Source organism: Pipistrellus hanaki, assembly GCF_964339955.1.
Source record: "Pipistrellus hanaki genome assembly, chromosome: 7".
Taxonomy (NCBI): domain Eukaryota; kingdom Metazoa; phylum Chordata; class Mammalia; order Chiroptera; family Vespertilionidae; genus Pipistrellus; species Pipistrellus hanaki.
In genome coordinates this window covers 52838393-52910481 of record NC_140509.1, presented here as the reverse complement: position 1 = coordinate 52910481, position 72089 = coordinate 52838393, and the positions used below count along the sequence as shown (strand labels likewise).

The window sequence follows — 72089 nt, the reverse complement described above, 5'->3', positions numbered from 1 at the left end:
TTCACACATATCTGTTGATATAGAAGTCCTGTCCCCAGCAGGCCTCCAGGGCTACAAGATATGGGGAAAGGAAGGCGAGTTCCACTATTTTTCATTTATTTAATTTTTTTTTTTAAATTGTTGACACCATTACAGATGTTCCCCCCTCCTCCCATCTCTCCCTTTGCCCACCTCCACCCAGCTCTCGCCCATCCCCTCTTCCCCTGGCCTTCACCGTACTGTTATCTGTGTCCATGGATTATGCATATATGCTTTTTGGCTAATCTCTTCACCTTCTTTTATCAACTTCCCTCCCTTTTCCTGAGATCTGTAATCTGTGCTGTTCTGTTTCTTAGAATGGAAAGTCTGAGCGATGATAGAATCTTTCTCAATGCCCCTTGAAAATGTGATAGAAGTCATGGTCCTCTCCCTCTCAGAAAAATGCACATGCGTGCACAGTTTATGCAGCCAGTTCTCACTGTGTGTGGTGATTATGTGCCATGAAGCCCCCGGGAGCACCCAATTCTCAAATACTGGGCCATGGTCCCCGGGGAAAACTCAGAGCCAGGCCCCTGTGAGCCCCTGGTCACAGTGTTTTCATCAACGGGTCAACACATAACTTGGTGTTATGTGTGTTTCTGTTTCAAGACATTTCATTTAACGCATATTGTTGGTTCGTTAACACTGAACTCACGGCCAACAGCACTGTCATTTATGCCCAAACAAATCTTACCTAACGCATGTATGTTTTACGTGACCGTCACAGTCCTCTTGCACTTGGGAGCACCAGACAGCACTTCAGCAGTGTGCTGGGGGCCATGTGAGACGGTGGAATCACCAACAAGCAGTACAAAGAGGCGGATCTCATGGAATTAAACAGACTGCGACAGTCACTTGTTTTCAGTGTGAGAGCTGCAGACGTTGTCTCGTTCAACCTCAGCTGCGAGTGTGCTCATCGGATGACTCTAATTTTCTCTGCTCTGCACATGTGCGTGTCCACAAACGACTGCACAAGTGCCATGATTATTAACTGTGATATTACAGATACATTGTAGGGAGTAGATGGATCTGCAAATAGAGAATCTGCAAAGAATGAGGACTGACTGCGTGAGAAGCCCGGGGAAGCCATTCCTCCAGGGCTTAGGTAGAGTGAACTGTCTTATCTCTGCAATCCTCTGGAACCTGTCTGAAGTGGAGCAAATAAAACATCTCCCTGTAACAGCATGGGTGTTACCTTTTCATTCTCTTCTTCCTTCACGTTTTATACCTCACACCTTTTCATTCTCTTCTTCCTTAATGTTTTATACCTCACGCCTTTTCATTCTCTTCTTCCTTAACGTTTTATACCTCCACAATATAAAACCTAGGCATCTTGGGGGGGAAATGAGCCTCTTATTATAAAAACTATGAATATTTGGTGTCTTCTTACATGTTTTATTACTGGTCTTAGCAGTCAAATGTTCATCTTTCTCAAAGAAGCCTGATTATAACTATTTGAAAGAATCTGCATATGCAGGAAGATTGGAAGGAAACATGAAAAAGAAAACAGTTGTTGGGGGTAGCAGAATGTGAAAACATTTTTCCTTCATAATGTGTTCTTCGGTGTTGGTGTTATGTGATCTCAGACATAAATAAACTTTAGGGGAAACTTCAATTAAAACAACATGTCTAGGAGAAGGAATGACCAAGGGAAATATATTCAGGCACGGGCACACATTGGCAAAAAAGATTGAGTGCTCCAACGGCCCCACCATTTCTGTCCTGAGGGCTTGTCTGAGGGCCATGGTGTTTCTCCCTGCGTCAGATTTTAACATTCTAAGCTCTCTCTGTGCTCTCGTTCATGCTGGTGCATCATGCTAAGACAGAAAAGAGAAAAGCATTCTAGTCCAGATGTAAAGGGCAGAGGAAACCAGCACGCCATCAGGTGTCTCTGGGAAACGGGAAACGGCAGCATGTGGTGCTGTGAAAACTACTGGAGAGACGTGCCAGAGAGAAATCGCCAGCAGGAGTGCAGTCGAGGGGCCTAAAATAATGCACATGGGATATAGGTGGGGCCTGCAGCCTTTGAGGACAGAACTGTTGCAATTCATGAGCCCAAATGTCTTAGTAAGATCCTCCTTGAAGACCATAGAAATCAGCCAAGCCAGGTTTTGTTCGGAATACTGAATCCTTTTATATGCTAGGCTGGGCTATCTATGGCAGATACCAAAAAACCAGACCCAATCCTTGGCCTCCAGTCCTGGTCTGCGTGGGAAGGCAGGATTCAGTCATCAAAGAAGCCTCTGCTCTCAGTCACACACAGTGGTGAGCCCCTCGGGTGTCAGGCCGAGGTCTAGACTCTTGGGACACACAAGTGAAGAAGAGGAAGTCCCTGTCTTCACGTGCTCGGATTCCTGTGAGGGAGACGACATTAAACAAGGAAACAAATAAGGACCACGCCAGCAGAGATGACGTGCTATGGAGAAAACAGATGGCAGCAATGTGACAGGAGTGCTTGGCCTCTCTAGGGAGAGATAGCATTGGAGCTCAGGGTGAGAAAGTGAGCCAACTGCTTTAGTACCTGGGGGAGGCTTCTATGGTGTGTGTGGCAGATCAGAGACTGGGCCAGAGGGAGAGAAAGACACCTGTAGCGAAGGAGTCCTGTAGGGGCCAGGGGACGTGAAGTAACTTGATTCTGTAGGTCAGGGATGCAGACACTGCCACCTTGGCTCCCAGAGCAGACATTGCTAATCTAACCCCACACTGTCTCCCACCAGGCCCAGGGGCAACCTCTCAAGCAGACACTACCAATCAACTGGAGTTGATGTGTAAGTTAAAGACTATTTGCCTCCCCTACTGTAAACAATGGGGAGCCTTTTAGCAAGAGACTATCAAAATGAAAGGAGTGTTTTAAAGAGATTAATCTAACCACGGTGTTCATACATGAAATAACTTGACAACTTTACTCATTTCATCAACCTCAAAAGCTAGGTATTGTACATACAAGCATCGCCCATGGACACAGACACTAGGGGGGTGAGGTCATGTGCTTGGGGGTGGAGGTGACCAGGGAGAGGTCAACAGGGGAAAAAAGGAGACATATGTAATACTTTAAACAATAAAGAATTTTTTTTAAGCTAGCTATTATTAACTTCTTTGAGCAGATAGAGAAAGAAGGTAAGTCATTCAGTTTCAAAGTCCTTTCTCATTTCACTGATATTTTTAGTATAAGGCAATGGGAATTTGGATGGAAATATTGGACAGATGTGAAAAATAGAAAGGAAAAATTAGTGGGAGCTGATGACTAATTGGAGATTAAAAGGAGGCAAAGGATAATAATCATGACAAATGAAAACAGGTCTTGGTTGCAGAGAAAGAAAACGTCTAGAAGGCTACACCCCAGCCTGTTAACACTGTTCCTTCTGAGGATTGAGATGGAGTGGCAGTGGGGGGAGCACATTTTTATTTATTACTTTATAAGCTTCTGCATTTTGTTTTGCAATAAGCATGTAATTTTGTAATTAAAAGTAATTTTGTTTCCCCCCCTCTTGGGTGACTGAGAGATGCCACTGACAGAACTCAGCAGATGCTAAGTTTGGGGTTAGGAGCAAAGAGAACACATGCTGACAGGCGTGTTGAGTGAGTGCTGGTGGGAGAGCCACATGGCAACAGCCCACAGCGTTTAGTCCACATATAGACTCAGGCCCATTGGTACTTCTAAGCTCTGACTCTTCATTTTGGGATGCAGTCAGTCCAGACCCGTGGTCAGCAAACTGCGGCTCGAGAGCCACATGCAGCTCTTTGGCCCCCTGAGTGTGGCTCTTCCACAAAATACCATGGCCTGGGCCAGTCTCTTTTGAAGAAGTGGTGTTAGAAGAAGCTTAAGTTTAAAAAATTTGGCTCTCAAAATAAATTTAAATTGTTGACTGTTGATATTTGGCTCTGCTGACTAATCAGTTTGCCAACCACTGGTCCAGACCATCATGTCTGCCACTAGACTGTCCCTACTAGGCAGTCCGCTCAAACCAAGAGCACAGGGACCCATGCATCCACTCGGCCCAGTGCACGGGAGCAGGGCTGGACCCAGAGGTGGTGCTGACTCCACTCTGGGCACGTTGCTCTTCTTCATTTGCTCGCAGTCCCCAGGAGACGGGTCCTGGCAAGGAGGTTGGGGAAGGGGAAGGGGAAGTGAGGAATGCCTCTGGCATGCCTGGCCCCTGGCGAAACGCTAGCGCCCTATGCGAAGAGGTGAGCCCTTGCCAGGAGACACCTCCCCGGGGGTGCTTGACCTCTCTGTGCCCTGTGTGGGCACCACCCCATACTGTTTACCTCAGAGCAGTGGGGATGTGAGCCATGGCTAATAAAAAGAGCTACTTGTCAACTAGCAGTTAACATAATCACGACCATAACAAGGACCAAAATAATAATGTGTCCAGGGAAAACAACAGTTCACTAAAAATTTGGGAGTAGATTCCTGAGGCGGGAAGGAGATGCCCCCCATAATCATCTTACTCAAGATGCTGTTTAATAGAAGGTAATAACCAGAAATGAAACCAGCAGCATGAGGTACACCATGTCATAAGAAATAATTGTCGGCCCAGCCGGGCTCCGGGGAGCAAACTTCCCTCTGGCTGCTTCTCTGCTGTCAGGTGTGGACTTCATTTCTCCCCGCGGCTCAGGAGCGGCCTTTCCCCCTTCTCCCCTCCCCACTCCCCACCCCCCGTGCAGCCCCTCGGAATTGGGGCAGGGAGCCCATGAAGCGGGCACATGTTGTCCCAGCTTCCGAGCGGCCCGGAGGCTTTGAACTCCGGGAGTGGGCTGCTTCCTCCGCGGGAGAGAGGAGGGTTGGGCAGGCCCAGGGCGAACGCATTTCCCTCCTGTTTGTTTGCCAGATGTGTGGCCTCTAAGCAATCTGGCCCTGATGTGTACACGGCTACCACCGCCCGGGTGGCCTCGGAGCGGGACCCCCAGCACTGCAGGGCTGCGGAGTCAGCCTCCCTCGGGCCTCAAGCAGCCGGGAGATGTGTGATTTCTATAGGAAGTGGCCTGAGAACAGAAGCTATCTAAGCGTACCAGCTGCCCAGCGTGCTGGTGGCCCCTCTGGTACCGGGGGGGACCAAAGGAGTCCACGCCCTCACTGCGTGTCCTCCTGACACCTTACGGCTGGCCCTTGACCCAAAGCCTCTGTCCCCATGGTCCATGTCTTGTGTCTACTTTCGTCAATGAAGGCCTGATGCTAAAGCCTCACTCACTTCACACGCGTGCGCCTGTAGCAGGGAAATTCCTCCGAGCGGCGGAAGCAAATCTTGTGGTTGCGGTGCGGGAGGCAGCACTTTTACTGGGACCTGCCCGCACACCCCTGGCTGAACCTGGGAGAGCTGGGAAAGGCCCCAGCTCTCTTTAGGAACCGGCCTCCCGGGCGGGCGGCCCTGCCCTGCATTACTCAGAGTCTCGGAGCTGATTCACCCGGTGATACAGACGGGGAATCCGCAGCGCTCCCTCACACACCTGTCGCACTTAATCACCTGGGTTCAGCTGACATCACGGGGTGGCTGTACAGTGTGCTATTTTGAATTTTATTTATGAAAGCTGGAGGGGAGGCTAGGACCCCCGCCCCTGCCCCCCAGGGCCTGGTCGCTGGGACAGGGCCCTGGGTGCTGTGGCCACGGGTGGCCTGGCTTCCCCTGCACCTTTGTGTTGAAGGAAACCCCTGGGGTTGCTCAGCGCATTCCTTTCATCCCTGTGGTGCGGCTGGTGGCTGGCTCCTTCCTTCCTTGGCGAGCTCTGTGAGCCCCTGGTAGACGGGATCCCCTCGGAGGAGGCCTCTGAGCGGTAATCCCTCCCCGCCTGCTTCCTCTTCCTCTCCTCCTTCTGCCCGGGCATCCGCCCGCCTCCCTGCCAGCCCGGAGGCCCACTGGCACGACTGAGAGCCTCTGAATCTCTGAGCCCACAAAGGGCCTGTCCCCCTCCTCTCACCTCCCTCTGCCACACACTTTTTTCTTTGTTGACTCTTCTCTACGCAAAGACAGTTTCTTCTGCTCGGCTGGCACCGGGAGGGGCGAGTGCTGGGCATTCTCCCTTCGTTTCCTGCCCCGTGCTAAATTCCTATGGTTGGTGCCAAACGCGAGGCTGGCCTGCCATGCTCCCACCTGAGCCGCTTGCAGCCTCTTCCCCGGGGGCTTGCCCTGCGCTGTCCGCTAAGGGCAGCCCGCGGCCACGCTTGCAAAGTGGCTGCTTCAGAGGGAAATGTGCTGTCTGTGTATCATATATACCAGGTTTCTAGGACTTGGAGCAACAGCAACCAAAGAATCCCCACTAGTTTATTAATCATTTTATATTGATTATATGGTATAATGGTATTTATTTTTGTATATTCGGTTAAATAAAATATTAGAATTCCTTCACCTGTTTCCTTTCACTTTTTAAAAATGTGGCCATTAGAGACCTTAAGAAGACCTGTGAGGCTGGCACGTGTTCCCATTGGACAGCACTGGTCTCAGGGGAGGCGCTGGCCATCACTTCCCAGGGCTCCTGCGCCCACAATGCCTCTGGGCCTTCGCTGTTTGAAATGGCTCCGCTTGGCCTCCAGGCTGAGCCTTCACTCGGTGACTTCCACTCACACAGTGAAGGCGGGACTGAGGGGGGAACGTAAAATACACAATAATGAAGAAGTTTTTCCCAGGTACCCATGTGATAGGCTATGTTATTGCTGTCAATGTGGTAGTCCCAGACACCTGCTCGTTAAAGTGGCTATTGTGAGATCCAGTATTTATAATAGCCATAATAATCATCTACGCAGCCAAAGCGAGCAAATATTCCACCTGACTGAAATGTGCACTTAATATATATATATATATATATATATATATATATATATATATATATATATATATATATATAATTTTCTACAGAGAGGGAGAGGAACAGAGAGTCAGAAACATCGATAAGAGATAAACACCAATCAGCTACCTCCTGCACATTCCCCACTGGGGATGTGCCCGCAACCAAGGTACATGCCCGCAACCAAGGTACATGCCCCTGATGGAAATCGAACCTGGGACCCTTGAGTCCGAAGGCTGATGCTCTATCCACTGAGCCAAACCGGACAGGGCTGAAATGTGTACTCTGGTACCATGAAGTCCTCAGAGTGTTCATGAGGAAGGAAGGCCCTGCAGGCGATGGCTTCCTTAACTCCGGATGGCTGTGCAGAGGAAAGCACGTATGGGTTCAAAAATGGCTGCCAATGTGTGTGCTCAACCTTCTTTGGAGTAATCAGACAGCTCCAGTCCATTATCCCTTCCAATGCAGAAGTGGCTGCACCCACCTGTGTGGCTCACAATGCGGTGCTCGCTCCTGGGGAGGGGGGTCAGGCAGAAGTGCCAGGTCAGGGCTCTCCTTCTGGAGCAGCCGCCCCCTGGCCACTCCGTCTGCAGGCCTTCCTTCCTCCTCCCGCCAGCACCGCCGCCATGGCTTGTTCATCCTTAGAAATGTTCAGCGAGTCTGTTGTCTGCAGGATAAATCCCAAACGCAGTCAGACTCAAAGCCCTCGGCACTCTGGCCCCTGAATCTTTTTTTTTTTTTTTTTTTTTAATATATTTTATTGATTTTTTACAGAGAGGAAGAGAGAGGGATAGAGAGTTAGGAACTTCGATGAGAGAGAATCATCGATCAGCTGCCTCCTGCACATCCCCTACTGGGGATGTGCCCGCAACCAAGGTACATGCCCTTGACTGGAATCGAACCCGGGACCTTTCAGTCCATAGGCCGACACTCTATCCACTGAGTCAAACCGGTTTCGGCTGGCCCCTGAATCTTTCTGTCACTGTCTTTCCCACCATTTCTAAAGTCTGCTGTCTAGTGGGAAAACAATGACACAAACAAGTGTTCCCTGGGAAACTGCTCGGAAGGAGGAGTCCAGGGGGCCTGGAGAAGCACCCCAGCTTTCCTCTACTCTTTGCTCTCTGCCTGGCGTGGATGCTCCTCGATGAGAGTCATGGCTCTTCCTTCCCAGGGGCTGCACGGGGCGGTGCTCAGGGAAGTCTCAGCAGAGAGGGTTGGTGACACAGTATCAGAAGTGGAGGGTCGGTGTTTTCCATGTCTGTGTCCAGCAGTTCAGGCCTCTGGAGGGCCTGGGAGAGCCAGGGTGTGGGCTGTGCTCCTCCCCCAGCTTTGGGCAAGGCCGCCCACGGCAGCACACTGTGGCTATCATCCTGTAGAGTTGATTTCACTCTGTGCACTTAGATGGAGGAGCAACATGTTTTTAAAAAATAGTTTACATCTTCCCGCACTGAAAGAGAAATGATGACTTCCCTTTGTGCGGGTCAGACCCGCAGGAAGGTGTCCTGGCGGTGAGCGTGTCACCAGGGGAGTGTGGTGGGTGATGCCCATCGAAGTCATGGTGTCTCGCCCTTGGGGTGTCAGCCAAGGAGCGTGCAGAGCAGGAACCAATGTGACAGCGTCGCCCATCGAGACAGCATTACATCACCCAGGTTCACGGGGAGTTTCTGTGGAACCAGAACGAGTGAGTTTCTTGCTCGCTGCTGTGAGGTGTCTCATGAGTGGAAGTGAACATGATCTGATGAAATCCTAACTTGCGTTTTCTTCATGGGGACTCACCGGGCCATGCTGCAGTTTCTAAAGTAAGGCCCTCAGGCTACTTTCTGGCTAGAATTATCCTAGGATTCCTGTGTCTCACCCCAAACCTTCCAACCAGGGCTGGGGTGAGCCCCAGGAGTCTGCACCCTGCCCATGCTCCCCAAGGGACACTTGTGCAAACGCACCCCCATTTTAGAACTCCCCCTGGAGTTCTTCTGTCAGCTACAGGCTCTATCTAGACCCACTTTCCCTCAAGTGAGACAGAGCCAAGTCTGGGTCACTGGTTCAGACTGCTTCTCACTCATGGTGAGTTTTTATGGCCAAGGGTGGGGTGGCATGGACAGAATTCTAGACTCTTTTTTTTTTTTTTACCAGCTAACCTCAGTCAGGCCTACACCAGTCCATCAGAGATGTTCTCCAAATAGTGAACCTCAAAGAATAACAGCCAAGAAGTCAGTCTCTTTCCTCTTTGGAAGTTCTGAAAAAGTGTTTACTTCCTGCTGCTCAGATGTCCTCAAACCATATTTGTCAAGCAACAACAGCAAAAAGAGTACTGCTAGTGAATCCCTTCTCACAGACCATGTGAAATGATTGTTCCTAAGGTGACCGACCAGTTGTCACAGCTGCTTAAACTAGAGGCAGCTCAAAACTTTTGAATATCACCTCACTAAAAAGTATGGATTTAAATTATTTTTTAATGATAAAAAAGGACTCTCTGCCTTATCCTTTCTACAACTCCCAAATCCTGAATATTGGTAATAAAGATGTTTCCATTATAATTTTTTTCCAAGGCAGCCTCTTAAAGGTGATACTCCTGAGGCTAATCGTGGCCAGCATTGTAATTTGGCTCTCTTACTGCCCATGTTCTATTCCTTCCCCCTGTTTCAGTCTCTATCCATCCCCAGGCTACAGGGAGGTGGGTCTCCCTCCCAAGTCTCTGTTCTAGAAGCAATCATTTGATGAAAACCAACTCACTCTGATAAATACCAACTACTGACAAGATTTTATGAATTTCTCATCAGAAGAGCATTTTTAATTTAATTTTTAAATTATATTCTTATTGATTTCAGAGAGGAAAGTGGGGGGAGGGGGAGAGGGATAAACATCAATGATAGAGAATCATTGATCTACTGCCTCCTGCATGCCCCCTACTGGGGATAAAGCCTGCAACCCAGGCATGTGCCCTGACCAGGAATTGAGCTACCATGACTTCCTGGTTCATAGGTCAACATTCAAACACTGAGCTACACTGGCTGGGCAGAAGAGCATTTTAAAAGAGAACGAGAGAGAGAGAGAGAGAGAGAGAGAGAGAGAGAGAGAGAGAGAGAGAGAGAGAGAGAGAGAGAGAGGGATGGTACCAAGAATGAATCAGAAGTGATGGCATTATTCATCATCTGTGGGGTAAACAACTTTTGACATCCTTCTAATCACACCTTATGGTTGGATGCCTAGCTGCTCTGCTCTGCTCTGCTGGAGGCTAGGCCTGAATACTGTCAGCCTGCTGGAAAATTACAATGAGTTGGTGTGGGCACACTAAGGTGGGCTATTTAAGATGGACAAGAAGATTCATAATACTTGAAGCTGAATGATGGGTACATGGAGGTTTGTTATACTATTTTGTGGATGTTTGAAAATTTCCATAATAAGAAAATTTTAAATGCTCTTTACCCTAAAACTAGGGGTGGTGATTATGTTAGGTTTTTGACTGTGTGTAGACTGAAAGAGTGAATAAAAAGATTCTGTTGATTTTGATATATATCATTTCATTTGATCAGCTCATAGCCAACAGGTCCATTTTGAACATGGGAAGTCAAGTTAAATCATTGCACAAAAAATATGCGACAAATCCAGTTTCTTCCTCTGTAGTAAAATAATATTTTTATGACCCAGGAAGTAAAGTATCATTATGCAAAAAGGGAGGGATCGTTGTACACAGTCCACGTCCTCCAAAAAGAGAGTCGTGGTGTATGCAAAATAACCACAGTCCTGAGCTGGCTCCTGCTCTTGCCAGAATCAGTCATGAAACCTGTACTAGCAGAAATTCAAGGTCTCTTAAAATAGTCATACTTGCGCTGGAGATTCATGCAGTTAAAGCTATTAGTGTGTCATAATCTGAGAACTTGTCACTGGATGATATACAATTATGATTAGCAGAAACTAGTGTAATAGTGACAGTGTGACTTATCTCTGAGATAACTTGTATGTAAATACATAAAGTAAAACTTGAAGAAAAAAAAAACAACGAAAAAAAAAACTTGGCCATCTAGAAATCTTAGGGAATGAGTCATTTTTGCTGTCTTGGTGTTATTGATATCCTTTAGGCAGTACAACTTTAACCATTATTTACAGGAATTTCTTGGAAAAGTTGTGAACCTCTTCATCTATCTTGTTATGGTTGATCATGGTCTTCCCTTGTCTTGGTGACTTAGTGACATGATGATGAGCAAGTTACTGCATCTCTCGATGTGAGGGAAGCTGCGGACAGGTTGTCACCACCTCACTCACTGCTCTTACATGTGCACCTTTGTAAAGCTCTTCTTCCTTTTGTCCAGGTACTAGTTACCTCTGCTACCCACACTCAGATGAAGGTTTCCAGCAATTTTTCCTCTGGCTCTGCCTTCTTCTAAAAGAGACTGAGAAGGAGATCCCTGGCCCTTTTTGAATTGTGTAGAATGTAAGAGTAAGTACAATAGAATTGAAAGGACTCTGAATGAGGGGCTCAACAAATGAGCCAAGTACTGGGTTTTAGGACTGAACTTTTATGAAACCCTTTCTGGTGGATCAGAGGCCAGTATTCTGAATGGATAAGTCTTCATCAAAATAACATATAAGGTTTTAGTAGGTATAACATTTCTGTTCTATGTTTTGAGCTCTATGTCAGCTTATTAAAGGGAGTTAATATTCATGGATCCAAATTATATCAGATACATTATTTTTTAATTTAAGGTTGTTGTTGTTGTTGTGTTGTGTGTGTGTGTGTGTGTGTGTGTGTGTGTGTGTGTGTGTCTTAATTGGCCAAGATATGATTAGGCAGCATATAGGTGGTGAGAGGCCTAGGAGCACAGTATTAAGAGCCAGACCACCTCCACGGTAAAATGGGGATAAGCATACCATTGCTGAGTGTTATATGAATTTGTATTGATAAAGCATTTGGCAGAGAGAAGAATGAGCCAGAACTGAAGACTGGTTTAGGATCAGAACAAGAATAACTCCCTTCCCCCCATCTTCTTTCTGATTCAGGGGAAGGGGAGATAGATATAGAGATAGAGATAAAGATAGAATAGTGAAAATTGAGAAGGAAAGAAGCCAAGGAGATCCTTGGTGATTATTTTTGTCTATTTATAAAATGATCATTACCTAAAACAGAACTATAATGTAAATACTGATGGCAACTCAATGATCTGCTCTTATCTGGCAAATAAAAATGTAGAAAAGACAATGGTAGAGTGAGAGGATAGTGAAAATAGTTATGGGGATGGACCAACAAGGAAAGAACTCCAAATGTGGCAGGTGCAGCAGTGAGGACTCACTGACCCCTCTGGGATAGCTGGTCTATAGGGACATCTAGAGAAAAGGACTTGGAAGTGAAAGTCATCAGGGTTGGGCCAGTGACAAGGACTGGTGAACATTGACCGACTTCTTTAATTTTATGATCTCATGAAACACAAACTCATCTGCAAGGAAGTGCAGTTTTGAATTGTTAATTAAACATCGATTCAATCAATGAAAGGACAAAGCCTGAAGATGTGGCATAATTAATTTAGTGGCTCCGTTTTCCTCCCCCATCTGTTAGTTGAGTCATTTCCAAAGATAGACAAGCAGGACCCTTGAGCTGTGGCTGGAAATGAAGAACGAAGAGTAGTTTAGGTGCTGACACGTTTTTTTATCCATCAAAACCTGGGATACTGAAATACAATACATCAGGACTTTCAAAGCTTCCAATGAAAGCCAAACAATAGTCCAGAAAAGTCTCTCCTCAGTGGGACTGGAGAGGCCCTCTCCTTGCCGCTTCGTTTCCGGGATGTCAAAACATGAAAAAACAAGATGGTTGGTGGTTTTCACTGTAAACAGTCAGCTCTAAACAAATACCTTAATTCGTCAGGCAGTCGGACGAGAAGGATGATCCATTTTGAGTCATGCTGCCTAGGTGGCGGAAATCCCACTGAAAACAGCAGGAGGAATTAGATGAGACTAAATTAACTCAGGTGTCTGTGGAAATGGGTGGGAAGAGGCAGTGATTCATGGTAGGACAAAGATAAGCTGGTTCTTGCTCTCGTAAACCCCAAGTCCAGAGTCCATTTTCTGAAGTCATTATAAAAAGTAAATTCATTTTAGTAACTGGAAAGTCAAAGGTGTCAGAGTGACAGAGTTGGGACTTACGCAGGGTTAGAGGTCAGTGTCCAGGAGTGATGACCTCATTTGCCAACCTGCCTCAGTGAGCTCTGATGCCCAGAGACTCAACTTGACCCCACAGAGACAGAGGACTCACAGACACAGAAAAAAGAGAAGTGGTATTGAACTTCGGAGGTCATTTGGCTTATATATATATATATATATATATATATATATATATATATATATATATATATTTAAGTTAGTACGATTACTGAGGTTTTATTTTATTTTATTTTATTTTTTACCTACAGAAAAGAGGCAGGAGTTATCTATCTTCCTTATTGCTTAAGTCCTAGAATATGGTTTCCAGATCTAAGACTGTAGGGGATATTTTAGAACCCATCACTGATAAAAAATTGATAGAAGATGCATTTTGGGGTGGAATTTGTGATGCTGAAACATCTCGGTTGGAGTTGGTCTATGGTGGGAGATGGGGTCAGGCATCATGAAGATTACTGATCCTATCTGTTTGCTGGGAGGTCTGTGTGATCACCCACATTCTCTCCAGCAGGAGGAGGGAACCCCCTGTTCCCATCCCCAAACCTGTCTCAGCAGCCTGGACTTAGGGAACCCTGAACCCAACTTGTTGATTTTGCCCTTGGAGTGTTCAATCATTTTTGGAGGAATAGCTGTTGTTAGCATTGCCCCTACTGAAAATCCAAGGGGACGGTGACTGTATGTAGTGTCATAAAAGGAACACTGGACTCAGAAGACTGAGGGTGTAGTCCCAGCTTCGCACCTGATGCCTGATGTGTCCTTGGGCGGGTCGCTCTTCCCCATGGCCTGACTGCAAGGTGAGTTTACCGAGGATAATTTCTAGAGTCCTTCCTACGTCTATGATTCTACTGGTCTGCGAAGTGCTATCATCCATGGTAACAGAGATCTGATAAACTGCCATACCCTCTGGGAATGTACCAAGAAGAACTTGGAACCAAGAAAAACATGACCCACCTTATGACAGGAACCACACGTCCACATGACAGAGGGCACCCATGAGCATGACAGAGTCAGCAAGGGATCTCAGGGAAGGAAGAATCTTCTATTCACAGCACTTCTGATTTGCTTTCCTGTGTTCCCCAAATTCCCTCCCTCAACGCTGTCCCACATCCTTTTAAATAATCATGTTGAAACAGTGACCTAAAACCCCAAGCCCAATGAGGTTATATGCTCCATGTGTCAGAAGCATCAGATTGGAACTGTCTTGAAAGGTACAAAACAGTAGAATTTCCAGTGGAAGTTCTATTTCAAAACCTCTTGCAGAGCATTCATTCCATGTGTCAGACCTCTATGAAAAAAATTCTGCTTTTCTCTCATTTAATGTTTACCAGCACTAACTGTGGAGAGCTAACCAGAGGATTAGGCCACTTTTTAAATATTACTTTTTATATAAACATTTGTGATATATGTACCTGGTGCAAAATTTTGAAGTCTAGAGAATGTTAAAGGTAAAGTAAGTCTTCCTTCTCCCCCATTATTTAGCTGTCCATCTCTTCCCTACAGACATTCACCTTTTCTAGGTTCTTGTGTGTCTGTTCAAAGAATTCATTATATATGTAAGACTTTGTATACATCTACTTTTTTCTTTTCATGAACAGTAGCACAGTGCACACTATTACCCACACTTGCTTTTTTCTCTTACAGCTATATTTTGGAATTCTTCCATTTTAAGACATGTATAGCCACCCCATTCTTTTTAAATAGCTGCATAGTATTTCCATTGTATAAATCATCATAATGTGTTTATCCAGTCTTTTATTTATAGACATTTAGATGGTTCCCAACATAATATTATAACAAACAATGCTGCAGTGAATATCCTTGTACAGATAACATTGTCTTTCTGGCATCATCCTGTATTATCATGTGATCTTAGTTTTCATGTATAAATGTCTATCTTTCCAATTAGGTTGTAAATGTCTAGAGAACAGCAGATATGATGCTGTCCTGTGACTCTAGCAACAGAAAATGCAGCATCATTTGGGTTTCATAAATATTGGATGAATGAATTAAAGATCCTCAATTGTGCCCATGATCCTTAAAAAAAAAAAAAAAAAAAAAGTAAATGCTACTTCAAAGGTTAAATGACTTGCCTAAAATCACAGAGAATCAGTCAGTCATCAGAAACAGAGATAAAATAAAATAGGTGACAATGAAGGCAGATATTTAGAATATGTTCCAAAAGTAGAATAGTTTCCCAAGTTTACAGGCACACTTTGGGGAGATAACTCCACTGGCTAGCTCTGGAAAGCAAGTAAACAACTCCTCTGAAAATATTGGTCATCTTGGGAGGCAGGCAGATGTCTCCAACTATTGGAATTCCACTTGGTCAATGTTGACTCCAGTTCACCAAACGGTGTCCCAGTGACCTGGAAAAGTTAAGCATCACCCAAAGTGCTTGGCTGGTCAATAAGGAGACATTTTCTCAATGAGGAAATCTCATTCAGCCCAGAGGAAGATAATAAAAAAGAAAGAAGAGAAGAAGAAATTAAAGAGGAGAGAAAAAATATTCTTTGACTATCTGACAGCTTTGGAGTAAATCAGAAAAAGAGAGGGAATGAGTGGATGGCTATAATTGTGCCACATCAGCTGTCACCAGTGATACATGAAGAGAATGCCCCTTTGTTAGCAAACAGGGAGGGCGTTGTTATCATGATGCTTAATGAACACTCATTATAACCTGGTAGTACAAAATGTGGTCTGATTGGTTGATCTCAAAACAATTATGTCGACATCTCATAGCTTAAAGATTATACAGCTTTGTAGTTTCACAACTTATCACCCCATAAAAACAAAAGAGTTTTTCATACAAGTAAGTCTTGTATTAATCTTTATGAACGTTTTCCAGGATTTCCAAGACCCCTACCTACCTAGAGTGACTCTAGTATTGACACCAATGTTTTTGAGGTAGTTAGTTTCACTTGCCCTCAAATTGGAAAAGTGTTGGATGGCTTGTTTTCTTTGCTCTTTCTCTTCAATGACCTGAAAGAGCAGACCCATTGGGTCTAGGAAGAATATCCACATTCACTCTGACCCCTAACCCCTCAACCAATAAACACCTTAGTTGGAAGGCAACAAGCAAACTACACACAACACCACGGAATAGGAAGTGTGGATGCCATGCAACACTGAAATGCAAGGATAATTTGAGGAGCACAATTAACCAAGGTGGCAGTTGATGAAAGGATGGCGGTTGACACTCCTAAGCTTGAGTAAAGTGTCTTGGAATCTGAGTGGTTTTAAATGGTCCACATTTCAAGTTCCTGCCTCGCCCCAAAGTGCTGGCAGCTCCCTCATAACAAGGCTCACCTGAGCACCTGCAGCCCTGGTCCTCAGGGGAAGAGAGCCACATGCTGAGTCATCAATACCTCCCAAAGCTCTGAGCCAAGAGCTACAGGGCAAGGCCACCCTGTTTTCCTTTGCTGCCCTGACCAAAACATGTGCTGGGCAAAGTGGCTAGAAGGGAGCGCCACCAGCCTAGGCTTCAGCAAGACCTTTGAATGTTAATACAGCCTTATTAAAAGGAGCAACAAGCTTCTGCATTCATGGATTTGTAGAAATGAACTTAGAGGTCATCTGGTTTAAGTGCTGCATTTTACAGGTGTGGAAACAGACCCAGGGAGGTTACACCTCTTGCTAAAGTCACTCAGCTGGCTGGACCAGGAATAAGCTCAGGACTTTTGATGACCTGTTCCCCCAACCACCCCCCAGTAGAGTGCTCTCTCCATTTCATGACATCACCCCCATCATTCCTATTGTTCTGGGAGTGCAGTCTTTTGAAATAAAATAATAATCTGACATGATGTGATGAACCCTTATGAGATGCTTGGAGGGTTAAAGGTAAAACCTAGGATATCTTAGCATAGAGTGTTTTATATAATATTAAAAAAAAACACCTCAGAGTTCTTTTTGTTCACATTTCTGAAGAACTTCTGAAGATCTAGATAGAAATGATACTGTAGTTCCATTTCAAGGAACCAGCTGCCTACACTAAATTATCAAAATTTATAACAAAAATTAAGTATTTTTCCTTGCAGACATAGCTAGACTTTTCTTGATATTCTGTTCTAGTCAATAAAACAAATGTACTGGTAATAGGTCAACATGAAATTCTCTCTTGGACATCTAGATCCAAATACAGTCAGAATGTACACTGCTCTTGATTAAATAATCCTTTTGAGCCACAGGTGTGAATTACATGCAGAAGAAACCAAAAATACCTGTAAAGTTAAATGCTACAAAAGGAAAGCTTGATCCCTCTTAGCAGATAATAATAGAACTAATTCACTTAAAGGAGGCCAATACCATAAATCAAATTGTACATAGCTCTCTCTCCCTCCATAGGCAAGTAACTCTTTGAGATCAGTATCTTGGTCTTATCCTCACTGACAGCCTGGCCCAATGTTTGAAGTATAAATTGGCAGCCAATACATGTTTGTTGAATGAACAAATAAGTGAATACATAAGTAAAAATGCTGGTTTTATCTTTCATTATTAGGATGAAAACCCCACAATTAGAGACAAACCCTCCCCACAAATCTCAGGACTCATGTGTTGGCTCAAACTATCTGATGAAAGGAATTAAAAGTAAGAGGAACAGTAGAGGGGATTTCCTAAGCATTTCCTGCCCCCAGGGAAATGGGTCAAAATAACTTAAGGCTAGGTGAATTAAATTTAGTGAGCCTTCAACAAACTCTGTAATTTTACAGCTAATACATGACAAAGTGGAGGTTATAGAGTGTAGTTAAAATTTTAGCTCTTGTAGTTTGTGGACTAAGGCTCCTACCCTAACTTTAGAGAGAAGTTATCAGACATGTGTTGGGAAGGTCCCAGATCAGGGTGCGGGTTCCCTTGGGGTGTGGGGCAACCTGGGTGAGGGGCCTATGGTGGTTTGCAGGCTGGCCACGCCCCCTGGTGACCCCAGTGGAGGTCCTGGTATTTGGGATTTATTTATCTTCTATAATTGAAACTTTGTAGCCTTGAGTGGAGGTCTGAGTCAGCCAGGAAGTTTAGCTTCCTCCATCGCCAGGGGAAACTCAAACCTCCTGATCTCTCCAGCTCTATGGCTGCCATCATTTTTGTTGGGATTTATTTATCTGCTATAATTAAAACTTTGTAGCTTTGAGTGGAGGCCTGGGCAGGCCAGGGTGTGTGTGAAGCTTGGCTTCCTCCATTGCTGGGGAAACCCAAGCCTCCTGCTCCTTCCCTGGCTGCAGCCATCTTGGTTGGGTTAATTTGCATACTTGCTCCTGATTGGCTAGTGGGCATGGCTTGTGGGTATAGTGGAGGTATGGTCAATTTGCACATTACTATTTTATTAGATAGGATATAAAAGGCTAATATGCAAAGTGGCCCCTCAGGAGTTGCACTGGGAGACTTGGAATTCGATTGCTCGCTATGACGTGTACTGACCACCAGGGGGTGGCACGGAATGAAGGAAGGCCGCAGCTGGCAGATGAAGGCTGGGGAAGGGAGGCCCAGGTCAGCAGCTGGAAGGCCCCGATTGGACCTGATTGCTGGCCAGGTGTAGGGACCCTACCCGTGCACGAATTTCATGCACTGGGCCTCTAGTACAGCATAAGTCACATGGGAGGCATTATTTTCATAATTTTTATTGTAGTACAGAGGCAGCCAAATCAGTATTTAAGGTGGATTTTTACTTTCTGTTTCTTCTATTGGACCAATGCCATTAAAAATGAATACTGCCGTGCAAAAATAGACATGACTCATGAACCATATGTTCTTTGGAACCTTTATCTGTCGCTCTCTTCAATAATCTCATGAAGGAAGTGAACCGAAGGAGGAAAAAGTCAAGGTAAGAGTGAGAGAAGACAGAAAGTGACTCTAAGAAGTACCCACCTAATTTCTAGAAAGCTTATCAGCAAAGAGACTGACCAAATCGTTCAGTGTGTTTTAAAGCATCTGCACTATTGGCCTGTGCTTTGTAATCTATTCCTGTATTTCCCTTCTACTGAATTTCTGTTCTCTTAGAAGTCTCTGAGTAAGAAGTGTGTGCTGGAAGCTTTGTTCTGGGTGGGAGAAAATGATCTCTTGAAAAACAAGGCCACCTCCTTCTGGGCCTTGACGCTCCACAGTGTCATTTATGAAGTGACCCAGTCAGGCTGTAAATGACCAGGGACATTCCAGAGTTCATGACTGTTGTGTAAGACAGCACTTGGAGGGTGGCTGCAGGCATGAGGCACCACCCTCCACAGTAACTTGCAGAAGAGCCACGCCCCCTGGAATGTGGCTTCCAGCAAGTAGGGCCTCCCTCCCCCCCTCCTCTCTGTCCCCACACCAGGCGCTGGAGGCGGGAACTGGACGGACTGGAGGGACAACTCTATTTTCAGGGAATGACGAGTTGCCTGTGCTCAGTGGCTGAGAGTACTTACCTGCCTGCTGGAGTGACCAGTGGGAGGAAGTGTCGCGGAGCAACCGAATCCAAACAGCCAGCCACCAGACATGATTGCCACCCAGGCTCCATTAGAAAATTGGAGGCGAAGGGCCTTCTCCTCCCATAGTCCTGCCGTCAGCAGGTTGCTGGAGAGGACATTCCATCCCACTGAGGGAGAGGAGACAAGATGGCAGCTCTAAATTACATGTGCCATAGGCCAGCAGGCTTGTAAACATCCCAGCAGTTGATTGTTATTTTCATTCCTGACGGGTTCGGTGGTGCAAATAACAATGCCATAAACTGCTGGAGCCCAGCTGGAGTGCTGAGGACAGGCATTTGTCAACCGGATCAGAGCAAGTGATGAATATTCATGGCAGAGTGAATCTGCTCCCCAAATAGGTAGGCTGATGCGTGAACTGGAAACGGGTCTCAGTGTGGAAATCAAGGGTATAGGTTTAACCCAGGAAAAGTACTGAGTTAGTGGCGCGATCAGGAAATGGCACTACACGGAGGCTGAGGGCGAGTCCATCAGTGGGCACTGAGCTCAGCTCTGCAAGGTGAAAACATTCGAGAGATCTGGGGCACACGGTGTGCACAGAGTTCATGCTGCTGAACACAGTAGCAAACACTTAACGCTTAAAAATGGTCAAGATATGGTAGAGTTTGTTCTTGTTCAAATCAGAGTTAAAAAATAAAAGAACAGAAATGCCACTTCAGAGACTGCCAAAAGCAGCTCAAATCAAACGTGTGGCTACACCCCCACCTCTCTCCGCGCCCTTCTGACCCGTGGGAACAGGTGCGAAGGAGTCAGGTATACGCTGGTCTCAGGCTACACAGAGGTAACTATGGCCACTCCTCGGGCTTCCCAGAAACACAGAGCTCTTGAACTAACTGTTCTTTCCTGTGTCTGATGATCTCGTCCCCCACCGCCCCGAAGCGATCAGGAGCACCAAAGGACAGGCTTTGCTGCTCTGACAATGGGAGAGTCTGGCCAGGGTGGGTGCCCTGTCTAGGCCAGGGAGGAAACCATACCGATCTCTCCTCTCCCCTCTCCCACCACCCCCCTGCCGGGCCCCCAACACCTTCTACCCCCACAGGCACCATTGAAAGGGACTTTCCCTCTCTAACCACCAGGGTCTCCAGTGGTGAGCAAAGACGGTGACAAAAGACATGATGTGGTTTCTGCTCAGCTAGAAGCACAGGAAAAACTTTCAAACAGCCCTTAGAAGGGAGAAGAACCCAACGCGGAAGGAAGTCTGTGCACCCTTAGTCTTTTTTTCTTTTTTTGTCTTGCAGAAACATATGCCTCTTTTTTGGAGAAGCCCAAAAGTGCCATGGGGGGTGGTCCAAGCCTTTGCTCACTTCCCTGAGGTAGAACAAGTTTTGGAGCTGGATTTGAGGCACTGCTCTCCCTTCAGAGTAATACAGCTTAGTTTTAAAACGTTGCTTTCTTTTTTGTCTCTTTTCAGCCAAAGGCATATAATTCTTGGGCATATAATTCTTCAGGCTATCTATAGATGAACAATAATATATGACGCAATTACGCTGAAGCTGGAGGGGAGATTGAAACAGCTGTAACCTATCTGAGATGGGCTGAATGGTTTGCTTCAGATAATGTACGTTTCAGTCTGGAATCCACGTGTAGGTCAAAACTGGAGAAGACAAAAAACTACTAATGTGAAGTGGCCCGACTATAAATCTTGCAGGGTTTCTGTGGGTTGCAAAAGCTGTAGAGCAGGTGGGCATGCTGAAGGCCTGCAGATAACTCCACAGGAATCGTGCCTTTCGGGATGACATTGCCTGGGAACAAAAGGGTAGAGCAGGCTGCTCTTTCTCAACTTTCATCTCTGCCTCTCGGTACACTGGTTAGCTATATATGGGCAATATTTAAAACAGAGAACATACCTTCTTTAACTCCAAAGTAGCAAAGCTTTTTTGTTTGTTTTTTTAAGTGTACTTGAAGCAGAAACTATGTCCATTTACACGTGTCCTCTCCTTTGTAGGAAACACAGACCCTCCATGCTTTAAAGTGGAATGAAGCTAAAGCCACTTTATCTAAAAGAGCATCTGAATTGTTGCCGTTGCCCAACGCCTTCTATCTGAGGATCGCCGTGCCCTTCAGCGGCAGCTGCCAGGTCTCCGAGGCATGCTCTGACAGGGCAGGGTTATCTCTGTGCCTCAGTTTCCTTTCTGGGACGCTGCTGACCTGCGGCTGACACAGAGCTACTGAAGTCTGACACCCACGCTTTTGTTAACACACAGGAATGGTTGATCTGGCACTTTGAGGGCGACTGGCCACCCCCAGGGCGATGAACATTTTTCAGCAAAGGGTCATCTGGAAGCAGCTCAGCTCCAGAGACCTGACAGGGGTGTGGAGTTCTGAGTGGGACAGACTCCCAGTAAAGGGGCTCTAGTGGCCACAGTTCTCCAAGACTCTGTCTGCTCCTTGCTTTCTCAAAATGTCTGCAGAGCTAGTTAAGAGTCGCGCTCCTGACAGCAAAGACAGTAATTTAATGCTATGAGGCACTGCTGTTTTGGCAAGCCTGCCTGAAATACAAACATCAGCGCCTGGCATGGGCCCTGCCCAGCTCAGCAATAGCAGCAGCATTGTCTAACCTGCTCATGTAGGAAGCAAGGCAGGGAGCTGGGCTTCGGCTCCCAGGTCCAGCCGCAGCTCAGCGGGTGGCTCGGGCATCTGGGCCTCTCTCCTGACCTCCCATGACTTCCTATTCCCATTGCCAGGATGGAGATACTCAAAGCCTGGCTACCTACCTCCTTCAGGAAAGAACAACTCAAGGAGGAGAGCACATTGCCCTAACCCTTCCACCAGCACCAGGCCAGGGGACCCTTTGCAGCAACAGCCAGAGCAGATGCCAGGATCTGTTTTGAGGAAAATCTCAGCCCATTAGCCAGATGTACAAAACCAAGCGGTTGTACCCTGGTTATTAAAAATGAAACAGATTCATTAAAATGGAACCTCTTTCTTTGATTGTACAGCCAGCTGTATGCCCGGGGGCGAGCTGCTTCATGGGTCACTTGGGTCAAAGGCTCCCCTGTGGGCCACCTGCCTCCCCGAGTCTGCCGGAGACAGGGGCGGGCTCGGGGAGGGGGAGCGCTGACCTACCAAGCTGTCCCAGGACGGTGACCTGGCGATCTGGAACCACCCACTCCGCGCCGCCTTCCTGTGGAAGCGGACAGTCAGACGTTAGCTGAGGGCCTGCAGTTCCGACACAGGAGTGGGTTCCCTGCTTGGGATGGGAAGGGGAGCTACCCTGCGGCTTTGGAAACAGCTGGGCCATTTGTATGAGCCTTCCTTCCATTCCTTCGGGACACTTGACCTGCCTTCTGGTGGGAGCCCGAGCACTTCCGCTCCTCAGTGCTCTTGCTGGAGGCTGGAGGGCGAGGCCACACGATGGACCTGATTCACTTCCCGGTGCTCCCAGTGCTTCCTCAAGTCTGCGTGGGGCGGAGGCAGGGCTGCTATGGTTGGCTAGCCCTGAGCCCAGATGTTTTCCTCGTCGGGCCTGAGCACAGAAGACCCTGTATCCCTGTGGGGAGCATACCACCCGGAGGACAAGGAGCACTGAGCATGAAATCACATTCTCAATTTCAGAAAACGGCAGAGACACAGGCCGAGGATTCAGGCTTCGCTAACTCGCTGGCTTCTCCTTCCCTCCGAAGGGCTGCTTGCCTTCCCCTGGTTCCTCTGGGTTCTTCCTGCATGTCCACCTGCCTCGTTCGTGTCAGCGGGTTGGAGAAATGACCAAGCCGTGGCTTTGGTGCTCAGGGAGAGGCGGCACAACGGCCCACATTCCGTTTGCGCCGGAGGGTAATCACAATGAAACTGACACTCAAGTAGAAAACGGCGGCCGCCCACGGAGGGCCCTGCACCAGCTGCTGCGCGCAGGCTGAGCGTGGAGTCGCCGCTCGGGTCAGCTCTGGCCTCCACGAGCCTGTGATTCAGTAATAACTGGAAGCACGATGGCTTTTTCACTCACTCGTTTTTAACGGTTTATTCATAAAGCAATTTTTCACTTTTCACTTATTTTCAGCCCCTTTCACATCTATCTACTCACAGTTTCTGTCTTGGTTTAACCTTTCCCTCTCTCCTCCTCCCTCTCTCTCTGCTTCATTTTTTCTTTACCCCCCTTTTAAAACCTTGAACCGTTAAAACACTCTCAAAGCCTTGATTGCTTTGCTAACCAAAACGTTTCATTTCAGTGTCTCCCTGGGTTCCCATTCTCTTCTTCAGCTACCAGTCATTTTGCCTCCCTTTTCTTTTTGTGGCAACAAACTTAAATCTTTCCTATAAGTGTGCCTTTGCTTAACAACTATGAAGAACCCCTCTCCCCCTGGCCCACTATACAGCCTAGAATTCATGCAGAACCCTACCAGAGGTCTGACTTCCTCACAACACATTATGTCCATGAGAAAAATCTTAATTCCTCTCAGATGAGCATATTAGTTCCTGGGGGAATGTTCCTGGTCCTCAAAAATTAGCAGGACCTTCGTAAGCTCAATCTCATTTGCCCAAAGACGCCCCAATATTTCTCTCCATACAAGCCTACCCCTCCTTTTCATTTTCTCTGACATCTCTCTCTGCTTCATCAGTCTGAATTACAAATATCTGCCATAGCAACAGAGTTCCAAGAACAAAACCCAAAGGAAGTAAGAGAAAACAATGGGATCGTAGCATCTGAGAGATGGAGTACTTCTGAAAGAGCAGGAAGACAACTTAGGAAACAGGAATGACTCCTTCATTTTGTGGATCAAGAAACAGGGGCCCAGGGAAGTTCCAGGACTTTCTTGAGAGCACACAGGTATCAAGGCTCTGAACCAGGACTAGAACAAAGTGTCTGCACTCCTGGTTCACTGCTCTTCCCACCACAGAGAGAGCTCATGATCTCAGCTCCCACCTCAGGTTGGGGGTATTTTTAGACTCTGGCCCAGGGAACCATGGAGGGCGTGAAATCCCCCCATTAGTTACTTGTACTAAAACTGGGGAGGCAAAGAAGGGCTCCATGGGAGGGGGCCAGTGTTTCCCTTGCCTGTGTGGATGGGAAACAGCTCTCAAGGGGAGCCATGCTGATGGGAGGAGGTGAGGTAAGGAGCATCCCTTCTCTTCCCAGGAGTAACCGCACTGAGAGGCTGCTCGCTCAGAGGTTGCTTTGCAGAATGCCAGATGCCAGGTGAGAGTGGCACCAGGCTCCTTTCGGGATCCTTGGGAAGAACTCAAATGTGGAATAATTTTTATTTTATCTTATTGATTTATAGAGAGATGAAGGTGGGGGAGAGAGGAGAGAGACAGAGAGAGAGAGAAAGACAGAGAGAGAGAGAGAGAGAGAGAGAGAGAGAGAGAGAGAGAGAGAGAGAGAGAGAGAAACATTGATGTAAGAGAGAAACATTCATCGACTACTGTCCATAAGAGCCCAATATTTCTCTCCATACAAGAGAGATGAAGGTGGGGGAGAGAGGAGAGAGACAGAGAGAGAGAGAAAGACAGAGAGAGAGAGAGAGAGAGAGAGAGAGAGAGAGAGAGAGAGAGAGAAACATTGATGTAAGAGAGAAACATTCACCTACTACTGTCCATAAGAGCCCAACCTGAGACTGAGCCTGCAAGCTGGGTATGTGCCCTGATCAGGAATTGAACCCACAACCTTTTAGAAATCATTGAATTATAGAACTAGCAAGGGTTTGCCAGAGCATCTCATACATCTGTGCTCCCAAACAACCTGGCTCCTCCCTAAGGCCTTCCAGAAAGGAGACCCTAATCCCTCATTCCAGAAAGGAAAAAGCCTTAAAAATAGGTGTTAGTATTTGCGACTTAAACCAAAGTCCTAGGGTTTCGTTTCCTTTCCTTTGCTCTGCCCCGTCACCAGCAATGCAGGACAGCTGCTTACCATCATCCGCAGGTGAAACCTCCAGATACCCAAAGATGGGAAGTTCAGTCACAATCCCATGAGAACAACCCCGTCCTGTTAACATGGGGAGAATTTCTTCCCAAAATCACCCGTTGGCACCTACTGATCACTTCCTCTTCCTTTCTGGCTGGGGTAGGAGAAAACCACAAGGTGACTGCATGCGCATTTACGTTAAATTAAAGCTTCTGAAATTCACAGAGGAAGAAACGTGTACTTGGCCAACTTGGGTTCATTACTTTTAAACCTGGAAGAAAACGTTAACTAGGAGAAGGTTTGTTAGTTTATAGTATTCTGTGAAACTGGGCAGAGAGAGTATTTGCATAATCAGGTTAAAAATATCTTTTTGAAATCTTGCTAAGATTTTTTTTTTGGCTTAAATTACATGAGTAAGGCTATATTAAGATTAAAATCACTTCTAATTTAAGGAGCAGCACTCAGCAGCACTTTGAGCAAATGGACTTGAGTTTGGGAGGACTTGAAGCTTGAAAAAAGATGTGGTGGAAGGCTTACCCCCAGGTCTTGAAACATTTCTTGTAGCTGCTATGTCCCCATAAGCAGACCCTGAAGAGGTAGCCAGAGTTCAGAATAATCAGACTTGTCATGACCAGAAGTTGATAATGGACATGTCATGGGCAAACAACTCTAGGGTCTCCTAAAGAAAAAGGAAGGGTCTTCTCAATTGGCTCAGTGGTCACATTCTATGTAACTTCTCTGTGATCCATTAACTTTTTGTAGCTGCCATCCTCTGTGGTTCAACCTTCCTTTCTAGTCCAGATCACCCTAAAGGCCTAGTTTTACCTTATTTTCAGTTCTCTGCTCTGGCCTTTCCCCATTATCTCCTTAAAAAAAAAAAAAAAAAAAAAAAAGGTCTGCGCGCGCACACACACACACACACACACACACACCCCACGTGGAAAATTAGATAAATGGATGGGTCCTAACTTGGTTTCCTAACTCCCAAAGGAGGGGGGTGATAACCTAGAAATGTGCCCATAAACTCCTGTGTCACCATATATCCATTTATTCTATATATTCCCTTGTGGTGGAGAATTGAATGCATCATTTCTGAACAGTTTTTATTTTAAGGAAAGACTCAGTAAATGATGATCTCCTCAGTCTTGTCCTTGCCTGGGCTGGGTCCACACACACACACACACACACACACACACACACACACACAAACAGCTGCATGAGGCCTCGATCCAACTGTGTGGAGGCCGCTAGGGTAGACTCGTGCTCCCAGTGAATGTTAGCTTTTTCATGTAACGTTTCATTCAACAGCCAAGTGCACAAGTGTTCCCAAGATATATAACTCTCCAGAAAAAAAAGACACGCTCTGCCAAGTAAAGAACCATGATTTATGGCAGTAACTGCTACACTCTGGGTCTTATTGGGCTTTGTTTTGAAAAATTATTACCACAATGGTTCTGCAGAATTTAGTAGTGCAACCAGCACCATTTGGCACGTTTATGACAACAGGGTTCTGGTTTTCTTAACCCCACAGTTACATGTTGGCAGCATTTCAAGTTCTTGGCACAGATGTTTAAGTGGATATAAAGAAGAAACATTAAAGAGAATCAGGCAGTTTCGAGTGTCCACATGTAAAAAGGAGCGTTACTTTCTGAACATGCAGTTGGTGGGCACAGGACCATGAACTTGTCAATGGATGACATAGCAAGCACAAAAACCATTTGCAGAGAGCTTTTAGATCTTTTTCCATGGAAGGCACTAACGCTTTTCTAGAAGCATCCGTATTCACATCTATCAAATGAGACTCCGGTTTATGTGTGCCTGGAGACAGGTTAGTTTCTGGAGAGTCAATGGGACAAGCAAATAGGTCCCTTCACCATCATATGACCCCTGGGGCCACATGGTCACACTGCCATGACCACTGGGTTTCACACTAATGCCTGCTTCTGGTAAAACAGAAGCTTTCTTGAATTGAATTACACAAGTGGCAAACCTGCTTCCCAAGTTGTGAAGAAAAAGAAAAGAAAAAACCCATAGGATGTAGGGCAGGAAGACCACGCAGAACACAAAAAGGTCTTATTCTCTGTGGCGCCCTCAGTGCCAGCTACTGAAGCGAAAGTGACGTCACCAATGGGCAAGGTGTTCCTTGACTCAGCTTCCTGGAGCCTCCCGAGGCCCCACCCATGAGCGGGCTGGGTCCACGTCCACACACACACACACACACAGCTGGGAAGGCAGTCCCGGAATTAATCCAAGTCTTCCTTATCTACCCCTCCACCCCATGCCCATCAACAAAATAAAACAAACAAACAAAAAAATCCAATAAAAACAAACAAATCTTCCCCCATTTACTGGCTACTGTTTGAAAACGTTAAGAGGACACTGTTATAGCTCACAATTAAAGAAAAAGCTTACACCATTGTGTTATGAGAGATATAACATCAACTCATCATATCACTGCCACGTGCTGTCCCTGATGGAGATATGAGGTGAGGGAATCCTTGCGAGGGGTGTGTGTGTGTGTGTGTGTGTGTGTGTGTGTGTGTGTGTGTGTGTGATGGGAGAGACCAATTGTGTCACGTTCAGAATCTGTTCTCGGGCCACGTCTGTAGCAGGGGGAAGATGTCGCTCACTGGGCCCTCACTCAAGACACTAGACAAGCATTGGTAGAGCATGAACATTTAATTTACATTTTGACAATTTGCACATAAATAACAATGTAAACCAGTAAGTAAACATAAGATAGTTTGTTGTCCTAGCAAAGTAAAAAGCCAGTAACTTTGGTCAGTTTTGACTTTGAGGGGGAGGGGAGGGGGAAATAGAACCACTGCTGATTGTGGGCTCAACATTCACATGTAAGATGCCTTGGAGGGAAAGTCAGACGCTACAGAGAAGCAGGAAGTCTCAAGCCACTGTGCAGGTCTCGGTAAAAACCCCCACATACAAGCAAGCACAGAAGCAGGAAAAAGAGGACAAAGGAGTGGTTGGGAACAGAAAACATTTGGTGTCAATGTCAGCGTGATGCTTTGGTTTACTTGTAGTTAAGGACAGCGTTTGTCGAATACTGATACACAATACACTGACAGTTTTGGTCCTTATAGGAACAGATCAGTAAGGCTCTTGGGTTTCCCTGGGTTATCCTAAATTTGTTGTTCTCTTCTGCAGGTTGGCATTAGGTGCCATGAACAGAGTGCTGCATATATATATAAGCCACATCGACTAGTAATACACATCAGCTATTTAGGAAGGAGGGAGAGGAAGAGAGGAAAAAATTACAATAGTTAAGGAATAATAATGGAATTTTTATTCCCAAGAGTTGGGTGTGACCACATAATCATAATGTGGCAAAACAAAAATAAAGCCATCTTAAGATTGTCCTTAACAGTAAAAAAAGCAATCTCTCTCCTTTCCCCTGGTTGTTATGTGGCCCCCACCTTTGTACCAAGGTTTTAGGGTCTTTTACAAATAGTGAGGGGGGACCCACGCTCACCAGTATGACTGTGAGGTCATTGAGTGCTAAAGAAAGTCTCAGAAAGGGTTTTTTTGTTTGTTTGTTTTTTCTTTTCTTGCCCTTAGGAGAAGTAGGTTCTTTTACATGGTTTGGCTCACAATTTAAGTGGTTATAAATATATTATATATACACGGTATAGTGGTATAAATAGATTTATAAATATACATCATTCTTTGCTACACCTTGAATGCCAACATGTAATCTTTGGGCTAAGCGAGAGTAAGAGATAGAATGGCCTTGTTCTAGCACACTTAGTTTCATCTGGAGTAGCAACCCATTAGATAAGCCCTCATTTCCTGCACGACTGGACACACTCAATGAGGTAATTGTTGTTGAACAACTTTGCAATGCCCTTTCATCTTCAATTAAATTAACCATAAAATGTAAAAACACAAATACTGAGGGAAAAGAGAAGTTTTACAGAAAGAATACAATTGATGCGTTGGGGATAGGAATGCTCATTACCCGCTTTGACCCTAAGACAACGAGAATACCCGTTTTTGTTTTTGTTTTTAAGTGTGGCCTGAGCCCATCGACCTCAAATCCTTCCTGGTGGAGCACCATGTTTGTGCAATTTTAACATGACAAAAAAAAAAAAAAAAAAAAAAAAAAAACACAACACAAAAACCCAACAACAAAAACATCACCCAGACTCAAGCCCCTACACCTCACTCACACACAAAACCATCTGTGCTTTGGAAATGTTTCGCAGTGGTTTTAAACATGGCATTTTTGTCTTCTTCACATTTTCAGATAATAAGGTGGGAATGCAAAAGTCACGGGGCCCCTCGGAATGGTCGCATGACTCTGGGGGTGCAGCAACCCTGCTTTTTGGAGAGGGAGACAGGTTATCTATCACCTTTCTAGTAACTCCGTGGCTAGGGGGGAAAGAACTCAACTACTATCTACAGAAACAAACAAGACTTTCTTGTTTATTCTACCGGGAAGCTATTATTGGGTAATTCTGCACACATACCCCCAAGTTATACAATGCTGTTCAAATGACATGATCCTATGGATTAACACATCAACTGTCCACTTTTGGCAATACCAAAACCTCATATTCAAACCATTATTACAGAAGGAGGTTGACTGAAGTCATGTATTTGATCACTAAACCTTAGGTACTTTCAACAGATGTGCAGAGATTGTCTACAAAGCATGGCCACAAGACAAACATATATATATATATATATATATATATATATATATATATATATATACACATAACATTTATACTCAAATTACAAGGAATTTTTCCAGTCATTGTAAACGTTTTTTAATTATTGCTTTTTAAATGGTAGATTGTAATAATAAATTATGAAGGATTAATGTCATTGAAAAAATAATTATGGCTAGGCAATAGTCTTAGCAATGGGAAGGCTATGCAAACATATTCACACAATATTCAAAATACACAGGTTCAAATATATATATATGTGTGTAAATAAGTATATATAATATGTATAATATATTGTCTTTGCTCATTTATGCCCTGAGATTTCAGTAACTTTGGAGCTCCTTCTTCAATTCCAGACAGGTGAGAGCTTTGCGGCCCTGGGTCTATGTACAAGGAATCTGCTACAGGCACCCTGACTCGCCAAGTCGTAAGTGAAGAAACAAAATAAGACACTTTTTTGTTTCCTGAAAATCTTAAGGATCCACTGGTTCGACTGTTTCTTGCTTGACCTTGACAGGTCCCAGAGGTAGTGGGTTGCTGGGAGGCAACTTCATGAGGGACAGGTCTGATGACTCATAGAGGTTACACCCTGAGAGGAGTCCATTCCCCAGGTTTCTTTGCAAGGACACTTTCAGGCCGGTTTCCTCCCTCTCTTTCCTGACCACGGCCAGGATTTCCTTCTCCACCACAGAGGAGGTCACGTCGATGTTGTCCTCCATGTCCTCGAGCCGGTCGGCATTGTCGCTGATGTCAAACTTCTCGATTTCCTCGTTGATCCGAGTCAGGTCCTCCAGAGGCAGCCCCGTGGTCGGGGCCAGAGGGCAGTTCCCCTTCAGGTGGACCTTGAGGCTGCAGAGGTGGATGTAGCTCTTGTGACAATGGGCGCACTTGTGGGGCCGCTCCCGGGTGTGTAGGCGCTTGTGGAGTTTCAGGTGCACGAACTGGGTGAACTTGGCGGGGCACACCTTGCACTGGTAAGGCTTCTCTCCGGAGTGGAGTCGCAGGTGGGTCTTGAGATTGCTGGTGCTGCTGAACCGCTTGTGGCAAACCTGCAGTGCGGGGAGAGGGGAAGGCCAGAGGATTAAGAGTTGCCAGTGGGAGGGGCAAGCTCACAGACCGATGATGCCCAGCAGCCCGGGAGGCGAGAAGCCTCCCTGTGGCACCGCTGGTGTGGCATTAAGCAAACAGGGCGATGTGGCCACACTGCACACGAGGTGGTGTTTATTTCCCCTACCATCTTCCACCCACGGGGAGCTGGCTGTGTCATCATCTACCTTGCAGCACCGGGTTCTTGTGTTGGCTAACCTATGGGCTGCGTGGCCTGGGGAGGGCAACTCCTTAGATAATTCCCTACAGAGGTCCGAAGGTCTACCCCTTCCCCAAAGACTGCCCACCTGGCATTCGTGTGGCTTTTCTCCCGTGTGGACCAGGTAGTGTTTCTGCAGGTGGGCCAGCTGTGTGAAGCCTTTGTTGCAAGTCTGACATTTGAAAGGCCGTTCTCCACTGTGCACTCGGAGGTGGACCTGGGAAGAAGCCACATGGGTTAGCTGTGCTCTCAGTGATCCGGAGGACCCGGCACATGGGATGCAGAGATCTTAAGCATCGAGATCAAGTCTTACATAGAAAAAAAGACAGCCCCGAGGTTTTCAGAAGGCTTTGCTTTGTTGGAGCTGAAGGAACACAAGTCACAGGCCAGCGGGGACCTTCACAGCTGCTCTTGTAGTCCTAACCCCGTGTTTTCGTTAATCAGAAGGAACTCAGGAGAGGGAAAGTCACTTGTCCACAGCCACACGGAGCCAGAAGCGCCAAAAGGAACATCAACTATCAAACCCACATCAACTATTTCCAACCCGGGCCCCACACTATGGAACATGAACTTGATAAGCTGTGGAAAGCGAGCTACTACATACAAGCATGCCCAACTACAGGCACAGACGCTAGCAGACAGGCGGACTGCTCTACGGGGAGGCCTACCTTCAGGTTTGAGAGCTGGCCGAAAGTCTTGGAGCAAACGTTGCATTCGTACTTGATCTTGCCATTCTGCTTCTTGAGGGGGTAGGGGAGTGTCTTGTAGCCAGTCATGTTCCTTTTGTTTTTTATGAGATTCATGGCCTCCTCGCTGCTGGGGGCTGCCGCCATCGCCGCTGAGGTAGCTTTGGGCTGCACCACGTGCTCCGCCGTGGCGGCCGTGCCCGCTGTGGGCGACCCGCTGGTGGGGCTGCACACCTTGTCCTTCATGCTGGCGGCCCCGGTGAGGGAGAAGGCACTGCGGGGCGTGGGGACCAGCACCTCTCTGGGGTGCTCCGGCTGCAGCAGCCGCCGAGCTCCTTCCGAGGGCAGCGAGCTGGGCAGCGTGGCCGGGTTGAGCATGGGGTGGTGAGGCAGGCTGCCCCCGCCCAGGAGGTTACCGTAGACAGGGTACAGCCTGGGGAAGAGGCCGAAGTTGCTGATGCTATTGATGCCGCCCAGGCCGTTACAATTCATGCCGTAGGGGGGCAGGAGGAACTTGGGGTAGTGGGCGTTGTAGGAGGGGATGAAGGGCGGCGGCAGGTGGTGGGGGGGCGCGTATCCGGGGTAGGCGCCCAGACCTTCGGGGCCGTAGGGCGGGTTCAAGTAGGAGTAGGAGTCCCGGTGGTCTTGGGGCCCCGGGGCCAGCGGGGACACGGTGTTCCCCGGGCTGCTGTGAGGGCTGGAGCTCTTGAGGCTTTGGTCGGGGCTGCTCCTGGCGGAGGGGCTGGGCGTCGTGGAGGACGGGATGGGGGAGTGAGGGATGTAGGTCGGCCTCTCCATCCCGTAGGCCAGGGAAGCTTTCAGAAAGTCTTCCGGGAGAGGGGCCTGGATCGGGTACACCACCCGGGGGTAGAAGGGCATCTCGGGGCTCCCGTTCTTCCTGAAGTCGTCCGCGTCCCTTTCCGGAGCGAGGGGTGAAATGTTCGAACAGCACAAGTCCTTCCCCTTGGAGGGGGGGTGGGAGTCCAACTTCAGGATTTCTTTCACGCTGTGCTCTCTCTTCGGGGGGTTCTTTGGGCAAAGGTCGCTCCTCTCGGTGCTCTGCTGCCTCGGGTGGCTCTGGGCTTGTGCTGAAACGGAGAGGAAAGGACGATTACTCAGAGGGGGACAGAGAGCTGAAGTGAAATTGCCCAGGTGGTGCTCTCCCCGAGAGGAGCTGAGCACCAGCTGGCCACGAACGAGACACCTGGTTTCTCAACGCCTCCCGTCCTGCGGGGGCCCCCTCAAAGTGCCGCTCCATTTCCTCCTCAGCACAGGGGGCCCTGGCCGCATCGCCTGATGGAGCGAAGAGCATCCTTCAGGTTACTTTGTTTCCACTGACAGAAAACACCCCCTCCCTGTGATGGAAAAGTGCTGCTCAGGCCAGCACAGGAGCGCGTCCATGAAAACGGGGTGGAAAAAATACCGGGGTGGGGGATGTCAGAGACTAATAAGCGCCGTTCTGAGAAAGTCAGCACAGCGGGCGAGATGTGGAAGATTAAGACTCATTTCAAGTAACAGGCAGTCATCAATTTTCACCTTCGGTCTCGTTTAATATGAATTTGATAAAAAAAAAAAAAAAAAAAAAAACAAAAAAACCACCCTGCACAGAACGGTCCACGCCAAAGGAGACAGATCAGAAACGCAGATGCCCCTCCTTCCCCTCGACCTGCTGACGACACAAGAACGCCGCCGCCACGGCTCTGTCTGGTCTGCCCCGGCTCCCGGCCACGCCGTCCCCTGGAATCACTCACGAGGCAGGACACGGTTCTCTCTGCCAAACCACAACGGGCACTGCCCGGGCCAGGCCAATTACTTGGCGCACCAAAGGACACGGGCAGCCGGGATGAAAGCATGCGTTCCCAGAGACGGCAGGCACACTGTGACTCGGCCAGGATACGATTTAGGAGCAGCGGCCACGAGGAGGACACTGCCAGACTCCCCAGGCCCTCGCCAGCCCTGCCTCCAAGCACCCAGCACAGACGGTGCCTTCAGGAAAGCACCCGCCGGGGCAGGGAAACCAAAAATTCCCTGCCCAGCCTGCCTTGGAAAGCAAAAGTAAAACCTAAGCGGCTGAGCTGGAGCTCAGGTTCTTGGAGGGCGTGAACACCTGCCACAGACCGAAGGCATCAGCCGCAACAGGCAGGAGAGTGAGCTGGTGAGGATCAGGCCAAGGCCTCCGCAAAGTATCATTCATCATCTTTTTTTTTTTTTTTTTTTTTTTTTTTTTTTTTTTTTTTAAGTTCCTGTTTGATTTAACTGAGAAGGAACTCCAGGCTTGACATCCGATAGGTCTAGAAAGGAGCTCGGTGGAACTCCAGATCCTGAGCTCTTCAAATCCATTCTCTAGGCTGACAGGCTGGAGGGATTCGGTTCCCGCCTGAGAGCCCCTTGGAGAATGTTATCTGCTGCTGGCTGTTATCAGTGACTCCCGGGTGAGCCAGCGGCCCCAGAATAAACACAGCCCAGACACTATCAGGGAAGATGCTGATGGGGGCAGTGATGGAAAGCTTGTTGAGGGAGAGGGATTTCTGCAGCCACTAAACCAAAATAAATACCCCCTTATCAGGCCAATATCGATCTTTCAGTGAGGCCCAGCAGGCAGGAAGTTCAAATTGTCACTTTTGTTTTTTAAAGCCTAAATGGTAAAGGAAGATAGACAACGGGAGTTGGAAAACTGATAGGCAAGACGTATATCTCTCTCAGCCACAGGAACGAATTTCAGGCAGGCTGAAAGAGAGTGACTCAGAGCATCCCCGTAGGCCCATGTTAGCAAAAAGTGTCATCCTGAAATACAGACACTTCACCATCATCCTTTTCTGCCATTTTTATGTGGCAAATTATGTCTAAAAGTCTCTTACTTTTTCCAGTGGCTTCAATACTCTTTCAATTATAAAATTCAATAAATTAAAGTGAAAGCAAAACATTTAGTTCAACCACAGCCTTGTTCTTCCTATTTAGTCAGAGGTGTTCTTACTAAGGGTTTCAACAATTCGTTTACTGAACTGAAAAAAAACACACTAATGATTCGGCCAACAAACATCATTTTCTAGGTAAAATATTTAGCAGTGTCGGGCACATAGTAAATCTGCAATAAATGTTTGCTATCTCTCATGCCTTTCTGAAAACAAATTTGCGTCTTGTTCCAAAACAATATCCAGAGGGAAGGTAGCCCCTCCTGAGGAATTGTGAGGTGGACAGCACGCCATCCACAGAAGGTACATTTTAAAAAATCATCCTTAGCAGCTGAGTAATCAGGGGAGCTGGTGTCATTTCTGAATCTCCCACTCAGCAGCAGCTTGAGTTAACATGAAAAGGAAAATCAAGATGTGTTTTTGTTCTTAAATCTTACATGGCTGTAGGCGGACAGAGTCATTTCAAGAGTGAACTGCTTCTGAAGGCTCTGAATGGCTTAATTATGCCGACTCACATTTTCGATCTATAATAAGAACCCCCAAGACTACAAGAAAGAACCTAGAAGTTCTGCAATAGGCAAAACAAAGTCTGTTTTCAACTGAAACTGAGAACGCAGATGAACATTTAGAAGTCTATAATTTGGTCAACTGTTTTCTAGATGGGTTAGTAAGATAGATAGAAAAAAATACCAAAAAAAAAACAAAAAAAAACTTGAAAGGGGTAGTAGGAGTTAAACCTATTTTAATAGTTCCGACTCCTTTTCTTTTGTTTTTTTAAAAAAATGCCAATTTGTGATTTCTGAATACTTATTTTTCTTGACCTAAGTTTGCATCAAATCTCTTCTCTTCAACACCCTACCAGTTGAGCCATCACTGGCACTTAACGTCGTCATGGGGATTCTGGCATGGACCTTTTTTGTGCTATAATTTGCCACACAACTCACTTGCACACACAATCTACCTGTTAGGCCTGATGAAATAGTGGAAATTTTCCTGATCAGTCTCAGTCATCAGTTACCACGCCTAAGACAACTGGTTTCACAATCGGCACTAGGAGTCTTGGCCCAATGTGACCAGTATTGTTACCTCTCATTCTCTACCATGAATACTGGGCAATAAAAGGGAACTTGGGAATGTTAGACCACCATTTAGGAAAAAATTTCTGCAAATAAACAATAAGGGATATTTTTGGGGGAAGAAAGGTATCATTTCACAGTACACAAGAATGTTGCTTCTGAACATAAAGGATATGCCCCTGAGTCTCAAAATATGTGCAAAACTTTTCATTGGAGGATAAAAATGCAAGACCTTAAAAACCTTTCTTTGATTGGCAGAGAGGGAGGGAGGTATGCAAAAAGGTTCTTTTGTGGTTCATACAAAATCACTGGGATGCATCACCTCACATGGAGTCACTGTTTAAAAAGATGAAATCAAGGTATTTCTCTGAACCCATGAATAATTAAGCCCAAGGACTGTAAGAAGACCCCCCAAAGGAAGTGACTTGCTATGCTGAGAAAGTTAGGAGGAGCCTGCCTATCTTCCCATGAGATGCCCTGCCAGAATTTAAGTTGTCTTTTACCACCAGGCTCTGAGTACGAGGCCTGGCACATACAGATGGTGAAAAAGCTCAGTAGCTCCTTAGATGCTTGGCTCTGAGACATGACAGCAATTCTTGGGAGCAGTGAAGGGAAATGAGGGAAAAGAATGGCCACCTTTGCCTAGGACCTGATTATACCCATCATGCTCATGTTGGAAGCTAGTTTATTTATTATAAATTTATTATTATGAAGCTCAAGGTGCCCTGTGTGTGTGCACGTGGGCACGTGCGTATCAATGGGCCACAGACACAAGCCTATGAGGAGGAGATCCATAATCTTTTATATTCCCTGTTCTGCAGAAAACTATAAATAATCTTGAGATCATAAAGAGATGAAGTAGACACTGTGATGAGCACTAAAGAGCTACAGAGTTGGGATTATACAAACTTATCTAGGATAAGTTGGTCCTAGAGCTGAAGTAAAAAACTCTAATGTATGCCTACATCATTCTTCCAAAAGTCTCAAAGATGAAAGTGTAAACTAAAACAATTTAGCCTTTAAATAAAGCAAAAGCGAAACCGTATCAATGATAGGTTCTGGGTAAAGTGTATCTGGGAATTCTTTGTATTATTCTTGCAACTCCCCCTTAAGTTTGAAATGATGCCAAAACCACAAGTTACAAATATATCAGCATTTAGATGCTGAAACTTTTAAACAAAAAGGTTTACAATTTTACTTTAAAAATCTAAACTTAATTTAAGAAACTGATTTATTACACAGCAGTGTAACTGAGAACACACACGCATAGTTACAACAGGTTGGAATGTTATGGTAATTCTTAAATCATTCATAGAGGTCACCTGAGAAGGACTAAAATGAAGTAGACAACAACCTTCCACCAAATAAAAAAGTAGAGGCTTATAAATCTAAGGAATTGAGAATTGGTTACAATATAGTGATAAGTGGCTACTTTAAAACTGATGAATTGATCAAATAAAAGAAGGAAGCTAAAATATAAAATCTTGTTCTTCATTTAGAATAACATAAAAAAAAATTACAGCTTCCAGTTTTTCTAGAATCAGTCTCCTATGTTCCACATCATACCATAACTTAATAACCAAATGGGCATCTCTACAAGATTTCAATGCATATTTTAAGCACCGACAAATTACCACAAACAAGGGGGGGGGGCGCTCTTTTCCCTGCCAAGTCAGCCTGTCAGAACCAATCTCTACCTTACCCCTCCCTGCCCCCTTTTGGAGATATTAGAATCGGACATATATTTCTTCTGGTGAACTTTCTGAATTCAACACTCAAAGTAGCTCTTCATACTTTTTCAAATGGTCAAGTCTTATAATAGGAAATAGGCACTAAAATTCACCCCTCCCCTCCTTCTGAGGGCCTGGTTTAAGCCACCTACTTGGCCCAACAGACGAAGCCATATAATTAAACAACATGTTATTAGCTCAGAGGGGCAGAACTGACATGACTGGCATTTAACATTTTTTTTTTGTTCTGTAATCCACTTACTGAGATTCATCACTGTCAGCTCTCCAGGATAAGGGTAGTGCAGCCTCTCTGCAAAGTCCCGGCAATACCACACAAGCAGCTCCTGGTTGGCAGGAATGGGCTTAATGGTGTAGAAGTAGATGTCCATCCCGTTCTGGCAGGCAGCCAGGTTCTGCTCCCCGGCGGAGTGCGCCGGGTTCACGTAGCGCATCCAGTTGCTCTTCTCCTCCTTAAAGCCATCGATGAAGTGGTGAAGCTCCCCTCTGGAGTAGATCTGTCCGGCAGGAAGAGAAGACAGACGGGTTGAAGAGGGTCAGCCCCCAGGCACCTCTTAAGAATCAACACAGCAAAGCACATGTGTGGCTTCTGGTCCCCTATCACCTAGCTAGAGAAAGAATCAAATCTGTTCGGCCCGAGTCGCCTTGAATCAGCAGAAACAAGGGCAGAAACAGGTAAGGCACACTGTCAGTTACCTTTTCCATCTCGGTTTTACCGCCTTTTCACGTGTGTGTGTGTGTGGGGGGGGGGGGAAATAACAAAAGGATGAAACACAACACTTCATTTGAGGAGCTGCCTCGCCTCGGGTGAATGAAAACAGCCGAGTCCTACTTTTTGCCACGGCGGCGAGTGGCAAGTGGGTGACGCTACCAACTTGAATTCCGATGATGCTGACTTTTAATGCTTTGAGTCACTGCACAGAAGACAAGCCGACGGGCTACGTCAAACCGAGTCTCTCCACTTTTTCTATGGCCTCTGTACTTGCCATTTCCTACACCCCCGCCCAAGGCTTAAACTATGCAAACATCCTCCACCCCCAAGCCTCGGAGTCCAGAAGTAACACTTGTTCATATAAATACTTGGAACCTTGCCTTTTTTTGTGGAAGCACTGGGTGGGGCAGAGGTGAACTTCACCTGGCATAACAAAGTGAAGGCTGGGCCGGGAGCCAGCATCTGACAGTCTACACCGCGGAGTCACTTTTCCTCTTGATAAACATGCCCAGCCTTGCCAAAGGAGGGGAGAGGGAACCCTCTTATCTGGGAGGAGGCTGGCTGGAACGCCACTCACAGGGCCATCGGCATGTGTTTTTGGGAAAAGAACAGGAAGACACCATGTCGTTCTTTAAGGGCCGTGCATAAAGCAGATTTCCAAGTTTGCCTTGTGGTAACTTCTGTTTAACAGATGCACACAGGCCACTCGGGGTGGGGAAAAGGCAGAGGTAAGAACAGGAAAAAAAAGAAATCAAAATATACGTTCTTCCTGAAACTGCTCCATCATGAAACGGCTTACCCTTCCACAGAAAGTATTTTTTTTTCTCTCTCTCTCTTTTTAACATGTATCACACCTCTTCTTCAGACCTAAGACATTTCCTTACGCATCTACAATCATCAATACCTGCTCATCTGTAACCTCTAGTCTCCAAGCAGTGGGGCACGGCTCGTCCCGGAGAGCAGGTTACTCCTTTGCTCTTAGTCACATACTATGGGAGTCTATAAATTGATTCTGTATTTCGCTCAAACGTTATCAGAGATAAAAAGGAACTCTGTCCCTTTAACACGGGCAGTAAACACCAGAATCACTTTCTTTTAAGAGTAACTTCCTGTAAATTGTGAAGGGGGAAATACATGTGGCTTCATCAAAGCAGCTTGTGAGAGCGTTTGCGGTGTGTTTTGTTAAGAGAAAATGGAACAAGGCTGGGTGAATTCTGCTATCAAGAGGGGTTTTCAAGTTTGTTTACTCTGATGTGCAAACTTCCAGGAACATGGGGTTCCATCGCTCTTGCACTCTTGGTTGGGCGGAAACTGCTTTCTAAAGCTACGGGTATGTTGGTTCCAGTCAGCCTTCCACGGACTACAATTTACTGTATCCTCATTTTAAAAAGAATTATTGGTGCCATGAAGTCACACACAAGCACACACGCGAGAAAATATGCATACGTCAAATGAACGCTGCTCCCTGTCACCTCACTACATTTCCATATATTATCAAGAAGATTAAAAAGTGCTGACTCATAGTACAGTTACAAGAAATGTCACTGGTTTCTCAACTTGAACATCCCTTCTCTTCTCTTTGACTGTGTAATTTGCATGAAACTTTTTTCTTTTCTCAAACAGATGTCCATATTCCTGCCAGCAACATCAGGATGCTTTTAACAACACGTGGGGAGTTATCTCCTACAACATCCTTTGTGTGTGAAAGACTGATTCAAATAAATCCTCCCAAGAACAGCATTTTAGTTACTTATAGTGAATCGTGAATGAATGAGGGAACTGGGAGAAGGATAGGAGGGTTCTTAGGTGTTTCTTCTCTTTGTCAAAATGACCAGGCATTAATGAGACTTTTGCTAGATTCTCTTAATTCAGACCTACAAATGAGAATCACACACCTCTGTTTCACTTCCGAAAAGATTTTATTGGCAATAAATGCAAAAATGCACTAACATTTTGCCTATTATAACTCATGTATTTTAAGCATAAGAAAAGTTGTGAGCACACAACTCTCAGAGTTCTCATTTGCTTGGAAAATAGAATACTACATTTCTAAAAACACAAAACTTCCTGGCTTTTGAAAAAAAATTGTTTTTTTAGGAACAGCTTCTGAATGATCCCCAAATATGTATTTTGTCAAGATACCTGTCTAAAAGGTAGAAATGTTCTAGGTAAATACTGGCCAAACTAATTGTAATCCCATTTTTGTTGTTACCATGCAGCTGTTTCTGAAAATAATTCAAATAATGATTCCCCAATTGTTGTGTGCTTTTTATGGAAGTATGTATAAAAATTTACTTTTAAATTTTGTACAAATATCTTTATTTTCTAATTGAGGAAATGAAATATCCTGCAGAGAGCTATGGGAAGATGAAAAGCAGCCCAATTTTTCCTCTGTTCACTCCAGAGTCTTTTACTCAAGGATTTCATCTAATTAGTTCACCTCTGAGGTCCTTTCTAACCCTGATATTCCAAAGGAAATTGTATTGGCTAGAGTTTCAGACTGGATATTATAGGAAGTTTATTATCTTGCATGATTGTAAGCATTTCCCCAAAGCTATGGATATAATCTACATACTGGCAAATCCGATAGTTTTGTGGTGCAGATGAATTTAATGTGTTTTTATTAATTTCAGAGAGAGGAAGGGAGAGGGAGAGGGAGATAGAAACACCAATGATGAGAGAGAAACATTGATTGGCTGCCTCCAGCACACTCCCCACTGGGGATCAAGCCCACGATCTGGTCATGTGCCCTGACCGGGAATCGAACCATGACCTCCTGGTTCATAGGATGATGCTCAACCACTGAGGCATGACAGCCGGGCTGGTGGCGATAAATTTAAACAGGACTAGTTCTGAGGTCCATTTGCATTTCCCTAGTGCTATCTTCTACCTTGCCTTCCTGAATGGCATTTTTCTTTTCAAGATTATTCATTTATAATTTATTCTTCCACTCAATTAAAGTTAACTCAGCAAGAAATCAAGAAGAGGTGAAATCTAAGACTTGGTGACTCATTACTACTTCCTTGAAGAGAAATGCAAATGAGCCTACCCTTGAAGCAAGAAGTAAACTGTTTCCTTTCTTCACATAGCTCAATGAATTGCAAAAGTTAAGATCCACATATAGTCCATATATCTCCATCCTAACCACCTATAACTGTTGGTTTTTAGGGCCAAACGTTTAGCCAGTTTCATCACTCTTGCTTAGCATTCTCTATGTCCCTGGGGACCTGAATACCTGTGGGTGGTGAGGCCCAGTACAAGTTGAAAAAGGAAGTGACCCAGCAATTCTAGCTCTACTTTTTTTTCTTAATGAATCCGGAAAAATTTTCCCATACTTACCCTCCAAAAATATTTCCTGTTGGCATTCTTCGGAACAGTATCACTGGTGTAGACTTCACCTATTAGAGGTCCAAATCGTGTTCCCTTTGGTATATATTCTTTACTTATGACTCCAATAACCTAAAGGAGGTAAGGCATATGAAACAATTACTTTGACTGCAACATATTAATCAATGTTTTTATTTTAATGAGTTGCCAAGTGGTAAGGCAACCAAAAATGACAAAATTATGATATGGCGCCTACATAATTAACATCGTGCTTCACCTTAGGGGAAGACCACTTTTAAACTCCCAGATCATAAACCAATATTTAACCAACCATTAACATAGTCTAAAGGATTACTCTCCAGTGGTTGAGGGTCTTTTATTTTTATGATTACTTTTTATATTAGAAGAACAGAGAGGTATCCATTCTGCTTTAGAACAGGAATCAGACAATGCAGAATTAGATGGTCAAGGTCAGACCAATTCAGCCTGCTCCTAGTTTCCTATTTCTCCTCTCCCTCAACCATAAACACAGTGTGCTTGAGGGGAATAAAGTAGTTTTAACCTCAGAAACCAAAATAATGCTCTTTGGTCGTTCCACAGAGGCCCGAGGAACCAGAAACCAAATACATGCTTTTTTTTTTCTTCTTTTTTCTTTTTCTTCAACTAGATGAGGGTGTTGCTTTTTTTCTCCTTCATAGCTTGTAAGTTCTCTTTATAAAAAAGATCTCTCAAAGTAACTTTTGTTCTTGTCTAGCATCATCTACTCAACAGTGGTCAAAGTCCTCCTTTAAAATGAAATTTATACTGAGGAGAGTTGTGGGTTCTGAGAGCCTCGGGTTCTAAGATCAGAGGAAGTGACCTTCTCAGACTGGCTGTATCACACATTCTGACTTTTTAGGGTCTTACTAAAGAAACATGTTAACTATGCAGTTCCTCATTGATCGTAAATTTCTTGGGGGGGGGGGTGTGAAAAAAAAAGCCACCAACCACAAATCAGGAAGCAATTCATCACTATTGAAAAAACTCCTCTGTAAATAGTCCTTCACAACATTTTGCAATTACAGTTTTGTTTTGGTTTTTATACACTCACTTTCCCATTTTTATTTTCTTCCCATCCAAAAGAGCCTACAAGTTAGTTACTAAATACCATATGGACCAAGAGGGGAGGTAAAAGACAATATTTGTTTCTAGTTTTTATTATCCCTGGTGGTTCCTGCTTAATTGCTTAACTGAAATGGAGGCCAAAATATGTCAATAATGTTCATAAAGGAATCTAAGATTTTAGTTATGACATGCACTGACACTTCATTAAATAGCATTAAAAGTTCAAACCTCTGTTTAAATGCATATAGAGTAGGCACACTCTCTACTTATAAGGTAGAGAGACCACTCTTTTAATATATTTCTTATCAGCCAATAATTTTTAAATTTCTTTGAATTTTATTTATTTATTACTTTTAATATATATATATATTTTTACTGTTCAATATATAAGCCAATGGAACATACAAAGACTGGAAAGACAGAAAAAAAATTTTCTACCCTTAACACAAATTGAAACAAGGTTGGTCAGCTAGAATGTTATTTTTGGTCATTTATGAATTTCTGGCAGACAGGTGAAAAAAGCAGATGTTCATTTCATCACTCTTCCTCTGCCTTCATTTACATCTATCTGCCCTTTCAGTAACAGTTTGTCATTATGGGTATTTGTTGGCAGTACAACTACTGGAGACAAGAATACCTCAGAATAGTCTTGAGATAAAACATATACTAAAGCTTAAGTGGACTTACTTATTCAGAGGCTCATTGTTTATAATACATTATTGAACCTAATTAATTGGAAAAATTCATGGAATTGACTGCTATGACACGCAAACCACTTGGCATTCATGTTTGAGTGACTGTCCCATAACATTAAAATGACAAACAGGAAAAACAAATAATGTCATTTGTTGGTGAGCCAATAATTAGCAGTTGATATTTTCAACATATCCACTTTAAAGCAGTAATTTTAAGAAAGGTACTCAACTGGTTCATCAACTTTGTTTTAAATTATAGTCTCTTGCAGACAGTGTCTTAGGAGTCAGAGCTTGATTACCAACAAGGAGCACTGCATTGAGGTCAGAGTGTTTCTTCTGAATTGCCATTCTTTTTAAACCCCGGGGCCTCTTGGTTTTCAGATACCAATCTTACATTAAGAAAACACACAACATGTTCCTGTGTACAAAGGCCACGTAGAAATTTAAGGAAGATATGTCACCCAATCCCTATTTGAGCAACATGGGCAAATCGCTGGGGAAGCTATAAGGCACTATTGGAGGTAACTCTTCCCATCTGTAACCTTACAAATGCCAGACAGCAGGCAAGACAGGAGAACACCTAGACAGAGGAAGGTGTGTGGGGGAAGAGAGATCTATGGAGACCCCTAAGGCCCCCCAAAATAAAAGAATCTCAATATTAGATTATCTTTTCAACAGTCTTAATATCTTAATTTCCTATAATACACAAAACTGTAGGGTACAAATAAACTCATGTATGTAGATAAATAGAGACACAAGATCACAGAACTTTTAGGCGGGAAGGAATTATGTAGCTAACATGCCATCTATATATTCATGCTCAGTCCAGTACTCTAACACACAATAAAAACTTTCATCTCAAATCCATGTCTGAGACATTATTCAAAGAGGACAGAACCGCTGCAACTCTTAAGATCACAGTACTCAGCCAGGTAACTAGGAAGGGGAATAGGAACTGAGTGGAGCTTCAATGGGAAGTGGAAGACCAGGTCACAGCCTGCCCCCTCCCTGGAAAGATGCGGCCCGACGTGAAGCTTAGCCAACAACATTCCATCCTTGGAGCAAGCACAGGACACAGAGGAGCCTGGCGTGTGCCCTGGATCTTGCAGTGCTAAGAAGATTAAGAATGTGTTCACCTAGCTCAGGAAGGAACCGTCCCTGGAACTGACCAGGGTCCTAAAGAATTTCTGCTGGGGACAGGCTGCTGTGCACCTTCCATATCCATAAACCTATCAGCCAGGCCATGCTGGCCTCCACGCTGCTTGACCCTAGAAGCTCTTCCATGTCACGGGTTATGTGCGGAGCCGACCCCTCTGCCACAGGAGCAGATCCCTCTCTGTCAGTGGCTCCAGTCACAGAACACGGGGGTCAGTGGCTCCTAGACAAAATGAAGATTTCACAACGTACGATGGGGTGGGGGTGGGGGAGAAGTAAAAAATCTGATAGCAAGGAGAATGTAAGTTCTCTGTTTGTTGTTTAAAGCAATTCCTCCTTTAGGGAGTATGTGTACACACACACACACACACACACACACACACACACACACAGTAGTGGGTTTTAATCAGAAACAGCATTCAGGTCTAAATGTTCTGTGAGCATTCTCAGCCCAGATGCCAGTAAGATCATTTTAATTACTAGCTATCTCTCCCCTTCCTCACCCCTAGCCCCACAAAAGGCCTCATTCGATTACAATCATAAGGATTATCTGCAATGAGATGACTAGCACTGCTGTGGACCAAGACTTCAGCCAGTAATGCACCTCATTTTTTTAAAAAGGGGTGGAGCAAATGGAGATGTTTTTAGAAGGTTTCCTCCTTAATTATCTTTGTATTAAAGGAAATGTGGTAATGCCTCCGAACATGTCGCCCAAATAAAAGGCGGTAGGAAGAAGAGAGAATTGCACGTTATGGGCAAGATACTTTTTGCAGATGGCTTGAGTTAATAATGGACTTCCATCAAAGTGGACACTGAGCGAGTCCCCATCGTCCACCCGATGTTTATCACCACATGGCTTTGGGAGGTCAGACTCGGAGCCACAGCACTTCTGGAACACGAGCCATTTCAGAGCAGGCTACCACTTCTAAAATATAAATGTTTAAATGGACCTTTCTGTATTCAAATATTCATAGAAAATTATTTTCAGGAGGACAAGGGGAAAACCCCTCTAAAAGAATAGCCCATCAGTTAAAAAAGCTTAAACAGTTTTGAATACTATGTCTATATTTGGTGTGAGTTCTGGAAATAGGAAGTAAGAACAGCCTCATTAAAGATACAAAAATGATTCTAAACCAAATCTAAAAATGAGGGTCAAGATCAGAAACACGGTTGTATGTTTTGTTTTTAAACCAAAAGGAAAAAAAAAAAAAAAAAAAAAAAGGTGCTGACACATAGCACAAATTCATAGTGAAAAATGGTCTTGCTAAAAAAAAAAAATCCCCAAGTATGTCAGCACAACAGTACATAATGTGGTATATCTTCTGCTACTTAAATGAAAACACTTAAAGAAGGGCAAGTTAAATTAGTAAAATCAGTCAGATAAAAACTACATGTAGAAGGGCGTTTTTTGCCTATTTCCACAGCTGGTGGGACTGAAAGGACTAACTGAATAATGACGGTGTAAACAGTTCACCGGTCCGAAAGGTCTGTTTGAGAGAGCTGGTATGCAGCAGGCACGTCCTCAATGGCCCAGCCCCACAGTCCTCCTTCACCACCTTAAGGGAGCTGTCCTTCCCCAAAGTTCAAAGAGGGAGAAACAGAAAAGCAGGTACAAATTCCAGAGTAAGCTTCCGACAGCCTTGCATTTACGTTGGTTTCCTGGTTGCTTTTAAGATTAGGAACTGAAGATGTACTATTTTAGTCAAGTGTTTCAGTTACATAAAATACGGGAAAATAGAATAAGAGAGCCCTGATCTCTTATTAGGTTAGTGTGGAAGGACCCTCTTTTAGGAATTCAGGCACAGCATTTTTCTTTTTTTCTGTTTTTTTTTTTTTTTTTTTTTTTTTTGGTGTGAACATACTGAAGTAGGGAGATAAATGTTCAGAAGAAAAGAAAAAGACAAGCCAGCTTAATAAAGGATCGGTCTGAAATATGTTCAGACTAAAAATAAAGCCACAGTGACACCAAGAGGGGCCAGTGTAGCACAATCAGAGAGCACTCACTGCTGGGGAAGTCAGAACTTTGCTCCTTCCAAGCCTGGGCTCTGGCTCTAGCTGTGCCCTTTAGGTAAGTGGCTATCTTTCCGAACCTTGGACTACACGATCGAAGGGCATTACTCAACGAAGCTATGATTTTAAGTCAAATGATGGAAAATGAAAAGCTTCCGCTGAGCCCTGAACACTGTAGAATGAACAGGCAAAGATCACCCACAGGATAGAAATTCATTTCAGTTCATGGGCTGGACAGGGCAACACAGCACAAATGAACCCGGGAAGAGACCAGCGTTTGGTCAAATAGGAGATGGGGGGGAAACACACTGCCGCTTGGAAAGCCACAGCCAAACCTTAAATACCCAAACAAGTCCTAACATTGATTCCAGGGGCCACAGGGTAAAAAACTTTCTACTGAGAACAGTATTTCCTGCAGAAAGAGGTACAATGAAGGCTGATCTCTGGGGTTCCATTTTTATGAATGTTCACAGTACTGCTACCATTTAAGTTTGTTTTAGATACCAATCTTACATTAAGAAATTTTTTATAAAATCAACCTCCACTCTCCCAGCAGGGAAAGGAAAAAGATTGCTTTACGATGAAACTCAAAAGCAGAGTTGCTCTGCTTGATTTTATATGGTCGAGTCTCCCCCTCACCAAAAACAGGGAACTCAGACACAAATAGGAAAGGGACAGAGTCTTTCCCAAACAGACTCCCGGGATCCTTCCACTGCTGGGCCTTCGAGAAGGAAGAGAGCGACCTCCTGGCTCCCACGAAGAGTCCCAATACGGAACCGCGGGTTCCTACAGCAAAGGGCCCCCGTGCCCTGCTCCGTGGAGGCCAGCGCAGAACACACAGTGGCTGGAGGTGAGGCTGGTGGTGGGGAGTCTGTTGAGCTGTTGTCCTTCAACTCAGCCCAGTAGGGAGAGCAAATGCGGGAGCCCAACGCTCAGAACAAGAGGCGGTTCTGCAAGCTATTTCCCAGCTACCCATCACGCCTCGCCGTACTCGTTATATAAAAGGGTACCCACCCATCCTCGGCTCCTTCCAAGTTGGGGTTTTCGGCCCCTTTGAAGCAACAAAGCGTGTACCCACTTCAGAGGCCAGTAAGGAATGGGCCCGGCAGGCCAGCCAGAGCCCAGGGCCGCCCCGGAGCCACCGTGGTGAGCGCTGAAGTCATCGGCACGGAGGACACTTTTTACATGACCCTCTTCCCGGTTTATGCCATCCCTTCGGTTCATAAACACCTCCGGGTTTTGAGAATAATTGCAGAAACCCAGCCAATAAAAGCTGGCTCGTTAAAAAGAATAAAGCCATCTAACGACCCAAAGGAGACAAAGGAAACATGACCAAGTTTTTTGTTTGTGTGTGTGTGTGTGTTTTTTTTTCCTAGAAAAAGTTTTCTCCCTCCAAAGCTGCTGGACACCTTGGGGGCCCCGGGGCCCGGGAGCCCTGCAGCTCCCTGACCATGCCGTCCTCCCCACGCGGCGGCTGAGCTCTGCCAAGACATGTCAAGCTGCCAAAAGGCTTAACTGTTTACTAATTAGTATGGAACCGTGGAGGGCTGGAGGAAGTGAGCCAGGGCTGACGGAGGGAAAGAGAAAGCCATGAAAGGAGTGGAGTGAGGGATCAATTACTTCCAGGCACTTAGAGATCCTCACCAGATAGAGGAGGAGGCCTCGGGGGCCACGGGGGAGGCTGGGCACCCGAGGCCCATCTTTCTCCAGCAATAAAGCAAGCGGCAACCACGTACCTCTTTGCCGTTGGTGGCGTATTTGAAAAGCAGGTTCCTGGGCAAGGATGCCTCCGCCTGAACCGAAGTCCCTCCGTCGGCTCCCGAGTCCCAGGGGTGGTCGTTCACGATGTAGGTACACTTCTCTTCGAACTCGGCCTCCGTCCACAGAGTCATGTCCGCGTCCTCCATGTCCATTTTCATGGTGCCCTCCGGCCCCTCTGCCAGCCCGGGAAACCTCACAGCGCTGCCGGAGTCACACTTCGGGGCAGCCTGGAAGAGAAGGGAAGGCCATTAATCCCCATTGTCCTGTGGCTCCTCCGGGAGGCTATGACTAATACAGTAGTCTGAAGACTTGAAAAGCAGATGCCGAGTGCTTGGTACAGTTGAGTAAGAGCCAAACAGCAGGAGAGAGAAGACTGCCTTAAAGAAGCAGGGTTTGAGAAGGCTACTCAAGGTTTAAAAAAAAAAAAAAAAAGTGTGGCAACTTCATTGGGGGGATAAAAAAAAAAACAAAACACAAAAACCACCACCTCTGAACAATCCCCGGCTTTCCTTCTCACGGCAGAAAAATGTTGTGGGCGCTCGGTCCCGGGTCCCAGAACGCCTGGGGTCATGGCTGCCAGCCCCTGGGCGCTGTGGAAAAGCTGCCTCAGAAGACTGTCACAAACAAGGAGAGGAAGAGGAAGGAGCTCTGTCTGCCTGTGAATGAAGCTAAAAATGGAAAGCGCGTGTGTGTTGCAGGAGCGGAACCCAGCCTGCCTTTTCCAAATGGGGAAGACTGAACTTTCCCACCAGCTCCCGATGCAAAACAACTTTCAAAACAACTGCCCCCCCTCCCGCCCCCCTCGGCCGAGGGATCTCTTTCATCCTCTCAAGTCTGGAAAGGATTGCATCCTGCCAGCATCACGGAGGTGCAGCCTTTCAGAAATTGTTTGGACCACAGGAACAGAGGAGGGAAGATGGGTGAGGGGTTCCAACGCCCCACCGTGCCTTCAGACTTGTGGGCATCCCACGCCAAGTTGAAAAGCAAGAACACACACACACACACACACACACACACACACACAAACACCAAAACATAAAACCGCTCAATAGAATTCCCGGGAGAGAATTCCTTCAGGAGCCCTCAGCTACAAATAGCACTTTCCATTTAAATCTGAAAGTGTACAAATTCCCAGAAGTCACTGATGTGCTACAGTTTACTGTAACTAAAGTTATAATAAATAGAGGAGACTCAGAGCACTCGCTCTGCTTCCACTTAGAAATGGACAAGGAGATTCCCGAAAGCAGTGCCTCCTCACCCGCAGATAGTGTTTTCCAGAGAGAGAGAGAGAGAGAGAGAGAGAGAGAGAGAGAGAAGGCAAACAACTGCGATGTTTTCCCATATACACATGCTTGGTAAAAAGTAGGAACATGCGTCTCTCTTCCATGTAAGAGCCTGTCCCCCTTAGAATGTACACACAACACCGGGCAAGTCCTCCAGGGTGGCTTCCACATTCTTCCATCTCCTTAAACATGATGCTTAAAAAAAGAAAGAAAAAGAAGCCAGATGCAAAGTTGTCCTTCCCTCGGTTACGATGCAAGCACCCTTGCTTTATTTTTTTCATGGGGTTGCAACATGCACAGTCAGGATGCCAAATACGCGTTAAAAAAAAAAATATATAAAACAACATGTAAAAAGCCAGCCCACCCGGAGCCGTCGTCCCTGAGCTCGGACGGGGCAGAAGCCACGGCGCTGAAACTTCAGCGAGTTGACAAGGACGCCCAGAACTGAAAGGGTTAATGATTCATAAGGAAAAAAAAAGCCTTACAAATAAATGTTTGACAGTTCTAAGTGCCTTAAAGCCTTTCTGGTTTCCACTTGCGACGAGAGCAAAAAAAGAAAAAGAAAAAAAAGAAGTTTCCAGGTCAATTCCAGCTTTACAGAGAAGATCCCAGCTCCTTACCCAGGTCGTCCCCACGCGCTTTCCCAAGCAAATATCCAGCAACATCGGAGAGCAGGGTCGCTCATCGCTGCCCGGTCCGCATTTCCTCCGCGGCGGCCCCGCGGGCGCGGCTGGGACCCGGAGACGGGCGCGCGGCGGCGGCTCCGCGATCCGGGCGGCGGGCGGCGCGGCGCTGGGCGCGGACAGGTGCTGCGCTGCCCGCCCTCCTCCGGAGCACTGACTGCGGGCCTGCGGCCGCGGCGCTTTCAGTCTGCGCTAACCGGCGCGGCGGCTCTGCCCTCCCAGCTGCAGATTTCCCATTTGTCTGATTGACTCAGCACCCGCGCCTCAAGTGGGGGGCGTGGCCTCACCTGCACCAGCGCGGCCGCCCGGCCCGGCCCGGCGCTTTCCCCCATCCCAGCCTCCCCGGTCCGCCTGGGATTTCAACATGCATCCTCCTTCCCTTGGAAGGCTCGTACCCCTCGGCGCTTACGCGGGCTGTTATTGTATTCTAAGTATTCCAGATCGCCCTCCTTCCTGCCGAGGCTTTTTCGGGGGGGGGGGGGGGGGGGGAGGGCGGGCGGAGAAGGGGGAAGGAGGTAAGGGGGTGCACGCACATTTCTTAAATTAAGAGGAGAAACCTAAAAAAGGATCTAAACATGTTGTGGTGTGCTCGGCTCAAGTCCAATTACAGATTACATGAAATTTATTTGGAAAGAACAAGTGAAATTATTATTTTTTTAATCCAATTGTAATAAAAGGTTGCTGTCTGATCCTCGACCTATTACCTATGAAACACACACACACACACACACACACACACACACACAGACACACACCTGTAAGCTTCCATTTCTCCTGCTAACTAAAATGCATTCAAATTTGGCAGCGCTCACTTCCTCTTTTCAATTATTTAGTAAATTGGGAAATAGGAAGAAGTCATCATCCTACAGATTAACGTGTTTGGTTTTTTTGTGTGCGCCTTTTCTCTGTCCCCAAAACCCACAGCCAGACTTCTGAGAAGCGTGTAAGCATGTAGTGTATTAATCGTTTCCCAGTTAAAGGGAAGGTTGAGCAGGTCATTCCAAGTGGAGGGCAGACAGAGGCAGTAATTAGTGGGGCTCCTTCGGAGCCCTGTCGCTCGGAGCCGGCTTTTCCTCCAGCCCCAGTCAGCCCTTAGCTGAAGGAAGGACATCCTGTGATGATGGCATACAATGTCCTGTTTGTTTATTATTAAGAGCGTAGACCTTGCATTCCTGCTTCTCATTACAAAACAAACCAGATGCTTTACTTCCTCCGATGGTCTGGTGCCTTCAGCAAGGAGCCCTCTAATTCAGAGGAACAATGGTGCATGGGGTCCATTTACAGCAGGCACCCCTTTGCCATCGCTGAGCAGATCACTGGCCCAAGTCTCCCACTTTTCCTGCTTGCCTCGTAAAGGTGGTTGTTTTGAAAACCATCTCTCCTTCCACCTCTGGCTGCAATGTCTTTATTTTAAATACACGTGTGCCTACACACCCACGTCTCAACACACACACACACGCACACATACACGCCCACATACACACACCCAGTCTCAACATAATAATACCAACTTAGTCATACAATGAAGTGGACATCTGAGTATTTGTTTACAGGAAGAAGCAAAAACAAAAACCCCAACTCAATCATAAAAATATTGTCTGCTTATCTTTAACCTTTCTTTCCTCCTTGATTTCAGGATGCTTTCCTAGAATTTTTTTTTTTTTTTTTTGGGGGGGGGGGTAGGGGAGAGGTGGGTGGGAAGTCAAAGATTAGGTGCCAGGAAATAAAATGTTTTTTTGTGTGTCTAAAACCCTTCCACAGCCTCGGTAGTACAGAATAATTAAATTCCCACTAGGGGACATAAGCAACACACGCTCTGCTCACAGCCCGGTGACCTGTTGTTGCACCGTGTGCCAGAGGGGACGCTAGCACCAAGAGGAAGCGGGACTTTCAGCTGGCAGATGTCTAACACGGAGTGAACAATCCCTAAGAGTTCTCAGAAAGCTCCAGGATGATTATTAAACAAGAGAAATCCAGCCTTCTTGAGAAGGTTTACGGACTGATGCTGAGTCAGCGCCTCGGTGGACAGGAAAACAATGTAGTCATCCCGAAGGCCGGCCTGCTGTCCCACCAGTCTCGCCTGCAGATGTTCGGGGGGGACCTCACTTCCCTTTCAGAAGCAAACTCTGCTCGTAGGCCACAGATACAGTGCACGTCCCGGTGAGTCAACCGGGACGGAGCGAGGGAACAGGCAAGAAGCTGGGATATTTGAGGTGGGAAGAGGCTATTTTAAGCCAAATATTTACTTTAATGACTGGAAGATGCCAGTGAATCAACTCACTGTTAATTAAGATCAGCCTGCACTCACCTTCAGAGGTGGTGAAATGGGCTTGAGTCTAAGGAGGACGCAAACTTCAAATACCAGTGTGGGGCTTAGCCGGGCAACCCTGAAATTAGTTCCAGGTGTTCCAGCTGAGCTGGCGAAGGCATGAGTGGAACCTCAAGGAAAGTAAATTTGGAGACACAGAGTGTTGGGTTATAAAATTCTTCAAATCTTTGTTTCTTGTCTAAAATAATAATAATAATAATAATAATAATAATAATAAAAACCACCACCACACACCCCTAAACCAAACCATTTTTAAATTGCAATTATAGCAGTCAGGGATAGGCAATAATATAAATTTAAATGAAACATGCCAAAAAGGAAGAAGGAATGAAGGAAAGAAAGAATAATTATAAAAAGCATGTTCCTATAGTCATATTTAGGTACTGTCCAGCACAAAATAGTTAAAGGGGAAGGAAAGGGGGTGACCTTCTGAACTTCACTCAGCCCTTCCAGAGGCCCCAGCATCACAGAGTGCTGACAAAAGCAGGGCGGCGCTGGCATTGGTATAGCTGGGCAGAGAGGGCTATCTGAGGTTGCCACTGTCTGAAATCTCAAGTCTCAAAATGTTTGTTTCCTACTAATAATTTGACTCATTTTTAAGTCACTATATCATTTCCCTCCCTGTTAAAGCACCGGGGGGGTGGAGGGGGGGGTGGAGAGAACATACAACCTCAGTTATGTTTATTAATCAGCATTTCTCAGGCAGAGTTCTCTCATTAAGCAAACCATGAAGGATCTAAATAGGTAGCTCTCCGAAACCCCCATCTGTTGCCTTTGATGGTATCACCACAACGGCTCAACAAAACCCATCACTCGGTTTCAGCTACTGGTCCCTGCCCAGCCCTTGGGTGGGATGGGAATTTCAATGTAAGGGGCAGATGACTGGAGGAGAAGACTATTGTAGAAAGAAAGGAGATTGAAGTCCAAATCTGGAGACCTGACTTCAGTTGGGGGGGTTGGGGGATTATTTTTATTTTTTTTTTTCCTAAGGAAAGTAAAAGATGGGATGAAATGTGCCTGAGATGAAACGTGTTTTCATTTTCTAATTCAACTCCTGCTATAACCAAACAAGGTCAATGACAGACTAACCACATCAAGAGAACACCCCCACCACCCTCTGCTCCACACTCCCTACCCACCCACCCACCCTCACCCCCCACACCCATTTCCCACTTCCTGTGAGTTAGGCATCTTTATGCTGGTAAACATTTGGGGACCAACTGCAAGCCCGCGCTCTCGGAGAGGGGCACCGCCACTTTGAAGCGCTCCCACATGTCTCCGAGCCCGGCTGAGAGCGAGAGGGACACTTTGCTGTTTAAACGTTAACAGCCTTTTGAACTCGAATCGCTGGGCCAGGCTTCCTGGCAGCCTTCCTTTTCTAAACGCCGGACAAGAAGAGCGAGTATGTGTGAGTGAGAGAGAATGTATGTATGACACATGCTATGTTACAATGCGGCGTGTGTGTCATTGGTATGATATGTGTATGATGTTTCAGTGTGTTGCATCAATTTAAAAATAGCACGAGGCTTCCTTCTGGTGACACAGCTCACCACCCAGCACTTTGGACATACACCTTCAGGGCCTAAACCTCGGGAAGATCCTGGCGGGGTGGGGTGGGGGGCGGGGGCAGTTTGAAATGAGGTCAGTGTTTTGACTTCCTAAATAAGAGAAACAAAAAACTAAATACATGAAAGAATCCAAGTTGGGCTTCTTCCTCCCCTTCTCTAGGAAACAAGATCTTGTAACTGCTGTCCAGAGGACTTTGTAAGACCCACACAACGTCTGAGGTCCCAGGGTTTACCAGATCACCCGTTATCGTCACACCTAAAGTGTTTCTTTTGCCCTCTCTTCAGACAGGCAGCTGTATTTTTATCAAATCATTTATACATTTTTTTACATTGAATTGAGTTTGACATCCACCAACTTAATAAGAATTATAATCATTTCCATATAAAGTGTGGGGAAACCAAGATAGGTTTCCAGTATTTTTCTTCCTAATTATGTTTTCATGTTAGTGAATATTCAGAGAAAAGAGGGGTTTAAATTTCTGAAAAGGCTGTGGGGAAGGACACGGGAAGCCAGACTATTTCTGAGCTCAGAAAACATTTCCTAATGATACATTGGTGGGAAAAGGACTAAAACGAAACTAACCAACAGACGGCAAGATATGGACTGAATGTGAAAGGGAAAGAGAGCAGAAGGAACGGTGTACATTCTGAAACTCTGCTGCCTCTTCCCTCTTCTCTTCATTTAGGGAAGAGGGAGAGTAGCTTACCCACAACAGAAGGAAGATATGGGGCAAATGTTTGTTTCTCTCACCTTTCAGTGGGAGGAGACCACACTGAAAGAGGGGAGGACTCAAGGTGGAAATGAAGAGGGAGGGAGGGTATAGATAGGAGCACTTTACTAAAGTAAGATGAAAGACGAGCAAGTTGGCTTAAAAACAAAGATGACCCTGGCCTAGTTGCTCAGTTGGTTAGAGCAGTGGTCGGCAAACTCATTAGTCAACAGAGCCAAATATCAACAGTACAACGATTTAAATTTCTTTTGAGAGCCAAATTTTTTAAACTTAAACTTCTTCTAATGCCACTTCTTCAAAATAGACTCGCCCAGGCTGTGGTATTCCGTGGAAGAGCCACACTCAAGGGGCCAAAGAGCCGCATGTGGCTTGCGAGCCGCGACCCCTGGTCAGGGCACATACAAGAATCAACCATGAATGCATAAACAAGTGAAACAACAAATCTATGTTTCAATCTCTCTCCTTCTCTATCTATCAAAAATCAAGATATAAAAAAAATTAAAACCAAGGTGAAGCGAAGAGCAGCTGTGATGCCAGGAGAGCCAGCATTGGCCAGAGCAGGAATGAGTGCCCCACAGTTGAGCCTGTATGCTTCCCTGAAATCACAAAATGTTAAACAAAGGATCAAGGAGAATGATTTTTCTTAAAAATGGGACTGCCGCCCAGCCGGTGTCGCTCAGTGGTGGAGTGTTGACCCAAAAACCAGGAGGTCACGGTTCAATTCCTGGTCAGGGCACATGCCCAGGATATAGGCTCCATCCCCAGTAGGGGGCACCCAGGAGGCAGCCAATCAATGATTCTCTCCCATCATTGACGTTTCTATCTCTTTCCTGCTCTCTTCCTCTCTCTGAAATCAATAAAAATATATATTTTAAAAATGGGACTGCCCTGGCTGGGTGTACTTGGTGGGAACATCATTCCATACACCAAAGGTTGTGGGTTCTATTCCTGGTTGGGGCACACACTTAGGTTGTAGATGAGTTTAGAGAGAAGAGACAGAATAAAGGTTAATAGTTGAAATCATCTGAATTCCTCACCAAAGAAAGGGAATGAAGAAAAAGAAAAAGAAAAAGAAAAAAAAGAAAAAAGGAGGACCTTAGTAATCTGTTTAAAAACACACACACTTTATTTAGCTCTGCTCCCAAGACATTTAGCATATAGTCTCAGGTGAGGACCATAGATCTACCTAGCCCAGCACCTCACTTTCCTGCTGAGAAACAGAGGGCCAGATAGGAAGCAGAAAGGGCATCTCTCCTGTAGTCTTGATATTTGGACCTTACAGTCAGCTGTGAAACTGGCAGCCACAGACATGCCACTGTGCAGGCAGAGGGCAGAACCAGAATTGGGCTCTCTGGATTTCCAGCTGAGAGACTAGAGTCTTACATTGAATCCCTATGTATTATTAAGCAAACACCTACTGGGCCTAAGGTACAGATAAGCTAAGAAAGGGGGCAGGAGGGGACCTGCCTACCCTAGAACCTTTTAAATGCTAAACTGGTGGCGATGCGACTAACATTAACACCCCTAATTCAGTGCCAGACAGAGACGGGCCCCTTCAATGCCTTCTCCTCCACTGGAGGAGCTGAGAGGTGAGAAGGGAAGAGAAGGCAGCAGTAATACAATGACAACCCTCCTTTAATAGACACCTTATCTTTGGAAGAACTCTCTCACGTTGACTAAGAATAAGCCAGGAAACCTTTTAACAAGGAGATAGTGTGAGATTCTGAAGCCATCAGCCCTCGCTTATCAGGTCTCCATCTACAGCTCATTGTTTCCTTCAAGTCCTCACCAGGGCAGCGGGGGCAGCGTTAATGTTCAATAGGCATCTTCCCCATTAAGGTGCACCCCTGGGGACAGAAGGGCAACTCTGCATTACCCTAGAAGGGGCCCGTCACAGGGAAAGCCACAGCTCTAGGGTGTGCTTTAGGCAGCTCCTTTCTAAAAGAACAGGCTAAATAAATAAATAAAAAATAGGTAAAAATAATAATAATAATAAAAGACCAGGCACTGTCTTTAGGAGAGATAATCCCACAGTGCCTGTCCATTAGAGGTATTAGGAGGCAGGAGAGCCCAGGAGGAGAGCTCTGTCCTGACAATAGACAATTAAAGCTGATAAATCCAAGCTACTTGTTGCTGTTCTAATTCCTCCTAATTGTAGGCCACTTGTGCTGGGGCTCCCGCATGCGGGGATGAAGCACGCTTCTCTAATCTCCAAAATACCTGACCTACTTCCTGCAGGATCTTTCCAGCATCCTTTTCTTCCCATCTGGACCCCCTTTCCTCTCCGACTTTTCCCTCCTTCCTCAGAGCGTGGGATGGGGAGAGGGGTGGCAGAACAGAAGGCTGCGTCCAAATCAATAACTCCGGGGGCCTTAGACAGTTTACTAATCATAACAGCTAATCATGTTCCCGGGCACACCAGAGAATAAATTGCACTTTGCATTAAGCTCAACAAGTGGCACGGGGCACGCCGAGCATCCAACTGTTAGATCATTTCTCGCTGCCAAAACTGCATGTGCTTCTGTGCGCCGCGTACATGCCTCAGTGGTTCTATTTGTAGCTGTTGGCTCACTAATTATGCTGCCACCACCAGCGAACTCAGAGAAAGCATTCATTTTCACCCAGCACCCCAACCCCATATCATTCTATCTACACAACAGAGCCAGTTAAATGCCAGTTTGGTGCCTGCCTACATGGGTATGCTCTCCTTCCAGAATCCACCAAAGGAGCAAAATGATCTTTGCAATCCAATTTTGGCTCCAAGAATATATTCTTTTATGCTAGCAAACCTTTAAAGAGCCATCTCTGCCAAGCCTTCCCCACTCGGTAGCCTCAAGAGTGTGTTTGCAAAAAAACATAGCTTTAGAGTTAACCGTAATTCCAACTACCCACTAGAATGTGTTGTTGGTTGTTCAGGAAAGAAATCCTTGTATTTCAGATATACGTACTGAAATATTTATGGATAAAATTATATGCTTTCCAGTATTTGCTTCAAAGTCATCAGAGGTACCCCGGGTCTTGAGTTGGTTGTAACTGTTGAACTGGGCAATAGAGCGAGTTACACCATTCTCTTCAGTATTTTACAAAATATTTTCTAATAAAAACGTTTCAAAATAAAACTTTAAACTCCACTTGGCCCACTCCACGCTATTATGTTGTTTCACTCAGGTTCAGCGCCTTTCACTGGTATGAATGAACATCAAATAGAGAAGTGCTGGTATAAAAGGAAGGCGCCTGCCTCCTGAATTGCCCCCATTGACAGAAACAGTTTCTGGGATTGCACTCGTTTGGGGGGACATGTTTTTTTGTTATTGTTTTTCCAATGTTTGACCAATCTAAGGCATTTTCAGTACCTTCAGTGTCAAAAGTGTGATTATAACCACCAAATAGGTTCAATTTTGCCTCTGATAAATGGAATATTGTGTCTCCTTTGATGCAATGCTGTAGTGACTTTACCAGGACATGACTGGGAGCCTGTTTAGAATGTATGTGCTTCAGGAGGTAAAACCGCTCACAGCCACCTGAATCTGTACCTGAGAGGCGCACTCCTCTCCAGAGAGAAGGACTGGGAGCAAAATATTGCACATGGCTCACTTTTTCTCTGCGGTAGTCTGAGCAAGTGCTGGCAGCACCCAGCAGGGGCTCAACTGATAAAGTGTGTCAAACTCAAACCATTTGTCAGCTCCAAAGAGTGGAGAACAAGCTGAAAGGTGGGCTCAGGAAGTTAATTTATCTGGTGCAACACATTTACTCCTATAAATACCAGTGGAAAAAAGTCAACACACTTCCCCAGCACGAAAGGACTAATCACGGGCGCCTCACCGCTCAACTCCATGTTCTCCCAAAGCTTTCCATTCGTCAGACAAAGGACATCAATTCATCGTGATGTCATATATATTTAAATATACACCCAGAATATATTTAAACAAATCAAAGGCTTGCTTCCTTATTGACCTCTAGTTCACTGACAGCTAGCTTACACGAATACTAAAAGGTCTGCCAAATCGAAGAAGAGTTTTCTCCAGCCATCATGTTCCTCCATTCCTTAGGAGGGAAGGTTTTTCCAAAATACCATAATGAGCAAAATAACAGTGTGAAATTATTCCTCAAATGGTTCAAGCATTTATAATAGCATGCACTAAACTTACGTATCCATTCATAGAGTGTTGGATATCCTTTGAATATTTTTAAACCTCAGAAGCCCCAGCCAGCAAAGATGAGCACCACAGTCAGAATACAATACCGAGGGACTGAAGTACATGCTTTGCTAGGAAGTTGCCTGAAAATGGCAACAGTGCTGGGTATGACCACGGACACCTGGCTTTCGGTCCACACTGTGCCTCTGAACTTTTTTTGGCTCATGCTCTACCAAGGAATCCATTACCCACCGGGCTGTGGGCCATCCCAGGCATCTTTGCAAGCCCAGCACTCAGCACAGAGCCTGGTGTGTATTAGACGGTTGATTGATACGCTGAGGGAACAGATGAAAAACGGTTCTCGGGTCCCACCTGTGAGTGAGGCCTGGCAGTCAGCTCTGGAGTTACTTCGTCTATTTCTTGAGAAAGCGTATGTATACTGCTGCTCAGCCCTTGTTCATGGAGCTGGAGAAAATGTCCCAGGGCCAAACGCCACAGACATAAAAATGTGCATATTTATGGAAGAAGTGGGAACCTGCCACTGATAATAGCACTTGAAAATAGATCCACCCACTAAAAACAAATGGAACGCAAAAACGATCTACTTAGCTGTTGTGGGGCCTGCGTTGGTCCACTCTCACACATGGGCCCATACATCCCAGCACTGGACTCTTCCTGAAATACTCCCCTGCCAGTCTGCAGGCCTTCCTCCCCTTCAGTCACTCCACCCAACAGTAATTAGGCTTAACAAGAGCAATTAACAAAACAAACTCCTTGCTGCTTAGTAGGCTGATAATTCTGATTGCAAAATTGTTTTAGGATGTGCAAAGCAGCTTAAAAGAAAGATAAATAAGTTATGCAACCACTTTGCATATAATCCTTTTGTATATAGGAAACAGAGTTCCACATCTGGAATAATGCAATCTAAAATTACCATATATTAGAGCTACATTTTTACTAGCATTATGGCTTCCTCATATATTCATTCAGATTAAATGGATCTGATTTGGATTATTTTTTTCTAGTGTTATTGAATCACTACTACTGAAATTATTTTTTCTGTACACAAAAAAAATGTAGCACAAGTCCAATGTTTTGCTTACTCAGTACTGGTGCCACATAAGATTTCAAGCACATATTTGGAGTTTTATATATCTAATTTGATTTTACCTGCAGTGATTTTTACACTAACTCCCTTGACTTTTGGAATAAGAGCATGGTGATGAAGAAAAAGGTTGTTTTCTAACAACTATACCTGAAAAGGAAGAGTCTGCATTCAATTAGAAGTACCATTTTTCTTTCCACTAGAAGTCCCGATAAGCATTTGACCGACCGTATAAAATTCTCAGTGTGGTAAAAGTGGGATAATCTTACAGGAAAACAAACACAATAGCCTTGAGAGCTGGGGAAGAGATTTATCATATCCAAAGCTATTTAATGGTTAACACAAGGCTATATAAAGCTTTTTATCTCCTGGATTTCCCCAAAAGCTACAGTTGTTAAGTATTATGTCTTTATTCTGAATGACATACATCACTGGAAATAAAAAACCCAATTGTCTGAAAATATACAAAAGTGGTGAAGAGCCAGAGCTGAAATTGTGGCTAGAATATTGCTCTAGCTTCTAGAAATCTAAGTTTATAGGAAATGAATACTGTTGAAAATTGTTTGCTTCAGTAATGAAGGCATTTTCACAGCAAACTGTCCTTGCTATAAAAATTTGGTCTTAGACGCCGGGACCGGTTTGGCTCAGTGGATAGAGCGTCGGCCTGCGGACTGAAGGGTCCAGGGTTCGATTCCGGGCAAGGGCATGTATTATACCTTGGTTGCGGGCACATCCCCAGTGGGGGGTGTGCAAGAGGCAGCTGATCGATGATTCTCTCTCATCGATGTTCCTGGCTTTCTATCCCTCTCTCTTCATCTCTGTGAAAAATCAATAAAATATATTTAAAAAAAAAAAATTTGGTCTTAGAGAAAAATTCTAAAACTAAGATTACTGATGTATTAAGAGTTATTGATAATACAAATCAAGTTCAATTATGATGGTCATAAAATTAATTTCCCCCCCAATTTGGTCAGTAGTTAATATAGTTGATGCTTTCTTATTCAGTGCAATTGCAACCAACAGTTTTTTAGTTCCACAAACAGTTAAATCAGAGACTCATAAAAAATGAGAAATATGAAGCTTAAATATTATACTGGAATGTACACAATATATCAATGAATGTCAATTTCTCGGTCTCTGAAACAGGGCAAAAGCCTCTGTTTGAGAACGAATTTATTCTGCATCTACAATGTCTTTACTGCACAGACCCTCCCTTTCTGCTCAAATAACCTGATTGCAAAATCCTCCTAGATTTCTATAATTTCCCCTCCCTCTCCCCCCAATATTTCATGCTTGTTTTCACTCACACCTATTTCCATTACAGGATTTTTCCAACTAGTACTTATTAAATATTTTGAGTTTTAATAAAAAAAAATCTTTTCATATTTATGTGTCATTGGTTTACATAATATTTAATTAAATTACATAATTACAACTAGCATGATCAAGCTCGGGAACAAACACAAACAACTCTTGGTAAACATATCAATCAGAAAATACAGAGCAGAAATGCCACAAATATTAGTGAGGAGCCAACTAGAGAGGCATGGGGGTAAAAGCCAGTGTGTTATGCGGAGGGCAAAGAGACTCTAAAGACAGACAGCAGCTTAGTGAAGCAGTTAGGTAAAAGCATTTATGGGTGAACAGCCAATAACTAAGAGTATAAAGAACCAAAAAGGAGCCGCTATTTAAAAATATTATTCAATTTTTGCTTATTGTTCACATTTCTTCTGAACTATAAAAAAATAAATAAATAAAAAATAAAATAAAAGAACCTTGCCCTGGCTGGTTTGGCTTAATGGATAGTGCATCGGCCTGTGGACTGAAGAGTCCTGTGTTTGATTCTGGTCAAGGCCACATGCCTGGATTGTGGGCTTGATCCCCAGTAGGGGACATGAAGGAGGCAGACAATCAATGGTTCTCTCTCATCACTGATGTTTCTATCTCTCTATCCCTCTCCTCTCCGAAATCAATAAAAATATATTTTTAAAAATCTTTTATAATTAGTAAACTTGAAAGATTGACTTCATAAAAATAACCATTCTGATGTGGAAGATAAAAGGATATAATACAAAACTATAAAGCCCACCTTGACCAGTTTGGAGCACCGGTCTGCGGACTGAAGGTTCCCAGGTTCAATTCTGGTCAGGGGCATGCGCTTTGTTTGTGGGCACATGCCCAGTAGGGGGTATGCAGGAGGCAGCTGATTGGTGTTTCTCATTGATGTTTCTAACTCTTTCTACCTCTCCCTTCCTCTCTGTAAAAAAATCAATAAAATATATTAAAAAAACAACAACAAAACAAACTATAAAACCCAAGCTTAGTTAAGAGAGTATCTGACAAAAGTACTTTTTCTCATATGTAGAGTTACCTGAGACTCATTCATTAAATTCAACAACAAATAGTTACTAGAAGAACTACAATCAGAAGCAAGATATTTCTCAAATTTCTATTAAAGAAGTGAATCAATGGCAATGCTGATAAAGGAAATATTCAGTTAGAAGTTTTTGAAAACTTATCTTTAAAAATACATTACTCTTATTTTAATACTTCAGTAATCAATGTTTGTGGTAAAAATTTTATAAATAATGAAGAAATGAACATTTCCTTAAAAAAAAATCACAGCATGTTTCTTGCATTTGCATTTAGATATCCTTGAGATCAGCTGGTGTGCCCAGTTCATAAGCCCTCAATGAAAGGCTTTCTACCTGAGATGGTTTAAATGGATGCATTCTTCCCTGCCATTAGGTGAGCCACAAGAAAGCAATCGTTAACCATTTCGTATAGATTCTTGAGTCTACTCAAGTATCATTTTTAAAATGTAATTACCTAAGTAGTGCCTTATAACCCATTTTTTCCACTTATTACCATGAACATTTTCCAGTGTGTATCATTTTTAATTGCTATAGAGTATTCCACAGTACATATGTCTTATCATGCTTTATTTAACCAATGATCAAACATATACCACTAACATGCCTTTAAACGATTATGCAGAATGCTGTGAGCAATTAGCAAGTTGAGTCTGAAGTTCAGAAGTATTCAGTCCATGCAAAGTTTCAGTCCCTAGAAATCTTAGGGGAAGATTTCATAGGGGAAGAAACTGACTCCCAGATAAAGTCATTTGCTTTTGGTCACTTGGTTAGGCTAGTATTATAGTATCGGCTCCCAATATTTTATCTGCAATCTCCAAATCCAAAATACTCTGAAAATAGAAAGTTGTTTCACTTTTTTATTGCCAATTACCAAAGGTCAACTCTCATACTACACTGATCTTCCAATTGCTTTCTCCATATCCAGTTCCTCTTTTTTACATGTTCATCACACCCCTGCCACCAGAATTATCACTCTCAGTCAGAGCCCTCCCAAAGTCCTTTCTTCTCTCCACCCTTGCAGGCTCCCATTGCTGCTGTCCAGAGACTGTCCTCTGCCTTAATCAGTGTGAATCTCTATGCCGTTTTCTGCTGTAGAATCACTAAAGTTTGAATAAGAACACCTCCCTGAGTGTATAGGCATCCATATAACCTCTCCAAAATCTGGAAATTCCAAACTCAAAGTCACAAATTCAAAGGCCTTGAGGGATGCAAACAAGGAAGTGGACACTGCACTGGGGTCAATTCTAGAGCCATGCTTCCTTCCTTGGATGGTTCCTGGGCCTATAATCCCCTCTATAGTGGCTGATTGTGGCCCCATAAACCTGTTTGTTAAAATGAGTTGCTAAGTTTTAATTCTTTCTCTTCTCACACAACCTTAACACTCAGCTGATTGGTGTTTCTAACTCTCTTTAGTATTTTTTAAACAGTGATAAAGATACTGAGCTACATATTATTTGGGCAAAACAATAAATTAAAATAGCTCTCTAACAATGCTCAGCGGACTAGCAGGAACAATCATTAAATCATTTTTTTAGATGGAATAAATATTATATACGATGATATAGCATTGCCCTTAATGTAGGCAATTAAAAGGAAATGGAGAGATACTATGGGTTTAGGATGGTATATATGCTCAACACATTCATCGTTGGGATGGTGGGTGTCCACTCCTATTGGTTTCTTCGTGGTGAAGGGAACAGCGAGCAGACTGTTCTCTTATTTCCAGCAGCCCTGGTACCATCGCCACTTCCTCTTCCCCGGCCCACAGGAGTGAAATCTACACACAGAACAGGCCACATCTTCCCGGGAAGCTCAGAGGCCTGCTGGCATGAGGTTCCCTTCAAAGCATGCCCTGGAAGTCTGTGTGGGTGAGCAGTATTGAAACCATTCCCTTTCCAGGGAAGAGCTCGATCCACCCACCATGCTTTCTGTTCTCATTACTCAGGGCTCAGGACATAAATGGTTAGGGGGCTGTTCCCAGATTCTCCCATGCAGACTGCACTGCAGACAGGCAGATGAAGCCGCATGCTCATCTGGGCAGAAGCGTCTGGATAGGGCACGCTGAACTCTGGTTATCTGGTCCTGAGTGTTTTTAGAGCTGGGTTGCAGAGAAAAGCCTAACAGTGGGACTAATTAACAGTTGGAAAAACAGTAGCACCACGCTACTGGGCAATGTTTCAAATATTAGTAATGCCACCAATATTTATATAGAGAAAAATATAAAAACATAAAAATTCTTGGAATTTTAAGTTAAATATAAATGTCCAGATATTTACAGAACATACTTTGTTACTATAACTTCTCTGGAAAGAAATTTAGCAATATTTACCAAGAGCTTTAAAGGTCCACAATCTTTGTTTAATGATTATACTATGGGAATATCTTGACAAAATAATTTGAGCAAAATTACATAAACATATTAATTGCAATATTATGAACAATTATGACAAAATGGAAATAGCCTGAATAGTGAAATTGACAGAAATTGCTAAATAGTTTGTGAGATGACCATGTGATATGAGAGAAGACTCACAATATATCACTGGATGAAAATAGCCAATGCTATGATATGATTCCACTTACATTCCTTTTAGAATTACTAAAAAGTCCTATCTCTTATGTAAAAGAAAAACATCTAAAACAATAGAAGGGGGTATCTGAATGCTGATTCCCAATTCTATTCCTCTAGTCTTAATGAAGTCAGCAGTTTTGTCATAACTTACAATCTACACTAATAAAAGAAACATGCAAATTGACCATCCCTTCACTAGGCCCACCAGCCAATCAGAGCGAGTATGCAAATAAACACAACAAAGATGGTTAATTTGCATACGCAGGCATGGAGCAAAAACTGAAGACAGCGTAGCAGGAAGCCAAGTGCTACAGAAGGGAGGAGCTGAGGCAGTGGAGATGGGAGCACAACCCACTCTGGCCGCAGGAAGTCCCATTCCTGCAGGAATCTTCCTGCAACGAACCTCTAGTTAATTTTAATCCCCATCTGACACACACCACTGGTCCATATGTTGGGCCTCTTAGTGGACCAAATGTAACAGTCTTTAAAAATTTTAAAAATTATGCAACAGACACAAAATGACAGCCACCTAGGAAATCTGAAAATATAATCATTAAAAACAAACTGAGGGGGGAGGTGGTGGGAAAAAAGAGGGAAGAATTGCATTCAATGTATTTTCTACTTCCTGAAAGCATAAGTTAATCCAATCACAGCCCTTCAATAGCTTAGGGAACATTTTTAAGGTGAAAGAAAACATACACAGGGTGTTGGAAGCCAATTCCTATTTCCCCAATTCTCTCTAAGGCAACCCTTTCCACTGAGTACAGCTCACAAGAGTGCATTTTTCATCCAGCAGAAATATTTAGCTTGGCTGTCAGCCAGGGAATGCTGGAAGAACGGACTGAATTAGGGGATTTACCTTCCACGTGTTTGGCACGTGTCACTTAGAGTATCTGAGAAGCTTCTCTCCCTTTCTCGTGGCACCTGAGCAGTGGAGAGGGCTGCCAACCAAGGCAAAGGAATGTCCCCTCCTACTGCAGTCAGATGCCACATGATCTAATTCTGCAAATGGGACATTTTACTCAGATTCTAATTTTCTTTCTTTCCACACCTGAAACAGCTATCCAAGGTCATTCTAGGCAACTATAATGGTAGGAAGAAAAAGCCCATATTATTTTCCCTAAATTCTAAGATGCTTCCCACGCCCCCCGCCCCCAACTGCACTTGGATTTGCATCCATCTATAAGCAATTTTTGATAACCTTGATTTTTAAAAAATTCAACATCATAAGGCAGTTTTAGCATCTTCATTTATGCACCATGAAGAACTATTTTTTTTTCTTTGTAGAACTATTTGTTAATATTTTAAAAATAGACATATAATCAAGTCACTGGATTTGGTCAAAACTTTATTAAACTTTTTAATTGGTTGGACCCTGTGCTAAGCTACTAACCATGTAGTAGATTCTGGATGCCAAAAGAGAATTCTTTATTTTATGAGACCTAAGTGACCTGCCGAAAAGGGCGGGGGGGTGGGGGGTGGGGGGTGGGGGGGTGGGGGTGGTACTGGCGGTGGAGCTGGTGCCAGATCTAAAGTCTTTACCTCCACATCCCTGTGTGCTTTCTGCAAGCCCGTGACTCCAGCCCATCGGGCCCTGAGACTGGTGAGCTATGGGAAGTCACAGTTGAGGGATGTTTTGTCCATGATGACAGCCATGGCCAAAGGTGGGGAGACACATCACAGCGTCCTTCAGAAACTGCCTATTTTCATCAGAAAACAAGCGAGAAGTTACATCTTCATGCAGGGAAAGAAAATGCCAGTTTGCCTTCTTTGCAGGAGGTGCTCTGCAGCTGTCATTGGATCTAGAGTTTGGAACAGTTGCCCTCGAGCTGCACTGTTTCCCTACAAGGGTGTCCATCTCCCGGCCCCAGACACCAGCCCAGTACAGACTGTTCAATCACAACACTCAATTGTATGACTATGGGCGAGAGAGGAAAGCTTTAATCAGGCTTTAACGAGTGCGTGAGTTCAAGTGGGAGAGGTTCCTATAAACGCCAAATTTAAATGCAGATGAATGCTTTATGAGATACAATGTGAAAGGAAGGAGAACATGCAGACTGCACACGTAGGGCAGGCTACACAAGAAGCTGAAAAGAGTCGTTACCACTGGGGAGGAGAACTGGGTGGCTGGGAGTGTGTGTGTAGTTTTTACTATATACCTTCAGCATTTTTTGAATTTTGAACCACGTGAAAACACTTACCTATGTAAATGAATTTTAAATATAATGTGGATAAATTACATATACTAAATTGCTTTAAATTTTTAAAAGTAATGTTGCTGAAGATGTGGTAGGTAAATCTTTATTTAGGGCAATTTGACAAACATTTTATTTTGGCAAAAATATGTATAACAAAATTTGCCATGTTCATTATTTTTAAGTATGAAATTCAGTGGCATTAATGACACTTACACTGTTATACAGCCATCACCACTATTAATTTCCAAAACGTTTTTGTCACTTGAAACAGAAATTCTGTTCCTATTAAACAATGTCTCCTCATTCTTTAGTCCCCCTCCCCAGCCCAGGCTGCTGGTATCCTCTATTCTACTTTCTGTCTCTGTGAATTTACTAATTCTAGATCCCTCATAAAAATGAAAATATATTAGTCCTTCTGTGTCTAGCTTATTTTACTTACCATAATGTTTCCAGGGTTCAGAACTTCATTCTTTTCCATTGCTGACTAATATTCCACTGCGTTGCTACATCAAGTTTTGTTTATCCATCTGTGTATACCATTTTGTTTATTCATCTGTTGATAGACACCTGTGTTGTTTCCATCTTTGGGCTACCATGTATAATGGTGCTATGAACACTGGTAGTATACAAATATCTGAGTCCTGGCCCTGGCCAGGTAGCTCAGTTGGTTAGAGTATCGTCCTGATACACCAAGGTTGGGGGTTTGATCCCCAGTCAGGGCACATACAAGAAGCAACCAATGAAGCATAACTAAGTGGAATAACAAATCTCTCTTTCTTCCCTCTCCCCCCCCCTCTCTCTATCTTCTCTCTCCCTCCTTGTCCCCTTCTCTCAAAAAATCAATTAAAAACAAAAACAAATATCTGAGTTCATGTTTTCAATTCTTTTGAAATAACTAGGAATATAATTGCTGTGTCATATGGAAATTCCCTTTTAGCTTTTTGAGGAAGCAAACTCACATATATTTTAGATCCATAGCTTACTTTACTGTAATGATTTTGGGTAGACATGTATGTATATACAAAGAAAAAAGGTTAGAAATACATACATAAAATATTAATAATCATAACTAGGTGGTGGAAATACTATTCACTTTCTCCTTTTCTGCATTTATTTCCAAATCTTTAAGAATGAATGTTAGCTACTTTCATAATGAGAAAAAGAGTTAAAAATTAGATAAGGGAGGAGCAGAAGAATGCTGATTCCAGAATCTAATAGGCTCTTCTGAGGGAGAAGCACAAAGCAGAAAATTCTCCCTCTCAGAACTGTCTACTTGATAAAATTATTTTAAAAATCTTTATTAAAATCTGGTAATCATCCTTGATTGTAAAGTTCTAAGACCGACTTGACCAGGCGCCCTTCCCCCCTTCCCCCTTCCCCCAGCTCCCTCCTGCCTTTTGCTATGGTCAGCGAGCTCTGCCTACCAGGGTGATGAATTAAATGTATGACAGATATGACAGGTGAGGGGTGTATGGAGGGGCTTAACCAGCAGGGATAAGATAAAGCCCCCATTTAAGAACAAAGCCCCCACGAAAGCTTGCCCATTAATGACCAGGAACAGAATCTCTTCATTTGTCCCCTCTTTGCAAGGAGCCGGCGGAAACCATAGACAATGGGTGGTTAGGCAGGGCGGCTGTTTCTCCAAGGGCCTCTCAGCCAACTAATTAAACATTCCTGATTTTTTGCTAAACACGTCTCTATGAGTGAGGACGCTTTCCAATGTTATATTATCACAATAGACTTAAACTTACAGCTGGACTAAGTGGAATTACTGTATATAAACCATAATATCAATCTGCAGGGATCCCGCTAAGCCCTAGAGAGACAAGTCCAGGGGGGCAAATCCAAGGAATTTTGGAAGTCAATCCATTAGGATTACCGACGGCCCCCGATTTTGGAAGGCATAGGCTCAATCTATAGAAGCAATGAGGTCTCAATCTCCTTTTATCCCAACCTCTTATCTAACGGACTGTTGACCCAGTTTTTTATTTAAAACAAACTGATAAGCTACAAATGACATGATAATCATTTGGTACAATATTGACATGACATTAGTGGGCAAGCAGCCTAGCCACATATGAACTTTGGTGCAGTACTTAAAAACATACTTTTAAGAAAACGATTTGTGCAGCAAAAGTATAGCTCTCTAAATACATAATCACGCTAACCTGGACATTAGTGACGATACATGACGCTAACAATACATGGAAGAAAAATGGAGCTTTTGGTTACAGTATCCTTCATGACTTTCAGTCACCACTCATCTCCACTTATTAATAATCCAAGGCATTGTAAAAGGAGCTAAGTGATAGAATTCTCTCTGAAAATATACTGTCATCTCTTGTGGATTGATTTGTGTGGGAGCAGGTGGATACTTAAGAAATACTTGTTGGGTGACTACTATATAAGATCGACAAAAAGCCTTTAACGACACAGACATCCTGCAGGAATTCTGGGATGAGAATGAATTCAGTGGCCTCCTCGGCCTACAGCCCACACCAGGTTGGTCACATAAACAGCAGCCATGCTGGCTGAGGGCCTGCTGGGGCACAGAGCATCAGGAAACAGTGCCTCAGCTAAGCAACTGTTCCCAGTTCGAAGAGCAATCCAGTGACCAGTGAAAATTCCACTCGAATCTGTGAGACCCCAATGACTCTCTCCCCCCACGCTGTCCCTGTAGGGCCCTGCCCCCCCACAATGGAAAGTTTGCTGATCACTACTGCTGTCATTAGCCTCTGTGAACTTAGAAAGCTCTGGCTAAGTGTGCATTCTTTCCTTCTCACTAAGGAGAACCAGCTCTGGCCACATCGGAAACAGCAGGACCCTACTGATGCTCACCCTGCCAATGCTCACCCTGCCAAGAACGCAACAGAGTTTTCCTGCTAATAGAGGTCAAGATAAACTGGCACTGCCTGCTTGCTTCCGGAAGACAACTCGCATTGCCTCCTTTCTCCAGTTTCATGCAGGAATGGACTTTATGCAGATGTTCTTCAAAACCTCAGACTCAAGTCACTTGGCAAATACTCTTCAAGTCTCTGTACTTATGCATCACAAAACCATCCATCCACCTGTATTTTAACAGCCCCAAAGCTTCCCTGCTAGCTAAGCATCTCACCAAGAACCCATGAAAGCAATCACCCTGGGGGCCCGAGGAACAGGCCTGGCTTTTGTCTGTCTGCAGCTCAACACCCAGACAGGACGTTTCACAGGAGAGCCAAGCAGACGTTGAGGCAAACTCCTTTTGGGCCTTATCTGAATGGCAATGCTTAACTTTCACCACCTGTGCTGGCCGTGCCTAAGAAACAGTCACACTCAATTATTGTCTCTTTCTCCTAAACAACTACCGTTTAATCCTACCTCAGCCGATGGTAACTGGTAGAAGACACAGTGCTCTTTTTTGACAGGACAGTGCTTTCTTCCTTTCATTCCCAAGGAATGTACTTCCTCTCCTGCAGCCAGGTCCAACCCAAACGCTGAATTTGGGGTAAAACTGTAACACCAGGGCGTTACTACTACCGTTGCAAAATGAGTGAATTTTGACTTTCTAAGACAGTTTTCGATTCAAAACTACCTTCTATACTGCTCTCTGCTAAAATGTAGAAGGAAACCGAATATAGGTAAATCTCTAAAAAGCCACACTCTTGACACAATGACCAATTTACTTTAAATAATCATACCAGGGAAAAATGAACCAGCATAGCAATTAAAACGTTTGTTGACATATTTCTGCTTTCTACCCTTCTCCCCAGCGATTATAATCACTTCATCTTTTTAAATCCCAGGCTAACAAATTATTTGATCAAGAACTTGATTCAGCATCTAGTAAACTTTCAGTGGAATTACCACAAATGACCAATAAATCTTTTGGGGATTGATCATAATGCCTTTGTTTATATTTCCCTACTTTTCAGAAATCATTTTTCAAGGAACAAGGAATTGCTGAAGTGACTCAACATCTTTATCTATGAAGTTACGCCTTAAAGAAAAAAAAAATGTACCACAAAGAGCAGGCAGTTATATCTAATTCTTAAATACCTGAAAACTAGGAGAAAATTCACTGCTTAACATGTTAGTAATTCATGTTCTTGCTTTACAATGATTGCTCATTTCTTGGGGGGAGAGGGTGGGAGACATGTATAGGCAGACTATAGATTTAGATCAGGAAAACCCTACCAATTTTAAATCATACTGTTGGTTCCAAGAGTGCCTGATCTGTAGCCGAGATGTGAAAATATTAGGAGGGCAAAGGGTGGGTGTACAAGGCAGGGGTTGAAAACCCAAGCACATTATTTCCCTGGGTAATTTTTTTTTTTGCCATTTGAAGAATGGTCTTAAAGGAGGTGTTGAGTTAGTTTACATTTACCTCAGCCTGACCTGGAGGTAGAGGTTTTAAAAGCTGAGCAGGGGCCACACTCAGGAAGCCCCAGGAAAACAGTGCGAGGGAAGGACTGCATTTGCGGGGACCCAGGAGTCACCCCGCCATTCTTATTGTAGACAGAGAGCATTCTCTTTGCCCTTTGGGGTGAGGAAATCCATCCATCTTCATTAGGCTTTGGGGGTTGGGGGGGGGGGGTGTAGGAAGAGAGGACTGCCATTTCCTTTGGCTCTTAAAACAGAAGCCAGCAGTGATTATTCATTTCAGCCCCAGTGCCCTCTCCCAAACCCTCCTAGCAGGAGGCAGGGGAAGAATCAACAT

General features: G+C 44.6%; 1 protein-coding gene across 3 annotated transcripts; it reads right to left on the bottom strand.

Moving 5' to 3' along the window:
• Nucleotides 1-29944: 29944 nt before the first annotated feature.
• Nucleotides 29945-50732, bottom strand: PRDM1 (PR/SET domain 1). 3 transcript variants are annotated; one of them, XM_084890508.1, is made up of 7 exons: nt 48901-49142; nt 48389-48640; nt 41701-41820; nt 37894-38146; nt 31896-33001; nt 31316-31444; nt 29945-30970 (listed from the first exon to the last, which is right to left on the bottom strand). In XM_084890508.1, the coding sequence occupies exons 1-7, from the start codon at nt 48982-48984 to the stop codon at nt 30395-30397; spliced, it is 2520 nt and encodes an 839-aa protein (XP_084746634.1). In that variant the 5' UTR covers nt 48985-49142; the 3' UTR covers nt 29945-30394. The 3 variants fall into 3 exon arrangements, with proteins under 3 accessions (XP_084746634.1, XP_084746636.1, XP_084746635.1); XM_084890510.1 differs by lacking the exon at nt 48901-49142 and adding an exon at nt 50667-50732 and having other exon boundaries at nt 29947-30970; XM_084890509.1 differs by lacking the exon at nt 48901-49142 and adding an exon at nt 50317-50606 and having other exon boundaries at nt 29947-30970.
• Between the last annotated feature and the right edge of the window lie 21357 nt (nt 50733-72089).

Coding starts and splice junctions, on each gene's coding strand:
- PRDM1 (XM_084890508.1), bottom strand. CDS start 48,984: ATGACCCCAGGCGTTCTGGGACCCGGGACCGAGCGCCCACAACATTTT. Junction 38,147..41,700: donor ACAGGAAATATTTTTGGAGG/GTAAGTATGGGA, acceptor CCTGCCGGACAG/ATCTACTCCAGAGGGGAGCT. Junction 30,971..31,315: donor AAAAGCCACACGAATGCCAG/GTGGGCAGTCTT, acceptor CCCGCACTGCAG/GTTTGCCACAAGCGGTTCAG.